This window comes from Anguilla anguilla, chromosome 1 (assembly GCF_013347855.1).
Source record: "Anguilla anguilla isolate fAngAng1 chromosome 1, fAngAng1.pri, whole genome shotgun sequence".
In the NCBI taxonomy this organism is placed as follows: Eukaryota; Metazoa; Chordata; class Actinopteri; order Anguilliformes; family Anguillidae; genus Anguilla; species Anguilla anguilla.
The window spans coordinates 19,837,475-19,895,437 of NC_049201.1; the positions used below are offsets into that span (position 1 = coordinate 19,837,475).

A 57,963-nucleotide genomic window follows, 5' to 3' on the forward strand; every position below is an offset into this window, starting at 1 on the left:
CATGTTTTATTATCAGGACTTTTCTGTTCAGATCGGCTTTGAACCGCACTGCCATTATAGCTTTTCATTCCGCAATTCTCGTGTATTTTGTACTATTCCAATTTACACGTTTGCAAAACTATCAACTTTATCATGTATCATGCATATAGTCATGTATTTCATTGTTCATGCCGTAGTCGGCATTTATGTGTGGTCCTAAAGGCAACGCTGTGATTCTATTAAAATGTAAAGGGTGTTATAACAATGGAAATGGATACCGCAGGCAGTGTAGTGAGTAACCTCGGATCAGCAGAGGAACAACAGGCTACACAGGTAGAATGGAATTGGTAGAACATCGTATCCGATCCAGCGCTCACTTAACTGGCACGCTTTCACGCAAATTTAGCCAAAAGCAAATATACACTATTATTGTGTAATAAAATAATAGGCCACGCCTGCGACACGACGGGGAAATATATATTTGCTAAAGTTTCAGCTGAAATTCACCGCAATGAAAATTGTATTCTGAGAGATCTGCTTAGTGAACACTGGACGCGGTTCTCTCCAAATTAAAGCTTGGTATTTTGGCGACATTTTTTCTAGTTCTATCATACTTAATGTATTCATTTAAAAGCCAGGAAAAATGTATCTCTGCATTATAAAAAAAAAATGAATTGAAAATATATTTTATTGTTTTAGAATGTGGCAAACGCTAACGTGAAAACTATTTTTTCACTATCTTAGTTCTAAAACAAAATAGGAAAATATTTCATACGCGTTTCATTTTTTTTTCACCCTAACTTACCACGCTTTTACAATACTGTCTCTTTTTACATCGCCCGTGGTGAAAATATACCGCCCTCTGGCGACCGAAGTTAGAAGCATAACACTTGTATTACAGGTCCCACGCGCTCTCTTGGCTTAATTTGAGCATCAGTGTGATGGAATGTGTCTCCCGTACCGTGATGCTGTTGCCACAGACGCTGTCTGCATGGTGAGCGCTCAGTCCCCAACCGTTGGCTGGCTTGGACCTAGGATGAATAAAACAGATTTAGAAACGGAGGTTGGCGACGGTGGCGACCTTACCAGTATTCGTCTGGAGCCTCTGAAGACTATTCAACTACCAGAAATAACGTCGCCGTCCCGCTCGAGGAGCGACTCGGACAGCCTCCCTTGTTACAGAGAAACCATCAAAGTAACAAGAAATGGTCTACATGATATCGAGGACAGGATTTTGCGGATCACGGGGTACTACGGCTACTATCCTGGGTACTCCAGCCACAGAAGTGAGTACTCCGTAGCTTTTCAAAAGCGTACAATAATAGCCAAGTGAACCGACAAAATGCTCGAGATGCAAACCTTTTAAGTGAAAGCTTTTAAAAGAAGCTGAAGCGGTTAGCTGTGCTGCAGACAGCAACAATTTTATGTCTGCGGTTGAAATGATCAGCATGTCGAATGGAAACGTCTAAAGCATGTGTGCCCATGGGAGTTAGTGAACGACTGTTGCAGTGCTGTAATGAAATGTTTTGTGCTACATCAATATCCAAGTATAACCGAGTTATACTCGTTTTTATTTTTTCTGCTGCCATGCATAAATTGTTGCTGCACGCGTACCGAGCCTGATAGGAATAACAAAATAAATAAAAAATAAAAAAAGATTTACATCAGCATAATAATAATAATTGTTGTTTTAGTAGTAGAAATAGTAGCAGTAGTAGTGCAAGAGGCGTGATGCTATCCGTATTATAGTTACCACGTTATCATTATAGTTATCATAAGATATTTCAAAAAGTATGTCATGTCTATTTATCCTTTGTGCTGTGTTGATTTTGAAGGTAAATTTACGATGGAATATCTAAAATAAAAAATACTCAAATATGAGTCTGCAGTGTCGAGCACTGATTCTGTAAATAACAAATACTATCTGAAAAAGCTGTTTAAATGATCTATGTGAACATCACTTAATTTCGGGGGTATGCACTTATATTTGACAGTTTCAGATTTGTGATGTCTATTTCACATTACTGCCCTATTGAGCAACCCAACTATGCTTGCAAGTGATATAATGAGAGGCCCTATGAAGTTATTCTGAGAAAATATTCTGTGGTTGAGGAGATATGCTATTTGGAATGGAGCCTTCTGCCTGGTGCAATTTCAGACATTATTTGTCCTTATGCGATAAGTTTGCTTAGGAGGAAGTAACTCCAAACCAATTATATTGAGCAAAATTATGCAGAACCTAAATTGAATGTAATAAAATGATTAATTAAATCACACACTCTGCTCAGCATTTAAAAAAAAAAAAGAAAGATAGAATTGTCTTGTGGGGGAATATACAGTAAATGTCATCAGCTCATCCAGTATGAAAAATAAGATGGAGATGGTATGACTCTGTGTACTCTGCTTGGCTGCCAGGCCCTGTGGGTTGCTGCATGGGACATAAGTCAGTATGTTGAAACAGGTGGAGACTTTGTTTTTGGTGAAAAATTAGAGAGGACAAAAATAAACACAATGGCTTTTAAATAGACAATAAAATAGAATAGAGACTCCAGTAAAATCCACTAATAGATGCATAAACTTGATGAAATTTATAAAATATAGTCATCATTACATTAAGGAATTGATTGGATGCCAGAAGGAACACCATTGTATGTAGTCCACACCTAAATTCAACTGTGTGAAGCTCTCCTTTTTCACTGTACACACAACCAGAACTATCCTCTGAAGGCTGCCCAATTACAAAGACATTACAGATGGTCTATACTCCTACATTACGCCAAGACAAAAGAAAACATAACATTATTAGTGAGCATTCTCAAGTGCCTGTTTTCTCAGTCAGTGGGATGGCTGTTGGCTATGGTTGAATAAATGTATAATTTCTATTATTGCATTTCTTCTGTGTGTCAGAACCTTTCCAGTGGTTTGAATTCAATTGCATATTGTATTTAGATGTCACCACATGGTAGACATATGAGAGGAAACCCTCCAGAATCTTATTTTTAAAGGTGAAACAGTCAGGTGGCTATATTTAAACATAGTCCTACATTTACAGGATTACTTCATCTGTCTTATCTTCATTTGAATACCAATAAGTGGTTCTGTTCCTACACATGGATATATATATATATGTTTTTTTTTTTGGAATGTCTGAAAGACATACATGTTCTGGACTGCATCTAAGTGAAGTTATGTGTATCACTATATGGGGTATTAGAGTCCTCATATGTCTCAGTTGCACTTTAGCCTTCCCACCAGAAGAAGAATATTGATGCTTAACCCCCTCCCCCTTCACTTCACATATAAACGGTGTCATCATACATGTGCACACGCACTCACAAGGACACTTGCATACACCCGTGTACGCGTGCAGGCACACACAAATGCACACAGGTTGGGGGCTGGGCATGGGGTAGTTCATGCTGAACCCAACACAGCGCCTTTCTTTAACCGAGCTTCGTATCTCCACGCGATTGTCATCTTTCTGCTTATCTTACCTAGGAAAAAAAGATTGCAGTGCCCTTTGCCAGGTTTCCCTTATTGGAAATGTCTGTACCTGAAAAAGAAGCTTTCCAGTTTGCGAAAGTCTGCTGCCATATTCATCACCTTGCATTGTTTGTTTTTTACTGAGCCGCTACACGATTGGCTTGGAAGAACATAACAATAACTATATTTAGAAACATCTTTTTGCAACAGGTGTATTTTGCTTGTAAATAGAATAACATGCTGCTTGTAAAATCACCAGCTTTTTCCAACTGGGCAATCTGCAGCATATCAGATGCAATCCCTCTCATCCAATCCAGAATATCTCAATTTTTCACCTTGTGTACTCACAAACTGCCACCTCCGCCCCCCCCCCCCCCCCCCCCCCCCCCCCCCCCCCCACCCTCCCCCAGTCACTTACATCTTCCTAACAGTAGGCTATTTGCATATAATTACTAAAGATTTCCATCTCAGGGAACTGACACAACAGTGAAGGCAGCAGTGGATCGGGGATGGACATGCCATGTCTTTGCATATTCTGGTGTCTGAACACATTTGTGCCTTTTTGCGTTTGACACGTTTTAATTGCGCTGTGATTCTAATGGAAGGGGATCAGTCTGCCGTTTGCATGGCAGCCGTTTGTCCTTCGCGGCGGCTCTGCCTGTTGGAGGACGACGCGCGTCCTCCCCGGCGGCTTGAAGGATGGCGAGCGGTGCCCTTTCGAGCGCGCGGATTCCGCCCCGCGTACCGAGCGCTCTTTCTGCGAGAGAGTTCGCTTAGCGCCTGAATCCTGCGCTCAGACCGCTGCCCGTGATTGAGTGTGGGCGGGTGCCCCGCCAGTAAATTGCAATTACGACCACAAAGGAAATTCATCATCGCGCCGTCAGAGGCAGGGCCATCTGGAAAATGACATTTTGAGCGATGCGGAGGACAGACATGACACACGAGAGGAAGAGGATGGGGGGGGGGGGGGGAGACGGCACTGAAGGGTGCCGGGGTATGGCTGCTGAGTAGTTAAAGTGTCCCCGCACTGAGGCTGTAAGTGTAAGCGCAAGAGAGAGTGGATGATTGGCCACGTGCGTTTGACTGACAGGAGAGATGTCATACCGGTGAGGAAGGAGGACTTGTGCGGAGGTAGTGCTGGGGAAGCTGCTTGAGGTTGGATGGCTGCGATTCAGACGCAGATTTGGCTGCTGTGAACACGCTGAATCCCTGCAGGTCACCCACCCCATCGCCACGTTGAGAAGCAGTATTATACAAACCCTGAGCAAAATTTCATCATTTTCATTTGCGGTGTTATATAAGTGCAATATGCAGAGATGAGAGGTTTCACTGTGATAAACAGGTAAGTACCATGCTAAAGGTTCTTGCCACAGGGGCTGGTGCAATATTAGGCCTCATCTCCATACCTATTAGCTTTCCATAGTTTCACATTCAAAGTCAATGGCTTTTTGCCACTTTCAGCTGTTATATAAGGAAGGATCTAAATTAAAGTGCTCAAATTCGATTGGAGAGATGCAGGCGTCGTTTGAGTGTTCACAGCAGTAAAAGTATCTAGGCCAACTTTAGTGTTTTAAAGATGTGTGAAGTAGTTTGTTTTCGGCTGTCTGTGAATGCAAACACACCAATGGTATTAAGTCTTATAAACGTACCCCAAATATAGTAGGGCGACTGGTTCAAGATTAGTGTTACTTTAGCTTGGTCAGTAGGACCTGCTGCGAATGGTGGAATCTGTTCTACCATGACTTTTTGTTAATTAATTTTTTCCCAGTTGTTTGCTATTAGCTATTTGTGGAGATATTGTGAATGTGGTGTTGCAGGCGTGTTTTTGTCGCTAAAAACCTTTAAAAAAACTAAATTTAAAGTGTGTTTCTGTATTTTGTTTTGGTTCATTTTAGTCCCCTGCACGATCAGAGGTAGTGAATCAGAGTGGCTTGCAAATGGACCTTGTTCCCAGAATCATAAATGAGAAAGGCATTCCCAGATCACTTTCCGGATTACTTACACAGCGGAGGGTGTGAAAGAGGCCATCACTTAACCATTACATAATTAGTCTCTGCATAATCTTTCTCTCTGCTCTGTGATGAAATGGCATGCCAACTCTGAAGCTGGAACTCCCAGCAGACCCCCGCCTCAAGCCGTTGGACTGGGGGCTGCTGGGTAAAGGAGATTTGTAATGGAACCTGTCAGTATGGCAGTTGCGCTTGCCTGCTCGGTCGCAGTACTAATGTCAATTTCCCTGGCAGTGTGATAAACGCGGTGTAATGCAATCGTGTTTAAAGGAAACATGCAAACCCATTAAATGCAATATTCAGAGAGAATATTCAAAGAGAAAGGCTCAGTGAAGAACGTATTACTAACTGCCAGGAAACATCATTACAGATGCACGTTTGATTGCTTGAGGCAAAAAATGATAAGCTTGATTGTTGAATTTTTATGCGGGAGATATGAAATTGCAGAAATTGGGCTATGTTTTCAGACGTACTTAACTTGAGATATTCAGCATCATGGCAGTAGCAACAGTTCCAGCGGCTAGCTAATGTTAGTGTTGTTGCGGTGCCCAAACAGACAGCTTCATGCATGTGGACCATATTGTTGTGCCACAGAAATAAGGTACGGTGCCAAAACAATGTAATCATAGCTCACACTGAATGGCCCATTGCCTGCTTAATGACTCATGGACGACGCGAGCAGTGCTAGTGAAACATTGCTGAGCAGCGTGGAAGCTCCGAGCTCTCGCTGAGACAGGCACGTTCAGGTGCAGGCATTGGCTCTCTGCTGAGAGCTCCAGTGGGGCGCAGACACCTTAGCTCATGCTGCTCTTGGGCATCAGCCTCTCTGGGTCTGGTCATACCTGTAGTCTTCTCTGTCAGCGGCGTTGTTGTCATGCTGACCCGTCCGCCATCGATACGGCAAAGTTTGATATTTACTGAAGCGATTACGGTTCTCGTGGCCAAAGGCCAAAGAGCAGTGCTGTGCCTAGGACTTGAACTTACTACACTAAATTCAACAGTGACACACTACCCCCCTCCCCCCACCCACCATCCACCCCCTCCCATCCACACACACACACGCACGCGCACACACACACAGACGGATCTGGTGGTTCTACTTTTCATGATCTTGAACCCACACACATTGCGAGACAGTGAGTGAAAAGACCTCATTTGAGCAAAATATGTCATTTTTGAAGTTATCTGAAGAACCAGGGTGCTTCCTATATGGTAAGAGGTGGAAAATCCAAGTTCATAAAGTGAAAGTCTTCCCCAGTATTTTCTCCCAGTCGCCTGGATTTGCTAATTAGCACAATTATTCAACCAGGAGGTAGCTAGAACTAATTAGTGAAATCAGCAGGCTGAGCTCATGGGTGGAAGAAACACATGGCAGCGCTTTTACTTTCTAACCCCTGGACATTCCACCACTGGTATAGATACATATATAATACAGCTTATAATACAGCTTATATTGCAAATGTCATCTTAAAAAGCTATGATGTGCTGCCATCGTGGGCCTCCAGATATAGCTGTTGGAATAAAATTGAGAGCTTGAACTTGTCCAGCTTTCTCCCCGTGGTTCTGAGGACACCTCACGTACGATATATCATATAAAAAAGCACTCATTCCTCCTGGACCCTTGAATGAAGCCTCTGCCTTATATACCATTCTTCAGACTGGATATTGCTGGGAGTAACAATAGTGTGAGAGACAGGGTGTCTCCACACAGCTCTCCGTCTCAGCAGTTTTCACTGTCTCAGATGCTGTTCGCTCTGTGAAGAACAGCCTCCTCCCTGAATAACTGCTGATTTGTACCCTCGGCTACACATTTTCTGTAGCGCCAGTGCTTTAAGTCATCCTGATGCTCGAGTCATTCAGACTGAGAGCTGGAGCTGGAGCTGGAGCAGGCTGCCAACGCGCGGGAGAATGGTTTATTTAGCACGTGTCTGTACAAATTTACATAATTGCTGTCACGTGCAGGAGATGAGAAAATGGCTTGGAGACAGACCAAGGGCAGCACTATAACGTTCTTAGCTTTCACATAGTGATACAGTATGGATGTCTATCATGAGGCTACAGTGTGGTCCTTAGAAGTAGGCAGTGTGCCCTATACTAGTCCTATACAGTGGAAACCACGTACGGGTTGTTTGGAGGACTTGGGTAAAATGTTAAAAAGCCTTAAAATGCTAAGTGCGAGGGGTTTTATGCTTTTGAAAGTGAACAACGAATTCTGCCATTGTGCTTGTAATGCGAGGTGGAAAAAAATGGCTTCACTATCTGCCTAGAGATTTGACATCATCAGTCATATGAAAAATTGTCAGCTGTACTGATAAGGAGCCATAAACAATGGATTTGTTTATATATTCTTTCACCGCTTTTTTCTCCTATCAAAGACATTGTAGCGGGTAAATGCAGTATAATGGGTATTGTAACCTAAAGGTCACAGATTCGTTTCCTGGGTAGGGCACTCCATTTGTACCCTTGAGCAAGGTACTTAACCTTCATTGCTTCAATATGTCCAGCTGTATAAATGGATGCGATGTAAATGCTATGCAAAGTTGTGTAAGTCGCTCTGGGTAAGAGCGTCTGCTAAATGCCTGTAAAGTAATGCAATGTAACGTCTGAGAAGAGAAGGATTTACGGTATCAGACACACTGCACACTTGGCGATGGGCAGTCCTGGTCCACCTCCGCTACTCAACTCTGCATCTCCACACATGAGAATGAGCTTCTCCATCCTTGCCTCCCTATTACCGTAAGCACAACGGAAACCGATAGCTCCCTCAGGAGGCTCTAACAACTCAATGCCCATGGCTCTCACTCTGACCGCACAGCCAGCCTCACCAGAGGTCATTTACACACAATTTGCCCTTGCGAATAGAACCAGAAACACTGTGGCTGCAAGCCCATTTCCATAGCCCATTATGTACATTACATTGGTTCCACCTTTGGAAACATGCATTTTAAATGCATTTTGCTAATTAAAATATTCAGTCACGACAGATTACCATCTTCTAAAAGTCTAAATGTGATGTAACACAGGTGAAATACTCGGTCTGAAACGTATCTTCCTGTCGAAAATTGAGAGAGACATTTCAGTGAAAAATCGTTCTTGTTAATGAGGCACTGAATATGGTTCCCATCAGTGCTGGCCATCCCTGTTTTCAAAGGTATTGGGGGATTGTGGTTCATAGTTCATATGGTCCACATTACTTCAGTGAACTCCCTGCAAGCTCTAATGAGCCGCTGATTAAGTTTCCCATAAGAAATATAGTACAGCTCCCACAGAATGGCCCTGAATTGGGTTGCCAATCATGTGAATCGAAGAGGGAGAATGGTGCAGTTACCCACATGTCAAATTGATATATTGATGGACTTTTTAATTGGACAGATACCCTTAACTGGGGAAACCTGCTGAGCAAGAAAAACTATGTGTGCAACACAGACAGCAACTAAAGAAGTTCAATAGTACTATTTCATACAAAGGCAGTAGCACCATATCTAAAAAAAAAAAAGTCCTATCTGCAACAGCGTCAATGAAAATGCTAACTAGCTATCAGTCCTACAGTCAGATGTAAAGTCATGTGTGAATATTAATTGGAGATGCTTTGGTGGATTGTGCTTTTGAAATGTAAGTGCTTTTAGATCCACAGTCATGTACAGTGTACAGTACCCTTGGCTCAAGGTTGTGCTGAAGGATGGCATCTCCTTTTCTCCAGAGAGTCCATCTTGTGTATCTATGAGAAAGATTGTGGTGGGGGAAGGGGTGTATCTGCTAGCCAATAGGTGGACAGTGCGGTCATAAATCCATTGCGATTAGCCCTGGGAATAAAGAGATTGCCTCTCTCCTGTGCTCTGGTTAAATGTCATTGTGTGTGTGTGTGTGTGGGTGTCCGTGTGCATGTGTGTGTGCATACGTGACTTTCAAGGTACCTGAAACAAAAAACCAAACAAAAGATTTTCATACAAATATCCCATTTTGCAAGATAAAATTGATTGGGACATTCATTACAATAAACATTTACAGTGGTATTTTGTTCTTACTTTCTCAAAGATCTAGTTACTGAAATGCATAGAGTAGTGGCAAGAAACCTAGTCTTGTAGGTTGGATGCATTTGTGACCCTAATTCTCTACAATGACTCACAAGTACCTCAGTACATGCACCATAAGATACAGTTTATTTTGTAAAAGGTTGTGTAATTAGAGAAATTAAGAAAAATTGGTTCAAGCTATGCATTCCATTATTTTAAACAGAAGGCAGCATGCATCACGTGTCAAATATTTCGTCTAGCAGCAAGAAGATATCTAAGGTAAAATAAATATGTGTCCTATTCACCTGTGTGCTTTATTATTGTGGGCTGGCTTAGAGAAAGGTCTGCATCCTCAGTAATATCACTCCTTTCAAGCCGTCTGCAGAATTGCATCAGTATGAATGCAAGTCAGCATTACATCTTTATCAAAGTGAAAAATATGCTTTTAGAAAGGAAAACATTTGAAAAGGCTCATATGTGGAACCAGAAATAAATATGGGAAGCTGCTGAGGATAGGTTTTGTCAGTAATACTATTAGTACTTTCCTGTTTAGATTCCTTCTTGTTATTCCAATCAGGTGTCAGCATCCTCTCCGCAGCAGATCATTAACTCATTTGATACTCGGAGCTTCCTGACAGGCTGGGTTATAGATTATACTGATCAGACACCACGGAAGGGCCCTTTCCAAGCTGTCCATGTACTTTGATCATGATTATCCATGTGCTTTGATGATGCACACACACACACACACACACACACTCATGCACATATACACGGGCACACACCCACACACAAACACAAACACACACACTCATGCACACACATATGTGGGGGCACACACGCACAAACACACACACACAAAAGACCATTTCTGGCTGAAAACAACTGGACATGAGCCTTTTTTCCAAGCAACTGCCAAAAAAATAAAAAATAAAAATAGAGGTTCTAGATGTATTACCAATCTGCTGTCTGGAACAAGTGGGATTGGAAAAATAATTGAAAACAGACCCGATATTGTTCCCCAGTAGCTGGGCACAAAGAGTCCTCAAAATGACCTGTCATTTGTCTCCACCGAAAAGCAGCTCACGCTAAATTCTTGTAAGAGTTCAGACAAATGAGAAATACCCTTTGTGTACAGCTGCTAATGACCAACTGGCATGAGCCTACAGAAACTAATGAACCTGTTGTTCTCTGTGGCATTAGTGTGGAATTGGTTTCCATTTGCTCTGTGAGAACGACAGCTGGAACCATTTCACGTGTGATAGCTTGTCAGGTTTGAGGCCATGGTGAGTCTGGTATCGGTCTGGTTACTTGCATACAGCTGAGTGTCAGGAGCAGCCATTTTTATGCACATTTCTAGGATTCCTACATCACTAGGATTTTGTAAAAGTAGAACTAGCAACAAAACCTGCACTGAACTGCACCATCTGTTCTGCACTGACTTCACTGTCTTCTGCTCTGCAGGCACTGCAATGCACTGTCTGCACTGACTGTACTGACAGTACTGCATTGACTATACTGCACTGCACTGACTGCAATGACTGCACTGACTGCACTGCATTGACTATACTGCACTGCACTGACTGCAATGACTGCACTGATTGTACTGCATTAACTTTACTGTCCACAGTGACTACACTGACTGCACTGATTGTGCTGCACTGCATTGTACAGGCTGTACTGACTGCACTGCACTGACTGCATTGCCCAGGATCCGTATCTGGAATGTTCCTGTGGATTCGTCCCTTCCTTCCTCTTGTGTTTCCTATGGAAAATGCAGTCATTACATTACATTACAGGCATTTGGCAGACGCTCTTATCCAGAGTGACGTACAACAAAGTGTATAACCATAACCAGGAACAAGTATGACGAGAACCCTAGAGAGAAGTACCGGTCCAAGTGCAGGGAACAACCGCATAATTCAACTTGGACCCTGAAGGTTAAACTGTTTAACACTAACACAAACAAGAACGGCAACAACGCAGTCTATTCAAAAAAATGATCATGTCAGCAGGCATGCATTTCTGCGCAGGTGCTGCGGTCTTTCAAGTCCCATCTATCAAAATGTTCAGGCTCAGCTTCGCCCATTGTGTTTCATTTGATGCAGTCCAGTGCCGCTGCTGGGGTAATACTGGACGACAGCGCACTGCGCTCTGTGCACGTTGGCCAGTGCAGGGCAGTTCAATACGGACCGAGGGTTAGATAATGGAGTTACTGCATCGGCTCTGCATTCCGCACGTGAAGGAAGACCGGCTGATTAATCATTCACCAGTCTTTTGACATCTAGGGCCTTAAGCAATTTCCCCATTTCACTGAGTATCCCTCTGGCTCGTTCGTCAATCTAAATGATGGTCTCTCATAAGAAGCAAAATCACCAGCCTGGCTATGCCACTCACCCTAGGGAGGGCCCATAAATTCCTCACCCCCCTCCCCTTGGGAGCCCATATGTTATTATCCTTATCGTTAGCTTGTCATTTGTTGTCATTTATTTTGACTGTGCTGCCACTGGGATTGCAAATGACTTCAGCCTTTTAAAAGGCTAAAGTTTAAAGCAGGGAGCTGCCCGACTCCAGCCATTGTGTGACACCCGTGCGCACCTCCCTGTCTGAGGAGCGGTGAGGGGAAGGAGCAGTGTGCTCCTTTGCAGAGCCCCGCTGTGTGCAGTTGTGGAGAGGAGCAGGAGGAGCGATGCGGAAGGTCTTGGGAAGCGCATTGTTTGGTTGTTTGCTTTGCTGACGCCCCGTATCCAGGGGAAAACTGCACAGCTCACATTTTTATGTGCTATCCCTTTAGGCTACTGAGCATGTACTCAGATGGTTCAATGAAGTACCGTCCCCACGGGTATGATTTTAGCACCCCGCGCGGGAAAGAAAGCTACGACCTTTGGCTCGTCTTACGAGTGTGTTTGCTTAAGCGCAGTGCTCGGAGGTGCAATGCAGGCCCTCTCTGAACCTTTTAGCCCGCTGCTATTTCGAAAAGCCCTTAATGGGACGTTGTGCATTCGCTTCTGTTGGCCAAATACAAAGTCAGGAGAAGGGAGTGGTTTGTTTCGGAGCGAGCGGAGTGCGCCGAGGCCCTTATCTCGCGCCATGGGAGACTGGGCGTGTGCATCAGAGTACAGGACCCCCCTGCCCCCCCCCCCCCCCTCCAGTGAATCACAAATGCACTAGAAACAATAAGGTGCAAAAATACACTAGCACAGAACGACTCAGTGATTCTTCCAGCAGGTTGCCAGCACGCTCTGAGCCTACCCACTCAAATCGGCTTCTGCTAAACTGAGCAATTACATCTCCGGAGAGAACCAGCTTTAAGCTTTATTTAAAACGCGGAAAGCCTTCCAGAAGAAAACAATAAATCATTGTCCCGCCATTGCCGTCGCTGCCATGGGGGGATGATGGGATAGAGGTGGGGCAGTGACCACTTTCCGAGGCAGGGTGTCCCTAAGTATCCTTAGGCCAGGGGGCCACACCTCCACGCCGGTCCCCTCCCCCCCTGCACCCTACTCATTCCTCACCCCCTTCCAGGCGCCTACTACAATGACATGTGGCGTGAAGGAACGCATTCCCCTTGCGCCAGATTGCACCTGCGGGGGGCCTGGCGGGAATGCGTGTTTCAGGGACGCCCTGAGCTCTGCGGGGTCCCCTAGTGGCCAGAACAGTGCGTTGACATCCTGCGAAGTTTTGAAGCGGCAGGTGAAGCCACAGGCCACTGCAGCAGCCCTCAGAAGCTGTCCAAGGACTAACCGATCTAAACCAGATCCTCACCCCTGCAAATGATGTGAAATAGATTGCATTGATCAAGGGCCAATGCTGTAACCCTTTCCTGTTCACCTGAAAAGAGGTTCAGCTGTGCATTTGCAAACAGGCAAGCCAGATTACTGAATTAACGTGTGAAACCCAGAACATCTCTTTTTACTTCAGTTCATATTCCAAATTTGGGAGAGTTTTTTTACTCAGTGCAGTTATCCAGCTAACGCAGTAATCTTGCTTCGTGAAACAGGGCCCTGTAGCTATGATACCTTAGCTAGCAGTGATGATTAGAAGAATAGGAACTGCGGTGTCGTACCTCTGAGATAGTTAACCTGATTTGCACCTGTTAATATCCGGCTGTGCAAAACAGAAACAGGAAGCTTCTGAGCGGAGGATCTGTAATAGGAGGAAGTATCTATTTTTATTTTTACTACCCCTCGGTTTTTATGGATACGACTCAGTTCCTGGAGAAGATTATTTGATCAGCAGCGTAATCAGCATATGCAGCTGCGTTGTCCCCGGCAGTGTGTGAGGTGTAAACAATGCGCTTATGATTGATCGTCTTCTCTGATTTCCTCCTGGCCCCTCCAGGCGAGTGTAAAGTTTATTTGTTGTGATAAACGAGGACGCCTTATCTTGCGGGAAAGCTCCTTCGTCAACTGCAGCTTGGGCTCCAAAAGATTTTTTTGAAATCTCATACTGCCCTCTAGTGGCTGCATGACATAGAATATTGTTTTGTGTCCATGGACAGTAAGGGAAATCTTAATTTCACATAGGGAAGTAGATTCAAAATTCAGCATTTAATCTGCCTTAATGATACAATGTAAAATTTCCAGGTCGTCAAAGGAGCTGAGAAAGATTTTAATATTTGTTAGTGTTGTTTTAGCTGTTAGAATAAAAAGGACAACAACACAAATGTCACCTACTTCACTTTGTCTCCCCTAGATGTCAGTCTCTACATGGGACCCCATTTATGGAGCTGCATTAGGTCTTTTAAATCAGTCTGAACTCCAGCAGTGGATCTCTTGACTGCAATCAGTGAAGATCAAGTGCTTAGACATGTACTTACTGCAATCCAATTTCAACACAAGTATCAAGTGTGTCAGACATTCCTGTTAACTCTTTGAGTTCTCCTTGTTTCCAAGCCATTGTGACTGTAGCTGCATTTAAAAAAAATTTACAAATGCCATATCAGATTTTTTTGCATTCTCTGACATCCCTTATAAGAAAACCATTTGTTAATAATAAATGTAAAATTACTGGATTAACACATTCTATTCACGATTGCGACAGTTGTTTATTTCTTCCGAAGCTGTCAGTGTAGATTTAAACACGGGAAATACGTTAAAATGTTCTTGTCACAAGGGTATGTGGGATATTCGGAACGCTGCATCTTATTCAAGTGCAGAATACAGGAGACACGGCTCCAGTGAAGCGATTCAGTACAAAATCTGATTAAAATGTAAATGTATTTTTTATGAGCGATGTACTGATGCAACTGTACAAGCAGCTTGTCTCCTTGTTGGCGTGTCAGTTTCTCTCTGATGCGCTTTAACCTCAGACTCTGCTTGTTACTGGAGAAAACAGCGTCTGCGGTGCATGAGAGGACATGGAAGTGCACCGAAGCATCCGCAGGGCCACTGCATCCCCTGGAGCGTGAGCTCGTGTCATCCACACTGCAGGGCCCTGCATGTGGCTGGAAGAACACCTGACACCGGCCTGTGGGTTTGAGTTCACAGACCACTAATGGCTGTCCTACAATAAGTCAAACAAATAGTGCAAAAATCTTACCATAGCCTTGGACACCCACAAATCACTACCACACATATTGTGGGAACACTTTGCCTACCTAATGAATCCTAATCCTGCATTTATGAAAGCTGAAAATTATGTGTGATATGAGACATTAATTAATTAAATTTTTTTCACATGTACTATTTGTGTTCTGTTTAGAAGGTGTCAGTGGTAGGTTGTGTTTTGTGTGGTAGGTGTCAGTGGTAGGTTGTGTTTTGTGTGTTTGGTGTCAGTGGTAGGTTGTGTTTTGTGTGTTTGGTGTCAGTGGTAGGTTGTGTTCCGTGTGGAAGGTGTCAGTGGTAGGTTGTGTTTTGTGTGTTTGGTGTCAGTGGTAGGTTGTGTTTTGTGTGGTAGGTGTCAGTGGTAGGTTGTGTTCCGTGTGTTAGGTGTCAGTGATAGGTTGTGTTCCGTGTGTTTGGTGTCAGTGTTAGGTTGTGTTTCATGTGGTAGGTGTCAGTGGTAGGTTGTGTTTTGTGTGTTTGGTGTCAGTGATAGGTTGTGTTTTGTGTGGTAGGTGTCAGTGGTAGGTTGTGTTTTGTGTGTTTGGTGTCAGTGGTAGGTTGTGTTTTGTGTGTTTGGTGTCAGTGGTAGGTTGTGTTCCGTGTGTTTGGTGTCAGTGGTAGGTTGTGTTTTGTGTGTTTGGTGTCAGTGGTAGGTTGTGTTTTGTGTGGTAGGTGTCAGTGGTAGGTTGTGTTCCGTGTGTTAGGTGTCAGTGATAGGTTGTGTTCCGTGTGTTTGGTGTCAGTGTTAGGTTGTGTTTCATGTGGTAGGTGTCAGTGGTAGGTTGTGTTTTGTGTGTTTGGTGTCAGTGATAGGTTGTGTTTCGTGTGGTAGGTGTCAGTGGTAGGTTGTGTTTTGTGTGGTAGGTGTCAGTGGTAGGTTGTGTTCTATGTGGTAGGTGTCAGTGGTAGGTTGTGTTCCGTGTGTTGGGTGTCAGTGGTAGGTTGTGTTCCGTGTGGTAGGTGTCAGTGGTAGGTTGTGTTCCGTGTGGTAGGTGTCAGTGGTGGGTTGTATTCCATGTGGACGGTGTCAGGGGTAGGTTGTGTTCTGTGTGGACGATGTCAGGGGTAGGTTGTGTTCCGTGTGGAAGGTGTCAGTGGTAGGTTGTGTTTTGCATGGTTGGTGTCAGTGGTAGGTTGTGTTTCGTGTGGTAGGTGTCAGTGGTAGGTTGTGTTTCGTGTGGTAGGTGTCAGTGGTAGGTTGTGTTTTGTGTGGTAGGTGTCAGTGGTAGGTTGTGTTTCGTGTGGTAGGTGTCAGTGGTAGGTTGTGTTTTGTGTGGTAGGTGTCAGTGGTAGGTTGTGTTTTGTGTGGTAGGTGTCAGTGGTAGGTTGTGTTCTGTGTGTTTGGTCTCAGTGGTAGGTTGTGTTTTGTGTGGTAGGTGTCAGTGGTAGGTTGTGTTCTGTGTGTTTGGTCTCAGTGGTAGGTTGTGTTTCGTGTGTTTGGTGTCAGTGGTAGGTTGTGTTCCATGTGGAAGGTGTCAGTGGTAGGTTGTGTTCCATGTGGAAGGTGCCGTACAAGGACAGTAGATGGAGGTGTGAGCTCTGCTGGAGGGTCGGGCTGCAAGGCCTCCTGCTCCACTGCCTGGTGTAAGGATTAATGTTAAAGCAGGGAGACAAAGGACAGCCAGCAGTGGAGGAGCCCCAGGTAATCTGAATGACAAAGAGCCTGAAGGAGGCAGCTCTGTCACTGCACAGGGACAGCACAGCAAAGACGTTGCCATGGCGGTAGTGTGGGTGTGTGGCGGGGGGGGGGGGGGGTTATTTTCAAATACCTGCTGCCTCCGTCCCGTATAGCATGACAATGCTGCGGGTTCCATAATTAAACTCGAAATGTAGTTGGAGGGCTGTGAGGAGCGAGTGATGGGGCGCAGAGAGCTCGTCTCCTTGTCCCACTCTGGGCGCTAGGGGCACCATCGGGCTGTTTCGCGTCCGTGTAAAAGCAACTGCTTCCATTTAGTGTGCCATCAGAACGCAGTGGTCCCTGGATCCCACGCTAACATGTCATTTCAGTTGAAGTCCATATACCATATTTTCTCTCTTGTGTGAATATTCCTTTCATGTGTTTGCCTTTTTGGCGCTCTGCATAAGAGTGTCTGCTAAATTAATAAGTAAGTAAGTAGGTAAGTAAGCGAGTCAATAAATAAATAATTCATTGAGATAATTATGACGTGACACGATAGCAACTATGTATGATAATGCTTGTAAATGGTTCATCATTGTAGCCTGCAATTTTCATTACGCTGACATTTTTATTTTGCCATTATGTGGATTGAATCTATTGCCATTGTGCTGTGGTGCTTCAGAGAATGTATGAGGACATACAGTATTTAGAGCACTGGCCCCGAGATGCCAATTATAGACACTTACGCAGGGAACATTACTTTCTTTGCACCAGTAAAACAGTCTGTACAGAAGTACTGTGCTGCTGATAAATAAGTTTGCGATATGGTGCATTGGACAATGGACGTAAGAGACCTGCACTCACTCCCGCTGGTATATTAGACTGTTAGAGAATTCTCCTCTGTCCCTTTATCTGGAGAACAATGATCTAACTGCCTTCGCCAAGGAGGTCATTTAATGATGTCTGTCCATCCGCCCATTCATTTGTCCGTCTGTTTGTCTGTGCGTCCGAGACAGACATGTTTGGGTAGTAAGTAAAGTAAAGTAATGGCTGGATCGTCATGAAATTTGCGGTGCACATTCATGCCCCCAAGAGGAAGAGATGTGCTGACGTAGGTAACCCTATGACCTTTCCAGTAACGCCACCATCAGGCCAAACTTTCAGTTTGTGATTGACATATCTGGAAAAGTAGCAGCCCGATTGCCATGAAATTAGCCATTGAGGCCATTTGCTGTGCACCTTCATCTGAGGGGAAATTGTTGTGCCTAGGTGGAGGTGTGCACTCTACTGAGTGCACTCTTTCTATTTTAACATTCTGTCCAGTTGAAATAGCTGTATTTCTAAGTCAGCAGGAACTGAACGTTCTCATGCCGTGAGGTTCAATGGGGATCATGCGTCAGTCTGCGAGGGTTTCGATTTCTCGAGTGTCCCTGTTGATACATAAAAGGCGCAGAGCTTGGTGGAGGCTGGAGTTTGCATTGAGAAACATGCGCGTTCGCACATCTGCTTTCCAAATGACACTACGGGAATCACATCGTTGACTCATCACATCTTGCTTCTGCACATACTTCTGTTGCATGTGTTCAGCTAATGTTATATATATATTGTAGAAATATGCCATGATACACATCTACAGCAAGGGGTGCATTGTGCAAAAGCAACAGGTTGCAGTGGCTGAGGACGATGGTATTTATAGACAGTACCTTAGTGGAGCAGCCCAATCCTAGCTCACAGAACCCTTCCCTGAAGATGAGGGTAAACATTCGACAAGCAATTTTGTCCTGTTTCCTGCAGGCCCCTTGAATGTTGTTTGTAGGTCACAAGAAACATTACTGGAATGCTTTAGACTGTTCATCAGTTTTGTTTTCCCATTCAAAAAATTCAGTTGTGGTTGGTCTTATGATATTATTTCATCAGGAAATGTAATGAAATTTGCCTGCTATTCTCTGCTAAGAACAGCATAAATTAGGAACATTTTTTCAATGGCGCTGACAGTATGCTGCAAGCATTTCATGACTGAATCGTAACCATCAGGGGATGTTTTCCTGAACTCCTTTCTTTTCATTTATAAAAGATAATATGTAAGGTGTTGACCTAGTTACTGTAATAGAATAAATTATTTAACCACATATTACCGCCTGCACAAGCCTGTCTATCATAATAATAAGAAGAATTTAAGAACACCGGTGGGACCATGCATCATTACTGGGGATAGCAAAGCAATCTGTGAGCTTGGAGTAGGACTTACAGCAAAGTCCAGTCTGAAATACTGTGTCAACCACACCACCCCCAGTGGAGACAATTCGACTTTCTGTTAGACCATGTATGCTCCAGTTGGCTCTTCCTATGTGATGTGTGTGTGTGTGTGCATGTGTGTGTGTGTTTGTGTGTATGTGTGTGTGTGTGTGCGTGTGCTTGTGTGTTTTGTGTGTGGGTGTGTGTGTGTTTGTGTGCGCGCGTGTATGTGTGTTCTCTGAATGCCTGTGTGTGTGTGTGTGTGTGTGCTTTTGTGTGCATCTATTTGTTTGTGTGATGGCCGCAGTAGGGCAGGGAATGTAGTACTACAGAGTATTGGCGTTTTAATTTTCACAAATGCAGGACTTGCCGCTTGCTGATTTATGCGCTGTAAAGGTGCAGATACGCGGAGACAGAGCCGCCTGAGCCGCGCTCTCTCGGGCAGACTGCTGTAGCAGCCTGTTCTGCTCCTCCCTCAGGTCCCCGCGCCGTAGGAGTGGCTCCTCTGCACTCTCCCTGCGTTTTTGGGGCCCTCCTGGTGGGGGCTGCACTGCTCTTCGATGGCCCTCCTAAGTGGGTCTGCAGCAGAAGCACTTTTAGTCACTGCGACCGTATAAATCAGCCCGAGCTCCTGGCTCCGGCGCAAAGACGTGGACAGATGGATGGCATAATGAAGGTATTTTTCCATGGAGGAGGAGGGCATTAGCACAGCTAATAAAGATAAACAGACACGCGGATGGAGCCGTAAGGAGGTTGGGGGGGTGGGTGGGGGCTGGGGGGGGGGGGGGTGGGCTGGGGCACGGGGACGAGGAGGAGGAGGGGTCGCGCATTAAAACAAACAAGCAGCATGCCGTAATAACAGTAATAAAGAAATACTGCAGGGAGAAACTTGATTACCGCAAGGCTTTGAGATTACAGCCTTTGCAGCACTTTCTCCTAAGCCGCCTCCTACCAACTCACACCCTCTCTCTCTCAAATAGACATTCAAATCCAAAATGCTTTATTGCCAAAGTGTACAGGAATACATTTATTCATTAACTCTGATGAATAATTTTTTCCCTCCCTTTCTCTCTCTCTCTCTCGCTCTTTCCCCCTCACACACACACACACTCTCTCCCTCCCTCCCTCCCTACAGCTGACATGAGGCAGAGCCCAGCACCTCTGGCAGTAAAACTCTCAGCCTCCACTATGCACAGTTACTGTGGACACCCTGTTCTGAGTCTTACCCGCAGCTCTGGAGGAGGGTCTGAGGGAATGTAGGGCTGCCTGATTTCCCTGCAGTGTGATTCAGGCTTTCATAAAGCAGAAGAGCGTTCTCACGCACGGGGCGAAATCCTTATAGGTACTGCCCTGATCCATGCGATCTCCAGCCTTATGGGTACACCTGGCAGAATGATTAACAGGAGAATGACAGAAAAGGTGCAGGCCCTGTGCTCGTGAGCGCCCTCTGGTGTGCGTGTGCTCTCAGTTTCACTGCGCTTGTTGCCGGGCGCCGCCTCCTCCATTACAATTACAGGCATTTAGCAGACGCTCTTATCCAGAGCGACTCACACAACATTTTACATAGCACTTACATTACATCCATTTATATCCATTTATAAGTACCTTGCTCAAGGGTACAACGGCAGTGCCCTACCCGGGTATCAAGCCTGCGACCTTTAGGCTACAAGACCAGTTCCTTACCCGTTACGCTACGCTGCCGCCCCAGCCTCCCCCGGGGGGGTAAACAGCTGTCGTATCGCCCTCAGCAGCGCTTCCCCTCTTTATGGCCCGTCAAACAGACAACGCGCGGCGGGCGCTACGCTGGGGCTCGCGGGGAGCCGTCTCATCTCCTAACGCTCTCTGTGGTCGTGCCAGGCCACGGGGCGGAGAGACGCGCTGGGCGCGGAGAACGAATTACGGCGCGCGCCCCTCGCGGCTCTCACGTCACAGCTAGGCGAGAGCGCTGGGGCGGGTCGCCAGCTCGGACGCTGCCGAAGTCTCTCGGGTACGGCAGACGACGTAACCTGAACTCCTCAAGCCAGGAGTGCTGCACAAACAGTTCTAGCTAGCACGCACCGGCGAAATCATGTCAAGCACACAATAAATCATTCTGCTGCTAATTTGTGTGTGTTTCTTGGAGAAAGGAAGGAACTGGAGAGCGCTGTTGTGTGATCGACGCTACAGTTATTTTGGCTTCCGGTGTCCCGCTGTGCCCGGTGTATTTGTGGTTGGAAAAGCGGGGTTTGAGATTATATTACGCTTTACGCAATGCTGACTGTAAGCGTGGAGCGTCTTCTTCTCTGCATCAATAACCGCTCTGGCCGCTTGGCCGACGTATCACTTTTCCGCATTACATTCTCGAGCGCCGAACCGCAGACAGAAATGGTCAATAGGACCTGGCGTCTGAGGATGGCACTTCCTGACCGTTATCTGGCCCTCCTGCACCCTGGGTTGGTTTTTAGGATCTCTTCCACGAGATCTCCGGGCACTAATGGGGGGGGGGGATTCCCAGAAAATGACCACGCCCACAATTTCGACACAGCGCACAAATAATGGAGCAGGAATCGATCGGTGTCAAAACCCGTATGAGTGACGGATGAAGCCGCTGGGGGGGACTGAGCGGCCAGCAGAGGTGAGAGGCCTGACCGGTCCTCATTATCGCCTTCAACCACAAGGTGGCGCTTTCATTTTCTGTCCGGTTTGGCTGGGCTGATGAGAGTTACACATATTTTTCAGTAGCAATTACGACACAGTCACTTTTACAATTTATTAATATTCATATCGAAATGACTATCTACCTCAAAGACAATGCACACCAGTTGTCATTCCACATTTTATTTATTGCTGGTGTTGCAACAAAATCTCAATCATCCAGAAGATTAACAGTTATATTTAAAACAGGCTTTTGTACTACTAAAAATCCCTCATTCTGTGTGATGTCATGACACAGCTTTGATATTATGCTTGTTATAGATGTGTGGGTAATAGCCAGGTTTCTGTCTTCTGTTAGATATGCACATATTCCCTGTGCTGCATGAATTTATAGACACTGCTGGCCAAGTATGGCATATTTGTATTAGTTATTCTCACTGAGCAAGACCTACTTAGTGATTATGTTTCTATATATAACACAAGGCAGTGACAGGGAGAGGACATCCCTACTATCCTTGTATCATATATTCAGACTCAGAATCGGCTCTAGTCTTTCTCCTTCTTCCATAATTATTATTCTGTTCTTTTCAACATTACTCACCCCATCTGCTTGTTGTATTAGGCCTTACTCTGCCCCATTAGGCTAGGACTCAATGGGGAGCCAGGTTACATTACATTACATTACAGGCATTTATAGCTGACGCTCTTATTCAGAGCGACTTACACAACTTTTTACATAGCGTTTACATTGCATCCATTCATACAGCTGGATATATACTGAAGCAATGCAGGTTAAGTACCTTGCTCAAGGGTACAACAGCAGTGTCCAACCCAGGAATCGAACCTGTGACCTTTCGGTTACAAGCACAGCTCCTTACCCACTGTACTACACTGCCAGGTGACTCACTTCCACTGTCTGACACTGTCGCACACACACACACACACACACACAAAAACACAAACATACACAACACAAAAACACAAACACACACATTGCATGAACCACCGTCACTATGGCCTGCCTGGAGGGTAGGCATCCGTGTGGGGGAACGTGTCGGTGTCTCTCAGATAAGAGGTGAGGCAGGAGAGCTGAGCTGGGGACTTCCTCCGCGCTCCCCTGCGTGAGGGGAGCTGTTTACGGGGGAGGGGTGCAGGGTCCCTGACTGCATGATTCCTTAGCGTTGCACCGGCAGATAAAAGCACAGCAGCTCTATAAATAATCCAGCACTGGAGGAGTTGTGAAGTAGGGCTGAAGTAGTAGAAAGAGACAGCGAGTGGGGCAGCGTTTGAGAGACAGAGAGCACAGAGAGAGGGGAAGAGAAGGAGGGAGAGACAGACAGAGAGAGACACAGAGAGAGAGCCGCTAACGCAGCATAATTAGCAGGGGCTGCTTGGTTACCTTCCAAACAAAGCGGCGGATACGCAGAGCCAGTGGAGAGGAGGAGAGAGAGAGAGGGACAGGGAGAGAAAGAGAGAGAGAGAGAGAGTGAGAGAGAGAGAGAGAGAGTGAGGGAGAGAGAGAGAAGGAAAAGAGAGAGAGATAGAGAGTGAGCGATAGAGAGAGAGAGAGAAGGAAAAAGAGAGAGAGATTGAGAGTGAGAGAGAGAGAGAGAGTGAGGGAGAGAGAGAGGGAGAGAGAGAGAGAGAGAGAGAGAGAGGGGGAAGGATTGCTCCGTGCCGCACTCGAGCCTCAGTCTCCCTGGGAGACGGTACAGCGCTGGTCACGGCGTGCCAGAGCAGCACCGAAAAAGCCCCCACATCCCTGCAGCTGCACTCCACTCCAGCCTCCACCAGAGGAACCGGGAGAGAGCCACAGAGAGCGAGAGAGGCTGAGAGAGAGTGAGAGAGAGAGAGAGAAAGTGCGAGAGAGAGAGAGAGAGGGGAAGCAGAGAGGGAGACCCTGCTTTGGGGATGCGGAGGGTCTGCAGGGGCAGCTGAGCACACGGACCCCCCGGCCCCTGCCACAGGGACGGCACACTGAGCGCCCTCGGGAGGGGACTCTAGCTTCTGCCCCTAGCGGAGGATGAAGAAGCACTCAGCCAGAGTGGCTCCCCTCAGCTCCTACAGCACCCAGGTCCTGACCTGCCCCGTCTCCGAAGGTAAAGGGCCCGGAGCACGGCGGGGCGGGGGCGTGGGGGCGTGGGGGCGTGAGGGCAGGGGTGAGTGAGGTACACTGTGTGTGTGTGTGTGTGTGTATGTGTCTTTATTATAGGATAATATGCACTATGTGTGTGTGTGTTGTTATGATAGGATAATGTGCAATGTGTGTGTGTAGGTGTGCGTTTATGATAAGATAATGTGTGCTGTGTGTGTGTGTGTGTGTGTGTTGTTTTGATAAGATAATGTGCACTGTGTGTGTGTGTGTGTGTGTGTGTTGTTTTGATAGGATAATGTGCACTGTGTGTGTGTGTGTGTGTGTGTGTGTGTTGTTTTGATAGGATAATGTGCACTGTGTGTGTGTGTGTGAAGAGAAGATTCCACAGGCAGTCAGGGTTCACTCTTCAGAATCTCTTGTGTCAGACGCAGTCCCCTGTACAGCAGCATGTGTTGCACATGCCTTGGTTAAAGGGAGCTGTGCATTTGAATACATTCAAATGAGTGCGCTTGAGTGGCAGGGCTCCTGACTTAGGGAGAGTGCATGCACTCAACATGTATCTATTCATGCAGGTGCTCCTGTGCGCCTCTGGCAATGGTAAAAAAAAAAATAAAAAAAAATTTGAATGAACGCTTGAGAAATGTGATAGATTTAGAGGTTAACGGCTCTTCCAGGAAACTCATCCATAATGGACGGCCATATTTTAATTTCCCAGCTTTTCTGAGGCGGAATGTTGATTTGGGAATAGCGGGGTGTTAATGGGGGCGTCATCTTCAGCGAGCGGCATGCTTTATTGAGCAGTAAAAACTGAGGGCTATGAAGCCTGTGACGGTAGGCAGTATGTCAAGAGGTGCCACTTGAGCGGTCCATCTGTGTGACAGACTCTTTGTTTATGTGCATGTGTATCTGCGGACATGAATAAGTGAGTTTTAGAGAGGATTTCTAAGCACTGTGTGTATGTGTGTGCGTGTGCGTGTACGTGCGTGCGTGCGTGTGTGTGTGCGTGCCTGCATGCCTGTGTTGTCAGGAAGTGGACATGAGTTACCTGGCTCATCATTGTCTGTTTGAATGTCTGTTTGACTGAGACTATGTAGCATCTATACTAAGTTTAGGGAAGAGATGTGCATAAAAAACCTGATATCTTTTTCTGTTTGTGAAACTAAACTTTGATGGCTGTCACACCCAGGAATAAATCAGGATTATTTTAGAAGAAGGAGATACATTTTTAGGTTATGAAATGGAAAAAGTTTGTCTTAACCAGAATTCTCTGTAGTTTTGTCAGAAAGAGAGTACAGTTAGAGAAAGAGTCTCCTTACACAAACTTTGACAATTTACCTGTGAAAAAACATTACATGAAAGTTTGATAGGGGGAACAGAAATTTCAGCCCATATACTGAGGACGTATAATTTTGGTCAAAATCCAAAATAGTGTAAAAAGCGTATTAGAATAATTGTTATTAAACCATTAAATGGTTGTAATGCCTGCTCTACATTTTTCATTCATCTCATCTCTCATTTTGAAAAGAAACGGCTATTCGCTAAGATGAAATAATGGCTAAAATTAGATAAACAATGGCTCTTTTTGGGGTCCAATACAACCAGCACATTTATTGTGAGTACTTTCTCAGTAATGTGGGAACCTCCTGAATGTTGTTGCAGCCACTTGCTCTCAGGAAACTTTGCAGGGATGCTGTAGCATACGCCTCCGCTCTAATTTAGTTATTGTCGGTGATGGGAAATTTGATGCACCTCTTCAATCGTAGCTCAATTCAGCATTGCAGAAAATGAACACACACTGTCGGCCATGAGATCCCATCTACGTTTCTTCACCTGCAGCACTGACGGGTCCACATTAGAGAGGAATACTGCTGAGTGTCACCTTGAAATGCTGTTAGATTCCTGGCATTATCTGTCGCTGTACCGGTATTATGGTTAGTGTACAGTTTTAGTAATTACTAAATCATACATTCAGAACGTGTTGTATGTTGAATCCTATTGGACTGTGGCAGTGTAAATTAAATCCTTAAACAAATAATTTTTATAATAATAGTAATGCAAATAATGCAAGCTGTGAACCTGTAGGTAGTACCACCTGCAGTATTTAAGTAATTCCATTGTTGCATGTTGGTGTTTGCATAAAAAAAAAATTGTGGGCCCTGTTTTAAGGATGCAAATGTAGTTGGCACGCACAAGCAGTTGAACAGATCGAGAAACAGAGGACACTATTTTGACAATACAGAGCCTGTCCCTGGCACAAATGTAGCTGTCCTAAGCACAGATTTGGAATGGTGCATGACCAGAAAATTGTTCTTTTTTATGCTGGTCTTATGCTGCAAAAGCGAATCCTGCAGTAGCAATGCCAGCAGCCTTAACAGGGGACGACTATTTGAGGAAATAAAGATTTAGACTACGTACTGCCACCAACAGATACTAGTGCTATAAAAATCTATTTGAATCCATGACATCAGAATGACTAGTTGTCATATATTTGTTCTATAAATTTAATGCAATATTACCAAAATAAATGGCATATTGCTACACATAACATTCAAAATAGAGCACACAGATAACATTAATAATGATCAATTAGCATCTGCTATGTCATAAATAATTCACATCCTTTACACTCAGTCATTCAGACACATCAACAAAGTCCTGCAGGCTAGTCTATAATTGTGAATAAATTTGCAGAAACACTTAAATGTCTGTGTAATGTTGTCTATGGGGCAAATGGGGAAAGTTATTCTTTAGAGTAGAGGGTGATAGCAGGGGTTTGGTGTGCAGTGCATCAACAAGGGGAAGAAAGGTAAAATACCCATAAGAAACCAAAACCGCCACTATGTCTCTTATTACGTATTACACTGTAAAATATTCGGTGTTAAATCAACTCTTAGAGAGTGCATATGGTCCCTATTGGACTCATATGTACTCTGTTAAAGTTGAATTAACACTGGACATTTTACTGTGTACATTGCCTTCTTTCTTGTCATCATGTATTTACCCAATTTCAAGTATTGCTTTTTGTTAGTGGTTTATAAATCCATTAGTTCATTTTACTAGTATTGCTTGTGCTGAAGTTATATGCCTTCAAGGGACTCATTTTCCCTGCTTTACATGTTTTAGTACCTGAACCTTTGTCTCCGGGCATCTTCACTATGAACATTTCGTGAAATTTGGATTTTATGTCAGGGAGATTCTAAAAAGACTTTGTTATATTCCGAAGAGAAGCTTCACTCTTTGAACATGGCTTTGATGAGGGATCGCCACACTACATTTGGGAGTAGAGTCAAAGTATGAAAGATCTAAGAGATTTCCAGACCTTGATGGCTGGTCTCTGACAGTAGTGTAATGATAAATCCCTCTTGGAATCTGAGATCAGGGGTGCTTCTGACCACTGTTATAGCTGGCAGTGTTTATGCCTGGAATATTCATTTATTGATGAGTTTCTGGCGCCTGTATTGTTGTGCCAACTTTCATCACAAATTCCCAAAGCATTCTCTTATGCCCGTAGATTTATTTGAATGAATGTAGCTACTGTTCTTTCTCCATGTCTAAATTCATGCCAGTTGAGTATGAGAAATGAATTTGCTTGCTCTGCATGAGCACAATGTGAAACACAGATGACAGAGACGTCCTCTTACATGTAGCCGGTACTTTGAAATGATTCCATTGATTTTACTGAATTGAACACCATTTCCTTAAAGCTAGGTAAATTGGTTTTCTTGAGAACAAAAAGAACAGTGTGAGACAATTAAAATACAATTTGGGGATAGTTACCAATGGATTCTTCAGATGATCACCACATTTATTGAAGCAAAATAAATGAAAACAGATACTTTTCTTGCACAGCCAAATAAGTCATGCCTATTCAGCCAAAGTGATGTATCTCCAGAAGTATTTCCATGTTATGTTTGATGATAGTGTACAGTGATCTACCATCCCAGAGGAAAAATCTTTTGCTCAGGATAGTCTTTTCTTTAACTCTTAAGAAAGTAATTGTTGCTCCTAAATTTCCCTTAGGAGAAAAGATGAGATAATGAGAGGATGAATTTGAGACTTCAGTAAGACGAATGGATATTGAATTGAGATGCGGTTGTTTCTCATGAGGTCACTATGAGAAAACTGAGACATTGAGAAGAATCATGAGATCCTAGGAGTCATAGCTAAGTTTTCTTTGAGCTCTTTTTCTGATCTCATGGTCCCATGTTCAGGAGACTTAAATTAGACTTATTTAAGATCATTTAGAGATCTCTTGTTTTGATCAGAGTAAGACATAAATGAGATTATATGTGGTTGTTTGAGAATTTGAGAAGTAGGAGAAAAAGCCTTTGGTCTCACCTTAGTATTACAAATAGCTAATTTGTGTCTAGGAGAAATGAAAGAAACAACTATGAGATCTCTTGGATTTTGCTTTCCGATGGGACAGGCTAAAAATGACATCTATCAGTGCTCTAAAGACTTCTTGGGTATTTTATATATTGGTAGGAATATTGGTAACCTCTTCCCTGGTGAATATAATTATTATTATAATAATGCAAAGTTACTTCACTATTTAAGGCAATTAAGCTCTTCTCAAACTTTCATTTTTCTGCTACAGTATTGATTGGCTTATGTTTACTTTTTGCATTTTGCTTCTCAAAGAACTTTTTTCTTCAAACATATTTCTCTTTGAATGGTATAGTGCCATTTTTTGTTTGTTTACCCATAAATGAATGTACTGTACTTTAAATGAAGAGGATTTTGTGGGTGCGTTCTATTATATGTCACATTTACATATTAATAATGTTTAATCATCAAACTGTTGAAGAACTTTAATTTTCTGTAGCAAGTTTTCAGCTAAAAAAGTTTACAGCAGTGAAATATTTCTCAGGATTGAAATACAATTTCTTTCGTTGTATAAAATCCAGGTTTGTCAGGGTAAGGTTATATTATACCTCTTTTTTAAAATGGCCTTGTCATCACAAACCTATGCATATACATTGCATACCATGTCCTTGAGCTGGAGTAGTTTTTCCATAGTTGTGGCACATCCTGCCAGTTTCAGATACGCAGCCTTGTTCTGGGTTCTGAGAAGGCTATCTAGCGTAACTACTGCACCAGATGCAGTTATGAGGTAGTTACTGGTCTGGGAGTTCACTGCTACCGCACCTTGTTACTTTGGGAACGCTGCGGTCCGAAGATCCTGGTACATCTCTGTCACAGCTTCCCCTCTCATCTAGATCTGAAGACCGCGCTGTCAGGTTGACCGGGATTGGAATGCGGATCCACTGGATCTGGTTGATCTGGACCCCTGGGTATGATCTCATTATTTCACTAAGACTGGGCCACTTCCTGTTGCTCTGGACATTGCTTGTAGCATCACCAGCGTGGGTGGGATTATTGTTAGGAAAGCTTTCCATGTATTTGCACCTGAGACCTGAAACATAAAAAATGGAAAACGAAATAATCCGCCACCATTTTTTTTTTTTTACAAAAAATTTAGCTGGGCTGTTTTTTAAACAGCCACAGTTAACTGCTACTAAACAACATAAAAATAAAACAATAAAACAGTTTCTTTCTCAGTCCTCCAGACACAACTCAAACGATTCAAATTACTTTAGGAATTACACACAGTCAGAGATGTAGCCAAGGGGGTGGTTTGGGTGTGAACCCTCCTACAATGCCAGAGATACGTATAAAACAGATTCTTGAAGCTGACTGCATCACATTTTATGTGCACTGAAGGGTATTTTGGATACCTACAAAAGTATTTTTACAACCGTCTGGCTTTGCTGTGGCTGTTACAGGAGCATTCATAGGTTTTTGGCGTAAAGTGAGAAAACACACTTTAAGTGGCTTTAAAGTAGCTTGTACAGTGATGATTTTCCAGAGGCTGTAATATTTTGTAATGCGAACACATAGTTTATAGTATTTATTTGCCATTATAAACATAAAATCTGTATAAATATCGCATCTGTGCTTGTGCTTCTTTCTGTGAGCGCAGGGGTCTCAGGATGTAGCATAGGAAAAAGGCCAGAGTGAAAATAAGATGAAGCTTAATTTTTTAAAGGTCCAGGCAACTGGAGTCAAATTGTGGTTATATTCTCCTGAAATGACAATTGATCGTCTTCTTACTATTTCTATCAAGTTTTTAACCCAGTTATAACCATTAAATTGTAATAAACACTATTAGATTATTTTGACCTATTCAGCAGAAAAGGACAGGGTGGACATGTATCCCGCCCTCGTTATTATTCATATTTGTAGGCCACGTCAAACTATTCCTCATTGATAGCTAGGTTAGAGCAGTAACCTTATACTACCAGACCAAAAATGAACGAAAGAAACATAAACTAGTCTTCACCATTGTATGGTTAAACCAGAAGATCATTCAATGTGTAATAATATTGTAACACTCAGCTACTATACACTAACATTAGGCCTACTTACTGTACCAATCCACCAAGTTCTGCGACAAGTTTCAAAAATGGGCATTGCAAATACGTCAGTAACAGTACAGGTATACTATAATATTGCAGTGCCCATAGGCTCTGGAAAAAAACCAATTTATTGTAGGTCTCTTCATTTTTGTGAAAAGAACAAAGCATATTGCTTTCTCTGCATACAGAGAAGGGGCAATGCTTAGGCATTTTCTACTTAGCTTGCCTTACACACTAAAGTGGCAACACCATCATTTACATATTACATGTAGAAAAGACTTCACTGAATGTAAGGTTTTTGTTACGTAACTAACACGGAGTTAACCCTGCCCACTGAAAACCTGGCGTTTGGCCTATGGGGAAAGCAAGCCAATTTAGGCACAGGCTTTTAAATGATTCCAAGAATTATTTAAAAATATTTCTTGGCTGTTAGTGAATGTAAAACAGCATTGAAGCAACACATCAGCAAATAATTCACAGATTTCAGTTTCCTGGACCTTTCAGAATAATTGGGTAATATCTGCACAGATAATTAACCTCTGGGGACATAACCTTGGTGTACAAGCTGTGTTGGATTAACTTGAAGTGTATTTTCTTGCTTTAGGAGACAAACCTCCCCATACCAGCCCTTGTAAACCAGGTTGATCTTCAGATGCACTTGTACATATCTTAAATATCCTTCACTGAACACAGAACTTGTCCTAAAACTAAAACTATAATAATATCAATACTCAGGACATGAACTATCCCTTGAATGGTGCTTTGTTTTTCTGTCAAGCGGCACAATAATACTTTTATGCAATGGCTGTATTCTGTGTAAGCCCCCAAGCTCAGGCTTTTATTGTGGTACCCACTCTCTGAACTTTTATTGAACGGCAATTACCCGAGGGAGGGAAATATGCATCATCCAGTCCTCTCCATTTCTCATCTTGTGCCCTCACAAAGACATGCTGTCTCAGCGACAATTACTTACTAATGACACTTCGATATGGAACTAAGACCTATAATGTGGAATCTGCTTTGTTATTAAATAATTCATTCCCGACTACTCTTTGATTTATAAACAGCATAAGTCCACTCTATAAATTGCAGTAGAGACTGCTCAGGGGGGATTTTTTAATATTAATAGTCTGGCTTTAACTTGGTCTGAAACCTCGCTGGCATTTTGAGGTCTTCAAATCTAAAGAAAGCTGATTCGGCCATGCGGTAAGATTACCTTTGCTTGAGACGAGGGTGAATTGACTCTTCAGCAATAGTAATTGCTGAACTCATCACAAAGGAACATAAAGTAGTTGTCTGTGTATGGTTCTTCACATTTTCTTGTGAGTCGTGTTTCATTACGCAGATGTGCTTCCGGTATTTCATCACCGTGTGCTATCAGTATTGTCCATCCATTCATCCATCCATCCATTATCTATACTTGCTTATCCTGGGCAGGGTCGCGGGGGGTGCTGGAGCCTATCCCAGCATGCATTGGGCGAGAGGCTGGAATACACCCTGGACTGGCCGCCAATCTATCGCCGGGCATTATCAGTATTTACAAACTAAAATAGATTGTAATAATAGCAAACTACAATATTGTGAGTCAGCAAATTAGACAGCCACCATTAAAGCAAATTTGACCAAATAATTCACTAGATTAGTCATTTGGTCTTTAGTTTATAGATAAAAAACATAAAATGTTCTTTAACTGTTTGTATCCATTATAACGACAGTGAAAAACTTCTTAAATTTTTACCATCCCTTGGGAAACATATTTTAGGCAATATCTGAAAGCAAATTTATCTGTCCCTTTTCATATTGGTTTTGTGCAGTCCATCGGCGTATTTACTGTATGTTTGGTTGAATTTATTGTACATGGAATCGATTAGAGACAGACAGTATGCTACGTGTGGTGTTAGCGCCAGGCTCACATTGGATCCCTGCTGCCTACGGCCCCCTGTCTGAATAGCTAAACCCCTGTATAAAGCATGTCAGGTCCCCTCCGCATCAGGCACTTATTTCCCCCGAGGAACAGCACCAACAGTTGTTAGACTACTTGCATCTGGAAGCAGCACTTTGTGATTTATGATTTCATTTCAGTTTCATGTGCGTACTGTGCTTGAGTGTGCCTCCATGTGCAAGTGTGGCATGAAAGTAGCACTTATTGTAATGGTTCATATAAACCATGCCTGCAAGCGTAGGTTGAGGCAATAATGCAGCAGCACCGTGTTCAGTAAGAGCTTATTCTTGAGAGTCCTGGCACAATGGATTTCTAGGAAGAAAATGGATGTGGAAGGAATCTGTGAACTTCAAAGCTGTTGTTCGGCCCGTAACGAGGAAAAAAACCCTCCTATGAGAGTTGATTGGCTTCGTGCGGGCTTATTTTTGCGGCCCTTGGTCTTCTGTGGGTTTCTCAAAGTGTGACCAGTGAACCACAGGAGAGACAAGGAGAGCGTGTCAGATCAGTGCTACTCTGAGACCAGCTGCTCAAGCTCTGGCTACTTAAAGGAGGGTTCTCAGGTCTGAGAATGGAAGATGTTGTTGACATGTGTAAAAATCTGACAGTACAGCTTTATGTTTATCATAAAATGCAGAAAATGCTCTGACATTTCATTGCCTTTTGATTCGCCCAATAATAAACTTTTGTCTCTGGTCACATGGTACACGGGTCGTGTTCTTATGTGAGTGTGGACTGTGTATTTTTATTGTACACAGAGAAGTACTGTAAGATATATGCCTTCAAAGGGCCTTTCAGGAGATTTGCTTTGATGAGAGCAGTAAAATACTGAAGCTGATTTACTTCATTCTGTCGTGCATCATATTGGGCATTAAATAAACAGTGAATAGATGGTCACGGGAAAAGCAGTCAGTGTTATGGAAGATCTTACAGAATCAGCCCCTCTTCCTGTTTATATTCTGGATTCTGGGAGATTTTTGAGGTCATTAACTCCACTATGAATTGAATTGCATAATGGTAAGACGCATCAGGACACTGCTTGCAACCAAATGAAGCTGTGCTTGTGTTCTGTGACGCAAATTCTCTGAGGGCAAAAATACGCCCAGGTATTACTGATTAGGTTACAAGACAAGGGCAAATGCATCATTGAACTGTATATGTGAACGCACTGGACAGACTGCGGCTCTGCGTTCTCCTCAGCACTGTGTTCTCATCGTCGGAGCTGGAAAATCCAGGTTCAGGGAGGAAAACTCCTGCCCGGCATTTTGTTCCAATCACCTGATTATACTAATTAGCACGATTTTCCAGCCAGGAGTTAGAACTGATTAGTGAAATCAGTTGGCTGTGTTGTGCCAGAAGAAACATGGCAGGACTTTCGCTTTATAACCCTAGACCTTCCACCTCTTCTTCTCATTCTCCTTTAAAGCCCAGCTAGCTGGTGTTTTCTGAAGTCGGATAGAACCTTAATGGCCTATAGTCAACATTTTATGCGCATAACGGTATAAAACATGCATAAGCAGAAAAGCAGCCTTTGTTGAAGTGCCTGCTCTCCTGATATATTTGTTGTGACATTTCCATTGTTGTAAAAACTAGACTGTTTGCCTTAACTAATGTCTTTAGCTAGGGGCTGGTCTGCAGAACGTTACAACTGATCAAATGAATCTTGGTTGCCTTGCTTCACACCAGTACGGTATCTCTCTGTAATGTGCTAACATACATCATCTTACCTTTTCATCTCTTCCCTTAAAATAAAACAGGGATTGGTAGCAAGACCAGCATGGATATTAAAGTGCATGTTAAACGCTTTCACTCCCTCTTGGGCTGCTTGCACCAGCATCAGCCCTACGCTTTGGTTAAGGTGGTGGTGTGGGTGACACTTAGGAGAATGCTGGGCAGCTAAACTTCTTTTCCATTTTGACAGCCTCACTGTCACCAACTGTGTTTCTATACTTTTCTCCCTATACTGTTAATAAGGCTTCAGTCTCTATGGAGAAATACCCCATGGCACTACTCTACTAGACTAGCTTTTACACTTTAGTTGATGTCCATTGTTTGTACCCATGCTATATCCCGCTTCCTTCTTTTGGTGGTTTACTGGAGGATTAAAAATGTGAAGCCGCCAACTACAGTACATACAGCATATACAACTACTGCATGTACTGTATATATGGGTCCCTCATTCCCAGGCAGTGCTTAATACAGAATTCATTTGTCAATTCGCCTCCTCAGGAGAGTGCTAGCGTTCAAGCCCCTCTTATCAGTTTAGGTTTCACATCAGTTCTGAGGTTCATGTACAGAGTGCAGGCGGAGGGACAATTGCAATCGATAGCTGTGGTTGTGTGTGAAAGTGCCCTTAAATGTCTCCATCGTTCAGTGCCGGCAGTCTGTTTCCCTCCTATTTCTGGACCTGAGCATGTTTGCATGTACACTGTAAAAAAAACATGTTCCCAGTGAACATTTTTGTGGTGAAAAGTCAGTGAAACGCCGTCTAGGCCTTCAGGAGAAAATCTAGCTACGTATGGTTGAAAAGTGAAAGTTTTGTAGCTGGCTAGGATGTAGCTAGGCTATATCTGAGTACAACCTGAGCTATTTTTGGGTTATCCTAGTCTGTTTATGTCAAAATGTCTCTCAACATAGATTTCCACCCCTCTAAATATTCTGGCTTCTCTATATTCTGGCTTTTTGCTCACTGAGTATGCAGAGTCAAAGATGTAACACAATGCTTTCAGCATAGTACTCTATACTTGTCAGCAACCCTTTCTAAGGATCCATTCCACCCCCCACCCTTTCCCTTTGTGTGATGTACTTGCTTAGCTGGTGACCTTACCCTGGGTGATTGAATATTGGACAGCCTTATTCAGATTACTCTAGCTCACTCCTCAAGGGCATAAACAGTGCTCCTCCTGGTTACAAGACTCTCCCAATCCTGTGGTATACCGAGCCAGCCAGCCTGTAGAATTTGAATGGACAAACCCACCCAGTTTTCTGTGTGTGTGTTTGTGCAAGTGCACACACACGTGTATATACAGTATATGGGTCTTTTATTCAGGTGCGTTTATTCAAAGCAGCATACAGTACATGAATGCATACACTTTTCAGCATATGTAGTCCCCTAAGTTCAAACCTGCAACCAAATGAGCCGTAGAACTATGTGTGTGTGTGTGTGTGTGGACAGTATGTCTCATGCCAGCTCGCTGGACAAGTGCACTTCCTGTTCCTGAAATCAGAACACATGTTGTGATGATATAGCTGTCCTTCACCAAAGACTGAATAATGTTTAGCGTAACACGGGGAAGTGAACCATGACGAACGCTTCCTGCAGCCCAAAGGCTCTGCATCAGATGTGATGTGCAGCGAGCGGAGGCGGGAGGGAGGAGGGCAGGGAGACTGGCGGTACGGGCAGACGGACAGGCTGAGAGGCGGCTCTGATTCGCTGAGCCCGTAAAGACCGCGGGGAGCTGGTGGGACCGAGCGCGCCGCTCGCATGGGCCCCAAAGCGCTGATCCAGCGGGCAGCCCAGGCCAGCGCCTGCCATTCTTTATTCCTGCCCTGGTGTAAATTGATCGTGCAGGAAGCATAGCGAAATTGATCCCGGGCTCTCCGGAAACTGCCCCCTCCCCCTTCCCTCCCCCTCAATCAGCCCCCCCCCTCCCCTCCCCTCCCCTCCCCCACCCCGGCATTAGATGTTGTCTGGAGGAGGGGGACCACTGAATGCTTAACTGGCCGCCCTGCTGCCTGGCCCGTATATGAATGCTGCTTAGTGCGCGAAAAAGCAAGATGCTAAAAAAAAAACACTGAGGAAATTTGTCTCCGTGTTCCATTTTGGTTTTGACCCGGGCGTGCTGTACGGGGACCCGCGGTTCAGCTTCAGGCCTCCCTGGACCCCAGTATCCCCTCAACACCCTGAGTCAGCTGGACTGCTGCCTCACAGAAAACACGCAGTGTGCAGAGGAGCCAAACAAAGAGCTCGGCGAGCTGCAGCCGTTTCCTCTCTGGGCATAGCGTGTCTGCGGCGTGGAGCGGGACCGGGCAGTTTGTTTGCTAACCTTTCGCCATTGTTGGATTTTCTCTCCGCTTTAAAGCTTCCAGACGTCTGCCTCAAGGCCCTACTCCTCAAACCCCTATCTCCGTGTGATTTTCACCTAAAACATGCATTCAGAAACAGGCTGCTCCCAAACCCAGCCTGCTAATTTAAACCTGTGGGATTAAAATAGCATCCTTTCATGCTTATGCTGATGTGCTTATGCCAAATCGGATATCCAGCGCTAGCGTAGGGTAGAAGTGGGATGTGCCTGAGTGGCAGTTCAGGTCCGTGAAGGTCAGATTGAACCTGAAGTGGAGGAGCTTTGATGTGCTGAGTGCTTTAGCTGCACCTGATCTACAGCGGCAGTGCAGCGGATGGGACAGTGGCCCAGTGATGAAATGAGGGTAGCTCCAGTGTGTGGGGGAGGGGACGGTCACCCACCGTTTTTGCTGCGTCAGTAATAAAGTAGATCTGTCCAATTTTTCACACCTGAATAGCAGCACTGGTGCAGTCTTGGCTGAGCTATCCCATCACTCCCTGTTCCGGTACATGGCGTATATATGCTGCCGTCAGCAGCGAAAAAATGACAGAATCCGCAAGGCCCAGCTGCGGAGCAGACGGCCTGAATGACAAGGAGGTCGTGTCCAGCGAGATGTCCCGGGTTCGGGCTGACGTTTCCCTTTTGAAGCACGGCCCCCCTGAGACGGGGGGCCGAGGCCTAAGTATTGGGTTTCTGTGCTCATGTGGGTCTGTGTGCAGTGTCACTTTGTCAGCACCTGTACTGACCCCCGTGGGGCTATTTATGGCAGTCTGAAGCACCATGCTAAGCCAACACATTTTTAACAAAGCTGTGCATTTGTGCCTCAGCAGGTAATTCAAACCGCGAGAGGTATTCACCAAGGACAATAGATCAATATGTTACTCTCTTGAAAATACTTTCTGGCTTCCTCCAGAAAAGCTCTCAGAATACTTGCTGGAAAACAGTTCCATTAACACCACCTCGTGCACATCTGCATATGGATAATGGTGCACGTTCTAAAGCTAATATGGCGCAGACACTTTCAAAATGTAACGGAAGCTCTGTCTCTAACATCATCATGTCCAGATATTTTCTTTCATTAGGTAAAATGAGTGGGACTATGTTACAACGTGTTTGTATGTCACCCCCTGCAGGAGAGGAGGGCTCAGACTCCCACGCGGAGACGCCGGCCAGCGAGGCCAGCAGAGAGCGCTCGCAGTGCCAGTCGTGCGCCGGCGCGGTGCTCAAGGTCCTGGGCGGCCTGCTGGTGGTCCTGTTCGTCTCGTCCTCCTGGGTGGGCACCACGCAGGTGGTCCAGCTCACCTTCCAGTCCTTCTCCTGCCCCTTCTTCATCACCTGGTTCAGCACCAACTGGAACATCCTCTTCTTCCCCCTCTACTACTCGGGCCACCTGGTCACCACGCGGGAGAAGCAGACGCCCATCCAGAAAATCAGGTTTGGCTCAGTCCTCACCCCTACTCCCCCTCCCCCCCCCCCCCCCCTTCTTTTCCCCGCTGGCTGGGTTGGGATTTAGCCAGAATGCACATCCCAAAATTGCAACTGAAGGAGCCGCGTTGTTTAAATATGCATGCCCCTCCTGCATAGCGCTTAGTGCCTTCCATCTGAGGCAGCACATTTTGTTTGTGCCAGGAAAACCGCAATATAAATAACATGGTCGCGTATCTCCCGTAACGACGGGCTCAGCTCAGGCGGACGGATGGGGATATTGAGCATGATGAAGAGGAGCGGTCAGCGCGTAATGCGCAACTGTAAACCCCCTGACGCTGGAGCGGGGGGCCCCGGCCGCGTTAACTCAGATGGATACGCTCTCCGTGTCCCCTGCCCTTCCCTCTCCAGGGAGTGCAGCCGGATATTCGGGGAGGACGGGCTGACCCTCAAGCTGCTCCTGAAGCGGACGGCCCCCTTCTCCATCCTGTGGACCCTCACCAACTACCTGTACCTGCTGGCCCTGCGCAAGCTCACCGCGACCGACGTCTCGGCCCTCTACTGCTGCCACAAGGCCTTCGTCTTCCTGCTGTCCTGGATCGTGCTGAAGGACCGCTTCATGGGCGTGCGGGTCAGTGGGCTCCGTTAAAACAGGGGAATCCATGTTCTTTTGGGCTAACAAGGGGTCAGTCACAGCCAGTCACAGAGGAGGTTGATCCACATTAAGATTAGCCTATGAGGGTTAGTGTGGTGTTGGATAAGTTAAGGCACAGGTAGGTGGCGCATTTCCTGTTAGCTCTAGCCGTTTATTGATATCAAGATAATCCCACGTGGGTTAGCATGATGTTGGATAAGTTAAGGCACAGGGAGGTGACACATTTCCTGTTAGCTCTACCCACAGTCCTCTTTGACTCCTCTGCAGATCGTGGCTGCGATCATGGCCATCACGGGCATCGTCATGATGGCCTATGCTGACGGGTTCCATGGCGACTCCATCATAGGCGTGGCCTTGGCCGTGGGCTCCGCCTCCACGTCAGCCCTCTATAAGGTGAGTCTGCTTACTTTCCATCTGCTCATCCAAATGCACAATTCGCTGATATCGTTATTCACTAATGATAATAATTCACTAACAAATTTCATTTAGCTTCTCAAAGCGGTGCAGTTAAATGGTGTTTTTTGTTTATGTACAAAAATATAAACAAAACAAAATGCGAAACTATTTTCAGAGCTTTCACGCTCCTTGAACTTCCTTGAAAGTATTCAAACATAGAAAGGTAAAATAAAGGACTTGAAAGTACTTCAAAGTGTTACAATTTTGGCACAGCCTCTTTATTATTATTTTTTTAAAATATTCATGCCCATGTTTTATATTAATTAATTCTGCTTAGAAACTTGGACCAAAATCCACTTTCTACTCAAAATGAGTTTGGATCGGGGATTTAAGAGTTGATCCTGGGATAGCATTCATTTTTGTGGATATTTAGGGCATTTTTAAAAATAACTTCACAATACAATACAGTTTTTATGGATATTTTAAATGGAATGACACCCTGAAAGGACTTCACAAGTCCTTGAACTGAAGGTATAGGTAAGTCTATGAGCCTTGTGTTTGGTAGGTCCTGTGACTGGGATATTTCATGCGTGTTTGTGTCCATCTGCTGTTATCTGTGCTCAGGTGCTCTTTAAGATGTTCCTTGGCAGTGCCAACCTGGGTGAGGCAGCGCACTTCTTCTCCACTCTGGGCTTCTTCAACCTGATCTTCATCTCCTGCGTGCCCCTCATCCTCTACTTCACTAAGGTGGAGCACTGGGGCTCGCTGTCCACTCTGCCGTGGGGCTACCTGTGTGGGGTGGCTGGGCTCTGGCTGGGTGAGTGGATGCACATACACACACACACACACACTCTGTCTCTCTCGCTCTCTCTCACTCACACACGCACACACACACACACACACACACTCTCTCTCTCTCTCTCTCACTCACACACACATACACACACACAGCCTCCTATCCTCACTGTTAGTGCCATTCAGCATAGATTGGTGTTGTAGTATTGGTGTACCATTATAACTTTCTTCCTCTTCCTTCCACAGCATTCAACATCCTGGTCAACGTGGGACTGGTACTGACTTACCCCATCCTCATCTCAATCGGCACACTGCTCAGCGTGCCAGGCAACGCAGGTACGTCCATCGGCTTCTGTGTATAGGTACAGAGAGTAAGGTCTGCGATTGTGCCGTGTGTGTGTGTGTGTGTGTGTTTGTGCCCTTAAGGCATATTTACAGTACATACAGTGTGTAGCCTATTATTGGCAACAAGTCAGTAGCCTCAGAAAATCCACCAGGTTTGCTGTTTTCAGTTGGTCATACTTGGGCATAGTGTGGCATCGACTCCCCTGTTTGTAGAGGTGCAGAATCTTGGATGGCAGTTGGTGAAATCTGAGCCAGTGAGCCAATCAGAGAGCAGAAGGGTGAAACTTGATTACCATAAACATGGCAGAGAGACACAAACAGCACCTTTGCAATTCAGTATCCAAAAATGAATGGGGAATTGTTAAGTACTCTAAAAATCAACGCAGAATTGGAGGGCCTATATATAGACACTCAGAGGGAAAATGTAGCAGATGGTTAGCCTGTTTTAAATGGTATCATTACTTTATTCATTAAACAAAGAAAGCTGCTTCCCTGCCTCTCAGAACGTTTCATTAAAAAGGACTCGTGGTACAGGTGTCAGGTCGGTGTGCCCTAGTGTGACTGGAGGAGTCAGCAGGGGTAACCTGTTGATAATGGGTTAGGTGCGCAGAGAGTTTCCGCTTCATGCGTGAACACACAGACGCTCACAGCAGGCGCAGGCAGCACAGCAAGCGCAGGCGGCATGGCCAGATGTCATGAGCAAAGTGATTACAAAGCAGGTCTGACACCCCTGCAGCACGTACCCATCTTTCTCTCTATCTCTCTATCTCTCTCTCTCTCTCTGTCTCTATCTCTCTCTCTCTCTCTCTCTCTCTCCAATTCAAATGCAGCTTTAATTTTACAAACATTGATAAAAATAATAAATAGCAATAATGAAATATATATTGAAAGTTGAAAATTCTGTATACTAAATACACATATGTAAACGTTATTTACGCATACATACATATATACACATACGTATATGTATATACATATCTCTCGTTCTTTCTCTCTCTCTCTCTCCCTCTCTCTCTCTCTCTCTTTCTCGCGAAACACAATCACCCCTTTGCTGTCCCCTGCACCGCACCTATGGCTTCTAAGGGAAGATCAAATTGCTAAGGTGACGTGAAGTACTATTTTCCCCGTAGGAACATGTTCCGATGCAGCGAGCTATGTCAAGGTCAGTAGGTTACCTGTGATTCTCAGTGTGTCTAGACTGCGGGATGGAAGTGGCCCACTTGTGCTGATTGTCAGGCCTCCAGTGCTGCCGTGATTCTGTGTGCTCTTTCCTCAAATAATTAACACTCGCCCGGCTTAATTCCTGTCTTTTTCCTAAGTCCCCTTTTCCGGCAGTTCGTCGTGTGTTGAATTCTTCACTTCTGGCCGGCATTCTGGGGCTCGTGATTAGACAACGGGCTGCAAAAATACAATCCTGAAAATACAGCTGACCTGGGATCAGTTATTTTGTCAGGACCAGTAGCGCTGGATTTCTTCTCCGAGTGGCGCATTTGTGAATCTCTGCTCAGGCTTGGCTTCTGAACTCACGCTTTGATTGCCGTCAGCTCGTTATTAATGAATGTCGCTAGCGTTTCACATCTGAATCTGCTATTTTCTAATGCTCTTTCACTTGAAAAGGAAATAATGAATGTTTCGAGCTATATGCATTTATGAATGATATTTTTGTACCTGACTTTTACCTGAACTTTTAAATAAGTTATTATGTCAATTATACATATATTTAGGCTGTTTCTGCATTGGAAGGACTGTATAATAAAAATGAGTATCTCAATTACACGCAGTTAAATGACTTTTGGTTTGTAAATATGAACTAATGGTAAATCAGTAGAAACATTTAAAACAGCGAAATACATTCAGCCAAGTCTTTGAGATCTGTTACAAGACAGTGGTGAGTCTTAAACATTCTGTTATAGTTGCCAACCTACTTTATGAGACCACAGTGGGACCATTTATATACTGTGTGTTGCCCAAGGAGAATTGTTACCAGGAAATACAATGGTTGCAGACTGTCGGCAGACAATTCTGAAGAAACTTTGAAACTTTGGTGCAGCAGAGTTGCTGGTTATAAACATATTGTGTTAAGAAGCATCTTGGATTTACACTGGTCTCTGCTCTCAAGCCAGACCCACACTTCTTCTCCCTCTCAGCAACACCGGTGTCTGAACAGTGAACCCTTCACACACTCTCAGATACCAGTGTTGCTATTGGAGGCTGTATGAAGCACATGGAAAGATAATGTCCGCATACTGCCAAATGCTCCCAGTTTAACAAGAACACATGATAAATATGTCCCTGGCACTGTCGTTTTACCTGTGTATATGTAGGCGTAGTAATAACCACACACGTATGTTCAGGTGCACATGTTATTGCCATGTCTATATGTACAGATACACGTCATTACCACGCCTATATATTTTTCGTCACGTGCTTGATCTTAATCTTCTTCTTGGGTGCATTTAGTAGCGTCCGGACAGTATTTCTTTATGTGATTCATCCTTGATCCAGCACCTGCAGAGAGTCTTTGGATGTGCGCACTTTTAAAGCTGGATCTATATGAAGTGCTCACATTTCATCCTGGGTCGGTAGCGACGGTCGTTCCGGTGCAGAAACTCGGCCCCGAGCTCCAGAGGCGTCGGCCCTGCAGGCCGGCTGTCTCTGGCTCAGAGGGATCAGAGGGAACGCTGACGCTCTGCGGCCTTGTCTCCCCCCCCCCCCCTCCCGCAGCGGTGGACGTGCTGAAGCACGAGGTGATCTTCAGCGTGGTGCGCCTGGCCGCCACCTGCATCATCTGCCTGGGCTTCCTGCTGCTGCTGCTGCCCGAGGAGTGGGACTCGGTCACGCTGCGCTTCCTGGCCACGTTCGCCGACAAGAAGGCCGAGGAGCACGGCGAGGAGCTGACCGAGTCCAGCGGCCACACGCGCAGCCGGAGCCGAGCCAACGGCGCCGTGTCCATCCCGCTGGCATGACCCCTGACCCCTGACCCCGCCCCCCAGCCCGACCTCCCACCCGCGACCCCCCTCCCCGTCCCCGACCCGCACGCCTTGCCCATCCCCAGCCTTGGGGGCGGAGGTTAAGCAGGAAGCAGGAAGCAGGAAGCAGGAAGTGGTGCTGGGAAAGTGAAATGCAGAATAAAAGCTGTGAGAAATCTGCAGCCACTTCCTTCAAGGACCTTCAGAGACCTCCGAGTGAGCCGCGAGAACTTGTCCACCTGATTCCACCGAAGGGAAGGCAGCGTTTTATTTGAAATACCTTCTGGCCACACCCGACCCTCCCTTCGCACGACCTCTCCCTCTCCGCACCCCTGACCCCACCCTCTCCCCCCACCCCTCCCTCATCCTGCACTCAAACTGTATTCTGTGAATATAAGCATTGACTGGGCCGGTATGGCTCAATCTTATCTGTATTAATTGAACGCATTCAGAAAAATATATCAATAGGGAACAGAGACTATTTAAAAAAATGTCTTAATAGTATTATATACAGGAATGGTTGTAAAATATTCTATGCTTAATAGACATTTCTTTTTCTTAATAAAAGGACAATTCAGGAATTCCATTAAGGCAATTCTTGCATCATTTTACATTGATCTATGTTGACACATCCCAGCTGGTCTTTATTGTTTCCCTGCCCAGTGTCTTCCTTCCACAGTAATGACAAACCGCTAATCATAGGACTCATTAAGCTGCACAGTCGCAACATGAAACTAATGCAAACTTCAGAAAACGCAATGTACATCATTAGGCAGTTGTGACTCCCTACCCTCCACGCTTATACAAAGCCATGCCCTCCTCTTGAAGTGGCCCATTAGCAGTCATTGCGTGTTAGCACCGATGCAGTGTGAGTGGGTCCTCTGGGCACAGTAGCGCAGCGCTGGGCTTGGGTTAGAGCGTGATGGGGTCGGTGAACCAGCTGGTCTCTGCCCCCTCGGTGGATCGGGCGGGCAGCTCCGGGAGACCCTGGCACGGCTGGCGAAGTGTCCCTCTGCGGGGGTTCCCTCAGATCCCCCCCCCCGTCCCGTGTGATCACTGCACGGGCCATACGAGAGGGCTGGAGACAGATGGCCGGCTCGTGTGTGCGTGTGTGTAACGCCTGCCCTGGCCCTGATTGTTATGAAACTGGACACACGGCCTGGCCCTGATTGTTATGAAACTGGACACACGGCCTGGCCTTGACGCACGCGCAGCTCCAGGGGAACAAATGGCTCACTTTACCACGAGAGTGCGATATGAGGCCAGGAGTCACAGAGAGGAAATAAACGATGATGCTTGGATGTGGTCAGGAACAAGCAGCCTCACTTAACTTATTTCAATCATTTATTCTGTCAGGCACTTACAAAGCATAAATCATAACTGGCTGTATTCAAGAAGCGCAGTGCATTTTGGGGAAATGCTAATGAGCACATCTAATCAAATCATTAAAATAATAAGGCATAAGTGGGATTAAAATTGTACATATATATACATAGGACACTCTACTGGTACATGAAGTCTATATTACAGGAGATGTTATTGCCATTGATTTACTATATCCCCAGAAAATGAATGGGATATCTACCAATGAAGCTGTTTACTGGTTTGTTTAATTATCAATAGGAGCTGGAAAGTGCCACAGCCTTGATCATAGCCTCTGAAGACCAGCAAGGCTAGAGGATTTTCAGTGGAAACAGAATGGAAAACTTCCCATAGGGTTCCCTAAGATGCTATCGGGCTTTAGGTGTATCCATTCATGCAGTATAATTTCCCTACAACCTGATCATTTTCAGCCCGCATGACTCCTTCACTCACAACATGACTATTTTGGGCTGCTGAAGCTGCAGTAAGAGGGAGAAAGAAGGTCTCAGTTTTGAGGGAGAAGAAGGATCTAGAGTGAGTAGGAGGACTCAGTTCAGTGATGCTGTACCAGTCATGCCCATGGAAGTGGGTGATGACAGATTGCTTGCATGGGATTTCCTTATACACAATTTGCAATAAATACAAAAATTCAACCCGAAAACCATGTGTTGTTTTTGTAATTCTGAACACACATTCTCATATGTCTACACACAAACACCCATGTGAACACATATGTGAGCAGACATACATTCTGCTATACGTACTGACACTGAAACATATAGATTCACTGACTCTCTCTCACACATGCACATTACACTGTGATTCTCTGACCAAAGGCACACACATTCTACGGTGCGATTTTCCTACCATAAACACACACACACACACACATTCCACCGTGTGATTCTCCTACCGTGGACACACGCACACATGCCACTCTGCGATTCTCCTACCATAGAGACACACACACACACCCCCGGCTTAGTGACAGTCTATCCCAGATGACCAGGGTGGCTGCCGGCTCTAAAGACTGCTGTGCTGAGAGATGTGCTTTTTAATGAGGCATTTGCTGAAATGACAGATTCTGTCAATGTTGCTGCTCCATTAAACCAGAAGAGCAAGAGAACAAGGGAGAATGGGAGCGAGGGATGTTTTTGTTGAAGAGAGGTAAATGGGGGGGCGAATGGCATTAAATTCTCATTACTTCCTCAAGGCAACTGACTCAGCTCCTCTGTGAGGGAGAGATAGCACCACATCCATGGATGCCAGATGTATGCTCTCTAATCCACAGGCAAGTAGGCATTAAAGCATACCTCATCTTTATAGCTCTGTATATGACTCTCATGGTTTGTATATTTCCTGAAAGATTTACATCAACTTTAGTTTATTATTATTATTACTATAATATTATCACTTCTGCAGATGTTAGGTTGCTTGAGAAGAGTATAGGCCCTATGTCTAGTGTTCTCACCACAGACCACAAGCCACAAACCACAGTCTGCTGTACACACTTTATGTAAATGATCATGTTATGACCATAAATCATCACTGTGTTGTACAATGATTTGTCACCCGAGATGGTTTTGGTTTTAGATGATGATGCTGTTCACTTGGGTAACAATAATATTGGATCAAATTGCACAGTGGTGACTTCCTGGTTTGCACACAGCCAATGACAATGCAGACAGAGCACAGCGGATGTGCCTGTTACCAAGTTCTCCCTGCCGCTGTCATTTATTAGACCAGGCTCCCTTTACACGCACCTGAGCAGTCAGAGAAGTGTGTGTGGGGGTTTAAAAAAAACCCTGCAGTCACTGAATCGTTAACTCAGAGTTAGAAAGTAACCTGTGGGGAGAAGGTTGTCATAGAAACTCAGCTCATTGGGGTGAAGAAGAGAACAGTAAAAAAAAATAAAAAAATAGACAGGGAGGGGGCTAGTACAGTACCTGCCTCACTAACTAAAACTATAAATGTTTCTAATTACTGCACTTTGCTGACAGTCAAACAAGAGAGAGAGAGAGGTGTAGCACTGTGGGGGAAATCGAGAGGACGTGGGACAGACAGACACAGGTGCAGACGGACACACAGACTCCAGAGTTGGTACGAGTTGGCAAACGCTCCCGTTCCTAGTTACTGACTAACTAAAGGTTCTGCGCACAAGAGCCACAAGACCTTCAGCTGCGTCCTCATCAACAGAAAGATAGAAGGGCACTGGGACATACAGTTCATATGCCAAGTGGGACAATCTGCCTCCATGCCCCGTCGGAAAGGAGCTCCGGGTCTGAAGAGAGACACATCAAAGCAAATCAAGACGTCACCCGCAATGTTTTGGGATCAGAAGAGGAGACTGAGAAGTCAGTTTGCAGGCATACCAATCAAGTTCCTCATCAAAAGTTTCTTGATGGACTGTGAAACTAGGGGTTGAACACAATCTACCCTTGTGGAATGACAGTCAGACCAATCCAGTCAGGAATTTGAAGGTCATACCAGTCTTTTTTTGAGGGGAACTGTGGAACATGGGATCTAATAACACCAGGCCGAAGCTGACTCAGGTGGTACCATCCCACAGTTCACTGGAACGGCAAAGCAGCCAGGGGGAGCATCGAATCAGTGGGCCCATTTCAAACTGGACCACAGAGTCTTTGCAGAGTCCCTCTGAAGAGCAACAGGGGAGTTTGGGAAGGAGGAGGAACAACCAGCTACCCCCTCTGAGACAGGAAGTATCTCTGACATTCTCACCACTCACTGCAGGTATACTTCTATAATTTTATTGTATGTGTGTGTGTGTGTGTGTGTAAGATGTACGTCAGCCCACAAAAATGCCCATATACAAGAGGAAACAAAAGGTAAAGTTATGTGTCTACTTCATACCATCATTAAAACATTTTTATATGTATCTATTTTGTCTCCAACACTTCAACCATCAGCTAAAACATGGAAATGTTTGTTCCCCTTAAGAAAGATATGATGTTCTTCATGATGCAACCTGATAGAAACAGATGAGCATTGAACAGCTCACGCACTGAGTACAGAATATTCTCAAAAAATCATCCAGAATCTCAGTGAAAAAGACCCTTTGCAGAGGGCAAGGACATATGCAGGATGAAGCAGATCCACACCCTCCTATCAAATAAGGCTCTTATTGTGCTCTTAAGGGAAATGACAAAACAGGAGCCAACGTTACATTAAAGCTGTCCAGCCCTTTCTGTGTGTGTCTCTCTGTCAGTCCATTTGTATGTGGTTGTCCGCAGGTTACATGTCTCACAGTCACAGCTCCAATGTGGGACACAGCATCATTCAGTCCCACCCGCCCCGGAGACCACAGGTCAGTAGCCCATTGGCTGATGTATCAGCTACCTGGCCTTGAATCTTTCATCATACCTGCAGCTCTTTTGTCTAAATTGTCATACAGAAAAGAAAAACATACTTGAGAAGTACAAGATGGCAGCTCATCCTCTGGGTGAGGAAATGCAGTTTCGCTGTAGGATGCTGTCGCTGTGACCTCTTGTGCCCGACTGTATCTTTCTACTCTCTCCTCAGGCCCTGCAGCCACTGGCTCCGCCTACAATTCTGCTCGATGGAGCCTCCAAGGTCCTGGTAAAATGGCTCTGCCTACTCTATATGACAGCTACTCTGCTCTTAGAATGAAACCGGGACTAGGTTGTTTGCCCTGTCATTAGACTATATGTTACCATCCACTCTGCAGCCTTAGCTTTACTCTTCACTTATTGCTCTTCCTCTATAGGGCACAGGACAGAAAAGTGGGGCTGCCCTCCACTCTTTCACCCACAGCCAGGGGGGGCGCTGTGGCACAAGCAGTCTACTGCAGGTACAGAACCCCAAGCTGGCTTTAACCCCACAGAACTCGACACTGCGTAGTGCTTTGATAGGGGCTACATATCGCTAGACAAGTAAATGTCTTCAGTGCTGCATGTATCGTTCTACCGACGTCGCAGCAACGCTGAGAGAACGTTGTGAGTTCACTGGGGGCTGGGCTCCTCAGAGTGGGACAGCGTGTGCCTTTTCTAGTGAGGCGCAGACATGCTTCTTTGCTTCTTGCTTTTGCGTGGGCGAGACAGCTGGCAAGCGCCGAGCCTGGGCGTAGCCGTCCCGTCGGGTCTGATTACTGCACTGGCGGACTGGAAAGTGGGGAGGAGGGGGGGGAGGTGTAGCCACGACCGTCCCACGCTGGGATCCTGTTTCAGGGTACAGGGAAAAGGTGTAGTTTTCCCGATATATTCGCAAAAATTACAACCACCACATCAGGACACCTGTGTTTTTTCAGTATGGAAAATGAAGTTGATCTTTGAATGTTGTCAAAAGATTTTTTTAATTTCAAGCTGTTCTGAGAGGATACTTTGTTGGACAGGTCAGCCTCGTTCAAGAACAAAGTTACAAACGTCGATCTAGGGTGTTTCTGAACCCTGGTCCTGGGGACCCATTGTGTATGCCGGTATTTGTCATGACCAATCTCTTGATCTTTTATGTTGTTTAAAATGTGTCCTATGATAATTATGTGGTTAAACATATTTTAAACTTATTTTAACAGTCTTGTGCCCAAAGTTCCGATAAGGGTGGGTTTACATGTAACTAGCTTCACAGCCCTCAAAGTCCATGGGGAAATTGTTGGCCACGTTGAAATTTGACAGTCCTCATGAGTTCTTGTTAAGCCAGGTCCCTCGATGGTATAAATGCCACTGTATTCTCGCATTCTCATTTCGCCGTAGAGTTATTTCAGTTCACAGTTAAAATTTATGCAAATGGTCTCTCAAGAGTCCCACTGAAAGGAGACTATTAGTTCTTGATCATAACTAATCCAGCTCAGTGAAAATGCAATAAGTTTTTATTATGAAGGCATTCCGTAATGAGGAGCAGCACAATTATAAATAGACATACAGCGCCTTCCGAAAGAATTCAGCCCCCTTGAACTTTTTCATATTTTGCACTGTTAAATTGTAATGCAGTGAAATACATTCCCCCTCATCAAGACAATATGTGCAACACATTTATGAAGCAAAAATATTTTTTATTCATCAAATGCAGATCTCATGTAGATTGTAAGAGGTTCTCCCCACAGATTTGCCTGTCTTTGGCTCCCTCCATCTTACCATTGATGGCAACAAGCTTCCCAGTCCATCCTGTTGAAAAGCAACCCACTAGCACGATGCTGCCTAGGGATGTCGTTTGATTCGCAACAAACACAGCACTTTGCTATCAGGCCAAAGAGCTTCAATTTTATTCTCACCAGACCAAAATATTTTCTTCCAGAAGGTCTTGGATTCTGTCTACATGGCTTCTGGCAAACTGCAGGCGTGACTTAATGTCAGCCTTTCATCTAGCTACTTTCTCAAGGAGGCCAAATCTGTGAAGTGCTGAAGAGATTGTTGATCTCTGGACAGTTTCTCCTGTTTCAGCCAATGAGCTCTGCAGCTCTGTGTTAGAGCTAACCTCTTGGTCATTTCTCTGACAGTTTCTCAGTTTGGTAGGATGGCCTGATCTTGGTAGTGTCTGGGTTGCTCAATATTTTTGTCCATTTTGTTGAAATGAACTTAATGGTACTCATTCAAAGCTTCGGCAATCTTTGTTATAGCTAACTCCAGAAGATCGAATCAGTCCAGTGAGACTGATTTGATCTTCTGTTTCAGTTGAGAGACCTCACAGAGTTGGTGATATTTATTCTGCAATCATGCAGTTGAGCACAGGCAGATTCAAAATCAATATTTGCGCAGTCTCTCAAGAACATGGATTACTCCTAGCCCAATTTAGGCTCTTGATACTAAGTCGGGTTTTATTTTTAATATAATTCTGAAGACATCAATATATTTTATTTCATTTTGACATCATAGTGAATTTGTTAAATAGCAAAAAAAAATCAATTTCAAATATATTTTCATTTGATTTTGCAACACAGAAAAATGAGAAATAATCAAGAGGGGGGGGGGTGGCTTTCTCAAGGCACTGTTTCGTAAGACTAGAGGCATTAAAGGAGGACTTTAGAGATTTGCCTGATATCCTGACAGCCTTAAGTAACATGCTTGAGTTAAATAATCTTTATTTAAGACTAATGTATTCCATGGCAATGTTAATTTTGAGGGAATTAGTTTTAGCTGTAAGAATACATCCATTAGGCTTTGTTTGCACGCACATACAGTAGATGCAGTTTTGTGTAAACAGGAATGCTGTTCATGACCCAGATGTGCCAGTTATATCATTGTGTATCATGTATTTTACAAGGTTGTTTGAGGAGCAGCCAGTGTAAAAAGCCCTTCTTCTACAGATGATTTTCACATATACAAAACACAGATAAACAGTTGCAAATCTTCTTTTGTTTTCATATAATTAGTGTGGAAACTGGGAATACCATAATCTGACAGCTTCTGTTTCTCCTCATGTCAAAGACAACAGTCGTAATTATGACCACCCACAGCTTAGCTGCTAAAGCTTTAAACATATTTTTTTACTGAGGAATTTATTTGTACCTACATTGCATACAGTGCCAGGTCATTTTAACTCCCATTGAAACAGCCAGCTGAGTTGTCACTTGAACATTTCAGATGTTCAGAGATAAAACGCATAAGCTCACCTGGGTCACGCGTGTGCGCTGTGTAACTCTTTCGGGCTCAGGCTCAGGGAAGGGTCCTGGAGGCGCAGGCGGTCCTCGGTCGACAGGCTCACAGCCAGCGCCGGTCCCACCGGCGGCGGGCTCGAGAGATGCAGGAGCAGAGGGAGCGGCGGCGGCAAGGCAGGACCATCTTCACAGGGAATGGTGAGACCTACCTGTTTGGTCACATGGTCACACCATCGGACCATGTGACGACTGACACCGACTCACAGAACAGATACCGAAGACACTGGTCATGAAGGTCCAGCAGGCTGAATCACTGCAAGTCACCTGCATCATTACTTCAACAGTAATGCATACACAGTATATGTTGTAATAAATGTACAAAATAAGCCTTGTAAATCGCCATGGATAAGAGTGACAGCTATGCAGGCTCGTAAGAAATAATTCTAGCATCACTGCCAGCATTAATAATTCAGTACTTAATTCAGTAGTTCAGTCAGGCAGCAGTTTGCTCAGATAGTTCAGGTAACTCCACAGGTAGGACTTGGAGTCCAGTGATAGTGAATTTAACTGGAGGATTTTTAATCTTATGGAGCACTGAACATTTGCAGGCACAGCATGCACAGACTACACAACTAATTGCTAATAATTGCTGACGCTAATTTATCCTGTCATGCTTGTTGTAAACCGCATGTAACCCTCTTGGTCCTTTGGTCAGCTGACGGAGGGGATTATGGGAATGAGGCGCAGAGGGTGCACCTGGTGAAGAGGCCCACGGAGAGAGACATTTTCTGGGACATGTCCAGCGAGGAGGGCCTCGACCTCGATGACCTGTCCCACAGGAGTCCCGGGCCTCTGGAACGGGACAGGTGGAGGACCCCTCTCTCAGAATCACACAGCTCACTCGGGAAGGAGGAGCCGTTTTGGGGAGAACTGCGGCAGGGCGATTCCAGGCTATCCCACCAGGCGAGGGCCAGAACCACAAAAAACGGAAGGACGGGGGAAGCTGACGGACACTCTAAGCCAAGCGTACAGGCAGCGGAGAAAAGGCTACCGTGGATGCTGGGGTGGGAGGGGCTTGAACACAGAGGGCGGAGTCCCAGCGCTGTGTCGGGGAACGGAGAAGAGACACTTGGGTGGGATACGAGGTCTGGATGGGCCAGCTCCATCCGACAGGAGGAAAGAATTGACCCGGGCAAGAACGGGAGCCCAAAATCTGAGGAGGGGTGGGAATTCGATCCCCAGGTGGGACACGGGCGGCGGCACAGAGGCCGACTGACTAGAACTAAACTAGAGCTCATTCCCTCCTTCCAAAATCAGCTGGACCAGGATAGTGAGATGTAGCAAGGCCAGTATCCTTAACTGTAAAAAGGACTACACTTTCTTTAAAATGTTTCATATCTTCTTGAGAACACAACCATATTATACTCAGCAGTTGTGAATATTTGTCCCAACGTAACATAGAGATTTTCTTTTTTTTCTTTTCTGGAATTGAGTGCCCTTTGTCATAAGCAGGAGTGAATATTCTTTAAGGGTGCTTCACACATGAAGAGTTGTGTAGACTCCAAAAAGCATAGCTTAGTATAACCAAAAATTAACAAGAACAGGTCCGTCATGCAAGTTCTGGAATACAGAATATGTATCACTCTAAAGCACTGTGCAGTAAATGGATAAATTGGTTTAATTAGGTGTCAGGGCAGTGATGCATTAAAATAGTTGTTTGAGCTGTTTGGTGGGAAAAAATAAAAATGTCCCCCTAGACTAATATTAAACATCACTGCTATAAAGTGAAACTGAGCCAAGCACAGGTTGCTTGTCCATGGCCTTGCAAATGTTTTTTTACCCCCATATGCACTTACGTATTTTATGCAATTATGCATTCACGGTGCTTTATTTTAGATCTGGGGTCTTAATAGCACAGGAAGTGCTAATTAACAAGCAAGGTCTTACTCAGTGTCCAATAAATTCTCCTATAAAACACAGCTCAATAGTCCCAGTTGTTTGATAGAAGCACATATGATATTTACATGATAAAGCCCCCTTTTAAAATTCTCCTTGTGAACAGCTCTTCTCCTTTACCCCATAGAAATACAAATGTTCTCATTTAAATAATGCTCATTATGCAGGCAAATCTATCTTCAGTGACTATTATATAAACAATAGAGCTATTGTCCTGGACAGATTGTCTTGCGTCGTGATAGGGTACCATCTAGTGGTCAAACTGATAATACGCATGTGGTGTTTCAAAATGACAAATATAGATCCCGGAGTTCTGTTAACAGGTGTAAATTATTCAAACTATGAAATCAATCTTGAAATTGGACATACATCTACTGATATTATAGCTACTGACATGTCCCAACATTGTGCTTGTGTTATAAGCAATGCAGAAAATAAAGTTACAGTTCCTCTTTTCTTTTGTTCATTGGGTCGTTTATAGTAGAATTGCAGATTTTCATTATTTTCTTCCACTCGATAGAGAGGGCACCGCCATCCACAGCAAACTGATCTATTAGGTTTTGCTATCCCAGAAGGCACGGTAATAAACAGACGTTGACACTTTTCCGATGTGTTTGAATTGCCAAGGGAAATAATCTTCAAAATTTGGAGTCAGCCTTCATATCATATCACTGTCGGGCCACAAAATCCTCACCAATAATTCAAAGAAAAACACAAAAACAATGAAGCCCTGGTTAATAGTGGTATCAATATGACTAAGTGATAAAAATAAAATAAATCCATGCCCCACTGCCCCCAAGGCAGTCAGTGCATTGCTTCTCTGAAGCATCAACAGAGACCGTTGATCGCAGTGTCTGCTGTCATTTTGGTTTGTTTCAGCACAAGTGATTCATTTGATTCATTGATTGGCTAAATACTTCCACATACCTTGTTCTCTAGGTCTTAATTGGCTGCTGATTGAAAGGAAACCACAAATACCTGCAGACACTGTGGCTGTTTGACACCACTGCTGTAGACTACCTAGAATTCAACGTCTAGTTGATTCGACTTAAGATGTTTAATTCCCATGGCAACATAAATTAACTAAATCTGGAAGTAAACTGAGCCAAACCCTACTGATGTGTTTTACAAGGATCTTACAAAGAGGCAGGTAAACATGAGTTCCAAGTGGCTAGCATCTATCCGGTAGCATGGTTGGTAACTACAGCGGTAGGAGGCAGAACTATAGAATAATGGGTATACTGGGTATAATTGGGTTTGTAGCTTCAAGGTTACAGGTTCAATTTCAAGATAGGACTCTGCTGTTGTACTCTTGAGCAAGGTACTTGCCCTCAATTTCTTCAGTTCCAGCTGTACAAATTCTTTGATATGTAATGGATACGTAAATAAATTGTTTAAGTCACTTTGGATAAAAGCATCTGCTAAATGCCCTGGAATGCATCAAAGTGAGACTAGGGGGAAGGTAGTCCATCACCAAAGACAGGGGGTTTCTGCAGTGAAGAGACCTAAACTTAGACCTGGGAATCCCAGTACATCTGAGGTAGGAAAAAAAAAAAACCTAAATCTTAAAACTGAAACAAATTTTTTTTTAAAAGAAATCCCCTCCACCCATCCCCCCAACAAAGGTACACAATTCATTCTCATCAGAACAACCAGGATACCAACAACAAGGCAAAGAGGTGAGCCCACAAGCAATGAAAAAATATAAAATATCAAACAAATACATTCTTCTCACACTCTCCATATTCACACACACACACACACACACACACACACGTATGTATTGCTATACTTGTGAGGACTTTTGACTAATTTCCATTGACTACATTCATTCCATAACCTCTAACCCTAACCCTAACCCTAAGTCTTAACCCTAAAACAGCCTCTTGAAATGATGAGGACCACTTCCCGTAATTTTCTTCATCTTTCTATCCTTGTGAGGACATTTGGTCCTCACAAAGACAGTAGTACAAACACACACACACACATACACACACTCACACAAAATGCACTGGACATGGTGTAAATGTAGCAAACCTGTCCCTAATCCCTGGGCAGCTCTCACCCAGCCCCCTAGGAAAGACACTGAAGCAGCACCTGTTCCACTGTGAGACAGGCCCTGAAAAGAGCCACACACAGCACTACAGGCACCACCGCAGACTGCTTTCATTCCACAGCTCCGTTTCCATTATGAGCACCACGGCGATGTGGCAGTGGGCCTGCCGTCAGAAAAACGGCGACAGATTGAGTCTGAAAGCGACGTTAGCCGGAGTGCGCAGGGCTCCACAGCCGGAAAGCCTCGAAGAACACAGCTTCTCCAGCGGCCTTGCTCATCGCGGGAGCCGCGTAGGCTACTGTAGGTACGGGTGGGCGTGGCACGGGGGCTCGGCACTCTCGGCGGGAGGCTGCTGCGTAAAAACAACGAAGGCCGCCCCGCTCATTCAAACACGCGCCGCTCGGGACTGACGGACGCGCGGGGCAGATGCGAGGTCCTTATCGCGCGCCCCCTCCACGACGTGAAGAGGCTAGCGCGAAGAAAGGTTTCGCCTGGACCGTGGCGGACGAGAATTCGGAAGGAGCCGCGCACTTCTCCAGCTGCTCCTCCCTCTTGAGGGGCACGTGGAGATCGCGGCGGCGCAGCTGGCGTCCGGTCCTCCCGGGCTCAGCGCGGAGCTCTGGGGGGGGGAGAGACCGGGGTGAGCGCCGAGCTCCGCTACGAAGCCGCCCGCCGCCGAGCATCGCTCCAGCGGCTAGAGAGCCAGGGCGCGGGTTACGCTCGCCCCGCCAGACTGAACTGGGCGCAGCGGAGAGCGGAACGAGACCGCGCTCGCTCCCCCGCGTGATGCCGGGCATGGAGACACCGCCAGGCGCGGCGCCATCGAGCTGAAGCGTTCAGCCTGGCGGGAATTATGAGCGCGGCCCAATGAAAACTGGACACAGCAGGCTGCCCCCAGCCAGCCATCACATCCAGTCACACAACGCAGGCACGCATACACACACACACACACACACACACACACACGCAGGCACGCATACACACACACAGAGCAGCGGGAGCAAACACGAGTGCGACAGGACGTTCCTTCTGGGACTTTCTACAAACAAAAAAGAACAAATACTTCAGAAGCAGCCATGAGTGCATAATCTCTTTTTATTATTTGCCAGGATGAGAATGCATTGGAAATGCAGTGCCTGTCCCTCTCAATTTCCAACTTTGCTTTAAATATTCAAAAATGTTTTTTAAAGTCGTGTTCTTCTGCGTTCACTGCAGACGTCCACAGTCTCGACAGAAATGAAAATGGGGGTCCAACCGAGGGTGCGGAGGAGTAATTAAAAATTGTTTGTCGAACAGGGATGGGGTGGCATGTTCATCTAAGCAAACGTACCAGGCTCTTGGGGGAACAAGTTGCGACAAAAGGGGCTCCCAGTGGACTGGGAGTTGGATACTAACACAGTAACCCTGTCAGATACCTGACCAGAGACCCACTGATCGCCAAGCAACAAGGAGCTCTCTTCTGAAGCTGGCCAAACTACCTGCAAGAGCTGAAATTTTACTAGCCCCAAACTCGTCACATTCAATTTTGTATCCGTGGGTGAACGTGTCAAAACGTCTGCTCTGCGTTTAAGGACGAGGGAGAGGGAATACTGTACCAAGTAACTTAGCTTGACAGCAGAAGCACAGTATTATCGTAAACTGTTGTTCTCACCTAGTAGTGGCATTTGCAAAATACCTCAAAACTCCACACCAAAGGACGAATCAGAACAGCGACCGCAGCAGGTTCGTTTCCCCCGATCGCAACTTAGGACAAGACCAGAGGTGGGTAACCCGGCTTCAAAGAGTAAAAAGACTGACCGTGAATTTGCTCCACCACCATGCACTAAACCAGCTGAGTCTAATTAGCATAACTCTTCAGCATGATAGGAGACCTAATTATTGTAATCAGCTGGTTTAGTGCATGTTGGTGGAGCAAATACATGGTCAGTATTTTTACTCTTTGAAGCCGGGTTACCCACCTCTGGACAAGACAGCCCTTTTCGCGTCTGCTCTCGAGTTCTGGGTGAAGCTTCAGCATTTCGTTGACTGGCAGTAGTTGGGGGGGGAAATAATCTTGTTGCGTCTGCGCCTCGGCGATCCTACCCCAAATCGAGGACTGAATGTGCCGTCAAAATATACACTCTCACCAATCAGGGCCCTGTGTTTAATGCGACCGGGGTCTGCAGCCTGCGGTTCACTGCAAGTCTGCTGTTTCGGTAGCGTGTCAAATGGCAATTCCAAAAACTGCATACCCTAATCTAAAGCGAAGGAGTCTTTTTTTTCCCATAAAGACCTTGTAAACAACCTTTATTTATACATATTCTCTCGAAAACACTGCAGAGAGATCGTGTGGAGAACAATTTTTGCAGATGTCAAAAAAGCTGCCCAGTTTAATAATAAATACTAAGAAATACACTTCTGAATGATAATAAATCAAACGTAATCGTTTTAACTAGGGACGCGCTTCAAGATTTTCTTGCTATTCGATAGGAAATAAGGCTTCGTGATTTGTCGAATCGAATGGGAATTAACGATTCAAGATGAGTTCCATCCGCATGAGGAAAGGGACAGAACTGACCGCTCGACAAATCATTCTTCCACAGGTAAACATCAGGAATACTGAAGACTGGACACGCGTCGACACTCTGCTGTCTTCTACAGGTCAGCTCGCTGAGGTAAAGTCAGTGCAGTCACATGACTAATTGAGATGATTCCGGCACCACAGCGGGATTAATGACAGGTGGCTTCATCAGGACCGGACTGCAGGCACTGAGACACGGTCGCTGAAAACCCAGGGCCCCGTGCATAACACACACACACATATGTGTATTCTTTCTTTTCGCCTGAAGCACATGTGGAATATTGCGTGAGCGTGAGCGCGAGCACGTGTGTGCACGGTCAATGAGTGCAGACCGCAGACGAAATCTGCAGGATCCCGACAGGGACAGAGCACCATTCTGGTGTGTTCTCACAACAAAACCAAACGAAAACACACATGCACACACACACACACCCACATCTACACGCATACACACCTGCACCCACATCCACACACAAACACACCCACACTCACATACATCCACACACACACACACCCACCCACATCTACACGCATACACACCTACACCCACATCCACGCACAAACACACCCACACTCACATACATCCACACACACACACACACACACACCCACCCACCCACATCTACACGCATACACACCTACACCCACATCCACACACAAACACACCCACACTCACATACATCCACATCCACACACACACCCACCCACCCACACCTACATTCACATCCACCAACACCTAAGTCACAACCACACGCACACCTGCCCCTCATCCTTGTACACACGTTCAGCACACCCACACAGACTCCATTTCAACGCATGAGCTAAAAGGGGGGGGGGGGGGG

General features: G+C 45.1%; 2 protein-coding genes across 4 annotated transcripts; both read left to right on the forward strand.

Annotated features, from left to right (window-relative positions):
• Positions 1–748: 748 nt before the first annotated feature.
• On the forward strand, positions 749–45,305 carry slc35f4 (solute carrier family 35 member F4). 2 transcript variants are annotated; one of them, XM_035410662.1, is made up of 7 exons: positions 749–1,265; positions 37,168–37,468; positions 37,871–38,090; positions 38,382–38,507; positions 39,135–39,327; positions 39,552–39,641; positions 42,375–45,305. In XM_035410662.1, exons 1-7 carry the CDS (start codon positions 926–928, stop codon positions 42,614–42,616), a joined length of 1,512 nt encoding a protein of 503 aa, XP_035266553.1. In that variant the 5' UTR covers positions 749–925; the 3' UTR covers positions 42,617–45,305. The 2 variants fall into 2 exon arrangements, with proteins under 2 accessions (XP_035266553.1, XP_035266561.1); XM_035410670.1 differs by lacking the exon at positions 749–1,265 and adding an exon at positions 23,143–23,616.
• Positions 45,306–45,965: 660 nt separating this feature from the next.
• Positions 45,966–52,961, forward strand: LOC118221820. Of its 2 annotated transcripts, none has more exons than XM_035407218.1 (6): positions 45,966–46,732; positions 47,233–47,306; positions 47,522–47,578; positions 47,727–47,810; positions 50,606–50,747; positions 51,265–52,961. In XM_035407218.1, exons 1-6 carry the CDS (start codon positions 46,498–46,500, stop codon positions 51,888–51,890), a joined length of 1,218 nt encoding a protein of 405 aa, XP_035263109.1. In that variant the 5' UTR covers positions 45,966–46,497; the 3' UTR covers positions 51,891–52,961. The 2 variants fall into 2 exon arrangements, with proteins under 2 accessions (XP_035263109.1, XP_035263115.1); XM_035407224.1 differs by having other exon boundaries at positions 47,522–47,572.
• Positions 52,962–57,963: the final 5,002 nt, after the last annotated feature.

Excerpts from the sequence above, each read along its gene's own strand:
- slc35f4 (XM_035410662.1), top strand. The coding sequence starts at position 926 with ATGTGTCTCCCGTACCGTGATGCTGTTGCCACAGACGCTGTCTGCATG. Across the intron at positions 39,328-39,551 it reads GGTGGCTGGGCTCTGGCTGG|CATTCAACATCCTGGTCAAC; the intron begins GTGAGTGGATGC and ends TTCCTTCCACAG. Across the intron at positions 39,642-42,374 it reads CAGCGTGCCAGGCAACGCAG|CGGTGGACGTGCTGAAGCAC; the intron begins GTACGTCCATCG and ends CCCCTCCCGCAG.
- LOC118221820 (XM_035407218.1), top strand. The coding sequence starts at position 46,498 with ATGGGATCTAATAACACCAGGCCGAAGCTGACTCAGGTGGTACCATCC. Across the intron at positions 46,733-47,232 it reads ATTCTCACCACTCACTGCAG|GTTACATGTCTCACAGTCAC; the intron begins GTATACTTCTAT and ends GGTTGTCCGCAG. Across the intron at positions 47,579-47,726 it reads ATGGAGCCTCCAAGGTCCTG|GGCACAGGACAGAAAAGTGG; the intron begins GTAAAATGGCTC and ends CTTCCTCTATAG.